The sequence below is a fragment of the Cyprinus carpio genome, chromosome A16 (genome assembly GCF_018340385.1).
Source record: "Cyprinus carpio isolate SPL01 chromosome A16, ASM1834038v1, whole genome shotgun sequence".
In the NCBI taxonomy this organism is placed as follows: domain Eukaryota; kingdom Metazoa; phylum Chordata; class Actinopteri; order Cypriniformes; family Cyprinidae; genus Cyprinus; species Cyprinus carpio.
The window spans coordinates 14,943,235-14,997,171 of NC_056587.1; the positions used below are offsets into that span (position 1 = coordinate 14,943,235).

The following is a 53,937-nucleotide window of genomic DNA, read 5'->3' on the forward strand; positions in this document are numbered from 1 at the left end:
ATGGCCAGAAATGCTATAAAAGCCACATTAATGAAAACACTGGCAAAAAAAAGACTGTAATGAATCAAAATATGCTTGGAAAACAAAGCTGGCACTAAAGCTCTCTTCCTCCCATGCTTTGTCCATTGAGGTATTGTAAAACTGGTCATAGCTGGTCTCTGCTGATCGTAGATTTAATAGTTATCATATGTGTCAGACAACTGAACTACATTCTGAGTAATGAAAAGGAAGTGAAATAAATAATTTTTTACCTCTTAGTTGCAGGCTGTTTAAATAACCCATTCAGGTTTTGTGATATATTGCTTCAAACAATACTGACTCTTTTGGCTCAAAGATTATGTAAAAAACTGTTATATTGACTGCTCAAATGAAGTCTGCATTTATAAATTTTGTCTGTATCCTTTAATATCTTTAGTACTAGATCAGAGTCAATACATTTTTGTGCTGTCACCACAACTGTCAAAACCACATGGACTTTCATGAACATAATCAAACATTATCTTCTTGCCTAATTAGAAGCATTTGCCTAATATGATAATGTCTGTGTGGTCATCTGTTTATATTTACAAAGTAGGTGTCAGTGAGGGAGTCTTCTTTTATCCCATCTTAAAAAAGCAGAGCTGATGCACTTCATATGTCCATTTCACACCCAGCACACACCCTTAAAATGTGGGAGGTTAGAGAGGTTAAAATTGAGAAGAAAACTGGACTAAGTACAAGTCCTATTAATAGTACCATTAAAAAGACATTGCAAACTGTTTTTATTCAACCTCCAAAACACTCTAATGAGCAATATCTGGCAAATTCAGGCCATTTAAAGAATTATGCACTCATTTTATTCACCCATACAGAATATGTACTGTATTCAAAGAATGCAAAGGTTTTATTAACATACCGTTATTATCTGTTTGAAAGGTTTTGCACATACTGTTTTAACTTAGGTCTGGCTGTTGATATAGTATGTCAGTATGGATGGATTTGGCAGACTATCCATTGAACAAAGCAGTATTGCAGGAAGAAATTTTGCTGAGGAAAATTTTTTGTTAACACTGTTTTTTTTTTTTTGTCTTGAAGTTTTGAATTGATTACTGCTGTGACTTCTTTATATATTTTCATTATAAGACAGATGCATTTGATTCTAACAATATGTATTCCTGCAAATCTTTCATGTTTAATTTTTGTCTTCACGTTGAAACATAAAATAGATCTGGGCTATCTCTTCCAAACCGCAGAATAACCATTGAACACATAATCATAATGCTGCTATTAACAAATATCTCACAATTTGTGCATCCATGCCGAGTATTAACATAGTCAAATATAGTCATATTACCTGTTGACACCAGTTTCATTATGAACAAACTGATTTTTTTGTTTTGTTTTGTTTTGTTTTGTTTTGTTTTCTTCTTTGACTAAATGTCAGCATCTGTCAAAACCTAAGGACCACACATCGTGGCTTGATTTGAGGTACACCCTCAAACACACATGGCTAAATATTTGCCTTGCAAAAGTAAACCTATGAGTAGGAGGGCCTGGCACAACCCTGGGCTTCACATTATGTTTATTTGATGTAGGTCTAGTGTCAAGAAAATTATGAATTTTAATAAGAAGAAAAGTAAAGTGAATAATATAAATGAATAATACACTTTATGGCCGGCACTGTCATTCATTGTTTTTTGGTCTGTTCAGTCCTGACATCAATTTTTAGGCCTAGCTGAAAGACTAATTCATCATAATTTCTTAAAGGATAGTTCACCGCAAAATTTGCACCCTTTGCTTTGTTTCTTCATCTGAAGAGATTTGGAGAAATTAAGCATTACATCACTTGTTCATCAGTGGATCCTCTGCAGTGAATGGGTGCCGTCAAAATGAGAGTACAAACAGAAAACTTTCAATATGAGTGAAATCTTCCATTAAATAGGCTTTAATTAAGCCATTTTTTGGGTCTATGAATAAAATAATGTCTTGTTCTTTTTTCCATCATGCTTTTTATGCCTCCTTTTGATCAGATGGGGTGGTTTACCATTTCCAGTCTATTGTTTATAAATGTCTGGTCAACAGTTTTATTAGCTAGGCTAGTGCCATCCCCAACAAGAGGAGAGATTATCTATAGTCAGTGCAATGATCTGTCGCTGCACTCTCTCACAAGACCAAAACAGAGTTATATTTAGATTTTTATCTTTTGTCATAGTTTTTTTTAGCATTGCAAGCAGCCCAAAATGTTGGCAACACAACTTTTCCTGGTCTAAGATGGAAAGAAGATAATACAAATTTGTAGGGATCAGTGACTGAAATGTCCAAAATGTTCGGCAGCTTTCCTTAATACCGCATAATCTTTAATACATGTAGATTGTATAAATAAATGTATAGTCAGTAACTATACATTTAGTATATTATTCACTTTGAACCATATTTAGTGTATTTTTACAGGTCATTTTATATGAATTACGCTGTATTACAATAACAGTAAGATCCTACCATGTACACAGAATCTGAAAAGGAGCGCCTGTTCCTTTAACTGATCTAGGGGCGTGGCTAGCTGTCAGCACGCATTTGATTGACAGGAGAATGCAGGAGAGAAACCTGACCCGAGCAGCCTGTAGTATCCACGCTGTATCTCTCTCTTGTCACACCCCCAGTCTGTGACTGTGAGCACATAAAGCTGCTTTACATCATTTGTCTTGAATAGTTCACCGTATTCACGGGTGAATATACAGTTGGGTTACGACTTAATACGACACGTTTGCATTTGGAATTAAAATACGTTTTGAATGCAGATACTTCAGGTGAAACCAACTGGATATTGTCGCCTTCTCCGTCAGAATGATTTAAATAGCTATTTTAAGTATAAAACGAAAGCTTTATTCTTTTAAAACGAAAGAAAACCATTTCCGTCACCTGTAACATTTGACAGTAGACGAATCTTCTCACCCTGGACTAAATCGAATTATTGGTAAGTGTGTGTTTTCTTTTTTTTTTTATTTTAGAAACTTTTATACTTTTATAACTTTTATAGAATTTATATATATACATACATACATACATACATACATACATACATACATATATATATATATATACATATATATATATATATATATATATATATATACTTGGCATCAGCAAATATTGTCACTATATATATATATATATATATATATATATATATATATATATATATATATATATAATATAATATATATATATATATATATATATAGTGACACTGGTTGCTGATGCCAAGTTACTAATGTTGTAACAATAACTAGCAAAAATTTGAAAGATTATCATAGTAAGATTTTATAAAGGAAAATTGTCGAGAAAATTTTTTTTGATAATTTGATAATTTTTGGCATCACAGTTACATTTATAAGCCTTTTCAAAGATGTAAAGTTTTTATTTATTTATAATAATAAAAATAAATAGACAAACCATGCATGATATAATAATTTAAGGATATATTTATCATTAAAATAATGGTTCCACACCATGTTCCAAATATTATCAAAATACACATTGAAACCATCAGTTTACAGTCAGCTGCATTACATTGTCAGTTTTTAATCCCCGAAGTGAATGGTTTTGATCCATTTTCCTTCTTTTGTCCTGAGCATGAATTTAATTATTTAAACGTAGTTTTTGCACCTATCATGCTTCTTTTTGTGTGTTTTACTATAGAATTCTAGAATACATTTTATGAACATTAAGGGGGAATGTCTGATAATGTAGGCCTACAAAAACGAGATTTGTTTTAAAGTCTTAATTAATGATGGATGAGACTGGTGTGTGACGGTGAACATGATTTCACCAGTACATGTTCCTGGATCAACATCCTTTGTAGATCTTGGAACAATATTTCAATCAACCAATCAGAATTTAGGGATAAGTTTTAAAGAAATGTCAGTTTTAGGCTTACAATCAGGGTTAGATGCTTCTACATCCTTGTTATTCACCTATAATTTCCATCTGATTTTAGGAATAATTTATGTGTAGGGTTAGGTTTAGGGATAGGGATTGTGTTAGCTCTATATTTTCTGGACAATTTTGATCATGCAGGATCAACAAAAGATGTTGATGGCAAAATCACTGCGACCGATGTGTGACACTGACAAATAATTTAAGTCAGAAATTACATCGTAGTGCTATACAATGTGTTACACATTTCTTTAAAGACTATCCAGTTACTCTTGGCTTTGTGAAACATGCTCTTGGAAAAATAATATGTCAACCTCTTGCCTTTTCAGTAGCTCACTTAATTTGGAAAGTTTGGTCAGCCCATTTTTTTTTTTTTTTATTTTTTTTTTAATAATTGGTTTTGTCAAACAGACTACAGGATGCTATGAGTTATCATTACATCAAGTTCTCCATCCTCGTATAAGACTAAGATAGAGAAGACCTTCAACTGATGAGTTCCCTTGTGAAATCAACAAAGGCAAACACATGCAGCGATGACAGCAAGATGAGACCCAAGTCATCACAAAAAAGAGAGGGACCAGCACTGGACTAGGCTCAGTATAAAAGAAAAACTAAAAAAAGTTTCCTCTATAAGCAAGGTTTTGGGTCATATGTCTCTTATGTTCTCGCTGCTCTATTCTGTTCAATGAAAGTTAATGGGGAGATGACTTTTAACAACCAAAAGCCACTCCTGACACATAGGCTATCTATCATTTGACTTTAGAACACTTCAACAGCCCTTAGTCACAATTTACTTACTATGTATGAAAAACAGTGTGAAGATCTACTTTTGTGGCCTAAAGAAGATAGAAAAACATGCAGACGTTATGGTGGTGAGTAAATGTTGACAGGATGTGAAACTCTTTGAGCCTTGAGAAGCTGCAGCTCATTGCAAGCAAAAATGATAGAGCTTCTCAAGTTCATGTAATGTCATGCAATGCATCCAGACTTCATTTATTATTAGAGTTGCTGAAAAGATTGATTTTAAACTCTGCAATCTATCAAATGTTTATCTCAAAAGCTGTAGGCTCCAAAGCTCATATGCTTTGTACACTTCAAAGAGGTTTTCACACATCTGTGGAGTCTTTGGAAGAATGTAGCAGTTGCTGTGGCTGTTCATAAGTGTCTCTTTTGCCGCATAGACTAATGCAGATAACAAATGGGATTTTGGTGCTGCTGGTGTCGCATCTGTGGTCTCAGTAATAGTGTGGCTGATTGAGTGTTGGGAGCAAATTGTGGTCGTGTCGGGTTGCTCCACTGTTTACATCAACTCTCCTCCTTTAACTGAACAGGTGAGAAGGTCCAAGTGCAGCTGTCACTGTTGGAAGGCATCTAGATGTGTGTGCATGTGTGATGTTGTAATGACAGCACAAAAGTGTATGTACACCGGAGATGTTTGACACAGATTTAGATATCAAATCCTTTTGATTAGGCCACGGACCACACTCCACTCCCATATAGGCAAATAGACACTTAAATACTTTATTGATCCCCTCAGGAAAATTAAGGATTATCTACAGAAGGATTACGAGACAGCTGCTCTTTATTAACCTATGATACTATGCTTTGAAATTAACCCCACACAATTTCTTAACCCATGCAAAGATGCCTTCATTATCATAAAAGTGTCATGATCAAGCTCCTCATTATGAGTCAATTAGATAGATCTCATTTGCGTAAGGGAAGCAATACTGTACACAGATGAAAGTATCTGGTGACTTGTTTTTCTGTTTCCTCTATTTTAAGCATCTGAAACCAACTTTGCTAATCTCTAAATACAGGTGCTGTGAATGAGAAACTTGCTGCTGGGTTGTTGAACATGTTAACGAACTATATGAATACTTGTGACATACATTTAATGGTTAAACTTCCAAATATTTTCCCATAGTACTTCAGTATACAGTAGAAGTAAAGTAGCTTAGATACTTTGCACAAGCCAAATGTCTGGATGTCTGGAGGCTGCAGGAAATGATGGACTGCTGGCCAAAACAAACAAGCAGTCAAAAGGAATAAAAAAAGGCTTTTAGTTAATTTAGGTCAATGTTTTCTGAAACAGCGGCACAGATCTGCTCAGACTCGCATGCTTTACACAAAGACACCATACTGAATTGTAGCTTAAGTGTTCAGTCTGCAATTTCCTGTGTGGAAAGCTACTTCTGATGAGTCGCAAAAAGGAAGAGCTCTCAAATAACTTTTCTGGAGTGCTGTGGTGAATTGCACGTCATATGTAGGATTACCAAAAATGGCAGTAAATCTTGAGACTTGTTTTTTCACTAGCAAAGCCAAGAGAAAGTCTAGCATTTCATGGAACACAAAAAGGGCCATTCAAACCAAGAATGACAACTATGATAATAACTATAACCATAAAGTTTAAAAAAAGAATAGTTAAAGATAAGAGTTAAAGTTAGAAGTAAAAAAAAATAATAATAGTGCAGTCCACACCACAAGTATTACAATAATCACATGAAAAAAAAAACATTATAGTTGAAATCACTTTTAAAGAGTTTATTTCCAGTTGATGAATGATAAAAAATATTGATCATAATCAGAATCCAGTCATCTAGAAAGAGCTTGAGCATTTAACGCAACGGACATAAGTGCGTCATGCACTTAGAATAATCAGAAGGTTATCAACCTTTGGTGTGGATGCTAATACAGTTATCGTTATACTTAGCGTTCTTGGTGTGAACAGGCATTAAGGATCTATTTGAAATCTTAATGTCAGCAGTCCTAATGGACCAGTTAAGTGACAGCTAATTGTTTGTGATGCTTTATCAGGCTATTTCTGTCCAAATAAAGTAAACTAATAGCTTGATGGTGTCGCACTTAGTAATGAGTGCAAAGATAGCTAATAAATCTAGCCAGGATTTGAATCAATGTTTAGGAACTTTAATTAATTGTACTTTCTTATAACATTCATACAGATCTATCATAATGTGCATTTACACATCCATGATTAGGATAATGACAGGTATGATGACAAGCAGTCAAGATGCAGCTTATAATATGGATATTTGCAGCCATCGCAGTGAACTCAAAAGCTCTCTCTTTATCTCTTGTGCAAGTCTATTTTGAGCCACAGTGCTGTCTCTCTTTGATCACCAGTGTTCCATATGGTAAAAACCCAAGTGTGAGTCCAGCGAAACAGTTGGGGGCATTTGTGGAGGGTAAAGATGACAGACAATAGACAGAATCACCTTTCAACACATCTTTAAATACATTGAGGATAACATTAAAGAGCTAGTAAATCATTCTCACCTCCATGCTAATGTGCCGTCACTTTACATCTGTTCTGCCAAACCTGTAGCATTTCCTCACAATTGTTCTTGTCAGTAGTCTCAACACATACAGTGTATATTTAAATCTTTTTGGCTTAAAGAAAGTCAGATTAATTAAAGCTGAAGTGTGCATTTTTCAGTGTTAAAATACTTTCTCCTATCCCTTTTTAATATACAGAGAATACTACAAGTAAGCTGTTAACCTATTTTTAAGTTAAGGATAAAAAGCGTCTGCTAAATGCATAAATGTAAATGTAAGTTAGACTTTTTTAAAGTGGATTTCCCCAGTCATTGTTTTTGCCATTACTTGGTACAGAAATTATACACTGCTCTAAAATACTCTACTCCAAATGGTACATCATGACATTCAGCACTCTAATACTTACTAATATAGTGCAATAGTGGCCATCATTTTTCAGCGACCTTGGTTTCAGAACTGTTTTTCCGCTATTCCACTGAATTCCCCTATGGAGGAAATAATGTGGTTTTTACTTCCACAACCTGACTGCTGCACTGTTGCTTCTCATCAGTAACTGAAACTGGCGCTTATTGCCTGCCTCTTGCATCACACTGTGAATCTAACCTAACCCTGAGAGATATACAAATGATCCCATCTTATGTCTGAGTTATAAATTGTAGTGAAAATGACTAGAGTATTAATATTTCTTTACTGATTCATATTGTTGCATTGTTGGCTGATTGTTATAATGATTTTTTTTTCCTCGTGGAAACTTTAACATAATATATAGGTAAGAAGATAAAATAATTTAAACTCAAATCAGTATTTAGCTGTGTAATGAGTGGTATAATGTACAGTTAGCCAGTCATTATCACAAAATAAACAGACTGTAAATTATTGTTGAGAATAATGGCAGACTGTCTGTTGATTATCCCTCACATAAACATAAACAGCCTTGTAGATTGATGTGGGCTCCTTATTCCATAATTAATTCCTGCTGTGCCTTTAAACAAACCTTTAGTGAAAAATGAGTGGTGATTTACATAGAATTTTTAAACTCAAGCAAGCCCTTGTAACACTAAACTCTAATTGATTTTAAAAATCAAGATTTTTTTTCTTTTTACAGCTCATAAAACCTTTTTTTTTTTTTTTTTAATTACATTTTTCAATTACTTGATGAATACTCAATGTTTTTGTAATTTGGTAGTCTGAATGGTTTTCGTTTTGTTACAGGTACATATGTGAAAGGCCACAAGGGACAATGTCTAAGACACAGAAATCAAAGTCCAGGTCTCGCTCTCGATCGGCCTCCAGATCAAGATGCCATTCTGATTCCCGCTCTCGCTCCAGATCACGAAGCAGCTCTAGACCTAGATCAAGGAAGCGCAGATACGGGTAAGTGTCCAGTATGCTAATAAACAGAAGTTACTGACTTTGCAATCATCATGCCATACAAATACTTTGTAAATTATATATATCCAAATATTTTGTCAATTAAAAATAAAAATGGTTACCATTACTGCAGCGTAAAGCAAGCATGTGCAGATGTTGGATGAAGGAGTTGGTTTCGATTATTAATTTCAGTTTTGAGTCAGATTTTGTACTTTCAAGTTTCAGTCATCACTTTCATTCCTCTCCAAAAAGAGGAAAATTTAATTAAATCATCACTTAAAAAGTAATCAACAGTAATCCTTTCCTTTTTCCTGACTATTGAGTCATTCATGCAGATTCATTTAGCATCTTTTGCTGTCTTACAATCAGACGCACATGGAATTAACTCACAATTTTGCAATAAATAAACCCAGTAAATGCAAGAAGAAAGATTCCATCTGGGTCTACTTATAATCTTGTGCTTGGTAAGCAATGTTCTTTAGCTACTCATTCTGACCATACTATAAAGTACAAATCTAAACAATGCCTACTGGGTCTTGACAGATGTGCTTAAGGATTGAGTGGGTTGGAAAACTGTTAACTTCTCACTTGGTTCGTAAACACACAATGGAACTTCATTTATAAACACTCATCATGTGACTCATGCTCGGCTTCCGATCCATGACTCATTTTAAATTAAAATCAATATTCCAGTGCCAGTCTCAGCCATCTAGCCACAGCTGCCAGGCCAAAGTTATGTAAGGTACACCTCCGTACATAAATAAAAGCACCCTGTGCTTTTATAACGCCTTTACTCTGGCTTCCTCACTTGTTGAAAAGGGGCTGCTCAGTCACTGTGATTTTACTCTCCATGTGTTCGTCAGCATTGCATAAAGACTGATATTTGGGAAGGGCTGTGGATTTGGAAAGGCTCACCACACTTTCTTATTTCCCGTGCTAAAATTGTTCTTTGCTCATTCACATAGGACTGCTGGTTTTGTGCTTACAGCACAGCTGAGCCCGTTAGTTAGCAAATGTAAATTGTCCCTGCCAAAAAACTTCTGCTCTGTATTAGACAAAAACAGAAACATACTTGTGGTACTCTGGTTATTTAGTTAAATGTTTTTTTTTTTTTTTTTTTTTTTTTTTTGAGGATGCATGATTTCTTTTTCCCATAAGCATGGATCCTTTTTCTTTTGTGGTTGACAGTATACTTTGAGCACAGTCAGAGAGATGTACAATGTTGATTTTTCATGCAAAAGCGATCTGTATAGGGCAAAATCTGATGTCCCATATTTGCAAGGGAAATCTTGTGAGCCTGGCCTCTCATTGCTGACCACAGTTTCAGAGAGGTGCTGATGCTGCTAGAAAAAGCTTGACGCATGCATGTCATAAGAATGAAGCATAGCTGCATGGCTTTGAATGAAGTCAAACAGTCATTATTCATTGATCATCTTGTGAGATGTGAGCTACAGTATCAAGGTTTTCAGTCAATAATGACTTAAAAGTTGTTCAGTTTGTACCCTTTTTGAAGATTAAATGCCTCAGTTTCCATTCATTTAAATAACAGGAAAAAGTGCAACCAGTACAATTAAAATGTATACTTTTGTGCTTCAGAGAAGAAAGAAAATTATATATTTTAGAAATTATATGAGACTGGCTAAATAATGACAGAATTTTCATTCTAACCTTCACTTAAAGTCGACTCCCTGTGCAAAGCTAATGTGTTGTAACTGGCAGGCTGAGAACCTCCTCTTTGCTTCGTAGAAAGCAAGTACAAATCTTTCCCATATGACCCATGTGACTGACTCTTTCCATCCACGCTCACTAGAGGAGATGCAAAGTCCCTCCTGCTCACTGTAAGAGTATCATGTTGCTCTGTGCACTACCGTCTTACTTTGTATTCCAATGAAAAAACGCATTAGGTGAGTACAAAACCAGCCGAAACTGTAGTTTATTGTTAATGTCATTATGTTTGTAATTGTTTGTTAGATTGTAAACTGGTTGCAGGGTGCTTTAGTTGGATAATCATTTCCAACACGGTTTCACTTTCCAAATGAGTAAAAATTCCACTTTACTAGAATGACAGGTTTTAATACAGTGCTAGACATAATTGCATGTCTACTATCATTTTATTGTCTGACATAGTTGACGTGTGCATAGTGTTGAAATGTCTCAAGTGTTTGTTCATTTTCCAAGGAGATTATATTCTATAAACTATACATATTGAATATTCTATAGATCAGAGTGCAATTCACAGTATGAAGTAATTGTATGCGCAGGTTGTTTAGTTAATATGGGTGTTTGTGATGTTAAGACATGCTGAAAGAGACAAGAAACAAGAACTACTGACTGTAGATGTGTTCATAAATAGAACAACAGGCCCACCATGTGGCTGAAGTTGACCTTGCACCTAAAGCTTTTAAATGTAATTGGTCGTAGCAGCAGTGTATACTACTTGAAAGAATTTTGTGAAATAGTGTTACATTAATTATTGATCTTAAATCGTTGCATCAGTTTAATCAGTAATGGAATACACAGAATAAATATTTATTGTATATTTGTACAATTTTATTGCTATATTGATGTCCTTTAAGTTTTAGAAATTAACGTGATCAGTTATCATTCTGATTTAAAGGGATAGTTCATATTTTATTATTATTTAATAACATAATCATTTATTATTATTATTATTATTATTATTATACATTCTTTTAAGAGAATCTTTTTCATACAACTACTGGGTGTTACAGCTCCAAAAAGGACAAAAAGCACTATAAAATAATAGAAAATTGTTTATTTTTGTGAGGAAATGGCACAATTTTAAAGTTGTTATTTCTTGTTATGACCTAAGGCCTCAGGTTGGACATCAACAAATCAAATTTCATTCATTATAAAGTGTCTCATAACCAAATGTCTTGACATTATAACCAAATTACATTTGAATAAAATTTGATTCGGGATCTGCAATGCGGGTAGAGATTACTAGTGAAAATCTTTGGTCTGTTGATCCTCACGCAGAGGTATCATATTATGGCTCTAGAAGAAGATGTTTTGAATAGGGCACGAAATGAAAATTCTTGGCCGAAGCCGAATCCGAATAAAATGAAACACTGGGCCAAAGGCTGAATACAGAACATGTTTTTTTTTTTTTAATTTCCCCCATGTACGCCTATTTTGCCATTTTGTTTTTTCACCATTGCATAAATTAAATAGCCAAAATATGCCTTTTACTGTTTTGTCCTGATTTTCAAATAAAAACAAAATCAATTACAAAATAACAATTTAAAAATATTTACTTAAAACTGAACCTTATTTTAACATTTTAGCAGACATTATACCAACAAAGCAATTTAACTTAGAATTAATAAGTTAGTAAAATAATATTTTTGGCCATTTTTAAGACTTGAATCAGGCATGTATTTTTTACTGTACAAATAAAGGCAGCCTTGCGGAGCAGAAGAGAATTATTTTAAAACATTAGAATATATTACAGATCCCAATTTGAACACTATGTGTGACTGTTATAAGCTAATAAATGTATTAATAGAGCTGTTATAGGGTAGTTGTTATTATCACTATTATTGTCTTTTTTATTTTATTTTACAGAACAACAGTAAAATTACACTATCATTTATGAATGTCAATGGAGTTGTTGCCTTTTCCCGCTTTTATTTGGGCAGAAATCTGCAGGAAGATCTCAGTGCTTCTTTTTGTTGACAACAGCATGCAGATTTATAAATGATTCTCATTACAAATTTGAGAAGATGGTGGTTGCACTTATCACATTGTTACATGCCTTTAAAAAGGCATTTGGACTTTAAACCCTGGCACTGGAAGCTCGTCTTTTTCTGATAGTTTTAAATACTTTCACACTGCCGACATGTTTGCTGCATTAGTGCGTGTCTCTATTAGACAATGTTAGTCATTATTTGGTACATATTATTAGGCCTTTTCGCTTATTCAGCTGAACACCGAAAGAGATTTTTTTTTTGCTATTTTCGGCCAAATAATTTAGTTGCCGAACATTTGGTGCATCCCTAGTTTTGAAAATTGATGAATATTGTTTTCCTCAGAAAATACAATAGCATATGTAATATCTCTTTGTGTCATTTTCTATATCCCAGTGAGTTTTTTTTTTTTTTTCTCAATCCTTTCTTTTATTATCTTTTATGCTCTAGGTCTCGCTCTCGGTCAAGATCCCATTCTCCGTCCCACAACCGGGAGAGGAACCACACGCGGGAGTACCAGAACCAACGGGAGTTTCGAGGCAATCACAGAGGCTTCCGAAGACCATATTACTTCCGAGGCAGAGGTCAGGGCTTTTTTCGTGGTCGCTTTCAGCGTGGTGGAAGGGGTGGATATAATAACTACCGTCCCAAAAACTGGCAGAACTTCCGGCAGCACCATCAGCAACAACAACAGCAGCAGTACCACTCCAACAGCCCCAAGAGGGGCCACTCGCGTTCACATTCTCCCAAGAAGCAGTTAAACAGCCCGCAGTCCCGCAGCCATTCCCGCCGCTCTGACAGGTCGTCCTCAGGGAGATCGCCTCAGTCGCACCATTCTTCCTCCTCCAACTCTGGGTCTGCCAAACGCAGTTGCAAAGATGTAAGAGAGGACATCTCTGTGCCTGAAGAAACCCGAGGAGGAGGAGATGGGGCTCTGGCAGAGCAGGTGGGAGGCTCTCCTGTGGCTGAAGGGAACTCTGATGGAAACAGGACTGTGGAGAAATGTCAGGTTTTAACAAAGCATGACCCTAGTCCTAAAAGGGCAAGTCCTCAGGTTTTCTCCACTGTCACTAATAATGACCAATCAATTGACTCTGCAACCAACAAAACAAGTCCTGCTCATAATGCTCCTAATAAAGGTGCCACCACCTGGCAGAATGTTGAAACTGCACCTTCAAACACCAGCCCCAGAAAGAAAAGCTTTACACCAGTTTTCAATGGTTTTGGGCTCTTTACAAATAATGATCAACAGACAGATGATACAGTTACTATCTCCACTGCATTTGCATTAGTGAAGTAAGTCTGCTTTCTTTTAATGAAAATATCTGTGTTGTTCATTTATTAATTTTTTTCACTACCTAAAAGTTTGGGATAAAAGAAGTCTCTTAGATTCACCAAGGCTACATTTATTTGATCAAAAATACATTAAAAACAGTAATATTATGAAATTTTATTACAATTTCATACAACTGTTTTCTATTTTATTATATTTAAAAATGTATTTTATTACTGTGATAGCAGTTAAATTTTCAGCAGCCTATTCCAGTCTTCAGTGTCACATGACCTTCAGAAATCATTCTAATACACTGATTTGGTGCTCAGGAAATATTTCTTATTATTGATACACAAATTGATCAAAAGAGACAATAAAGACATAATGTTACAAAAGATTTCTATATCAAAAACTATATACTAAAATCAAATGCTGTTCTTTTAAACTTTCTATTCATCAAAGAATCCAGAAAAAAATCATAAAATATCAAGCCGTTTTCAACACTGATAATATTAAGAGCCAATAATAATTGAAAGAAATTAGCACCAAATCAGAATATTACAATGATCTCTAAAGGATCATGTGACACTGAAGACTGGAGCCAAAAATTCTTAGTTTAAAAATAGATTAGTTTGTCCTGTACATACTGTGTTTTAGGCATTACAAGCGAAATATATGAGAGATATTCATCATTTTGATGGATTATATGCATTTGAAATTTGCTTTCTATTTTCTATTTTACCTTCATTTTAGTCAGTGTAAGAGAGGAAATAACACAATAAATCCTGTGTGTGTGCCAGACAAAAAAGTAAGATTGCACAGTTGGGTTGCAATCTGCCCTTCAAATGCATCAACAGAGCTGTTGTGAGAAAGAACCAACACACATGAAGAGCTAGATATGCCTTGTTTACAAATGCCAGCTCACAGTCTGTAATTTAGATGTTCTAAAAAGGTCTAAAAGGTCTATATTTGCACTTTGCAAATGGATGAAGTGAAATATTCCCGGCTGCACACACTTGTTTACCTGTTTCAGAGTGGAAGCCATTCATTTGTGCACGGTAAAATGAACAAAATCCATTACAGTTTCTGCATAGTTCTGTCAATCTGACATGCTGCAGAAGTCCTTGGTCACGTTAAAATGACTCTGAGCACATTATTGTAATTAATAATAAACTGAAAATCTCTTTCTCTCATTGACCAGATTCCTGGAGGAGCAAAAGCTTAAAAAACAGGCTTCTGCATGGGACAACAACACACATAAAGGGAAAAGTAATGGAGATATAGTATGTGATAAAGAAAATGGAGAAATTGAAAAGGGCATTGAGTTGTCTCGCACTGTAGATCACCACAACGCAGGAGAGGAGAAATCCAAATCTGCCAGGAGTGGTGATGGTAACAAGTTGTCCGTAAGCTCCACTGAAAGGGGTTCACGAAACAGACTGACATTTCAGTGCGAGGATGACGAGGACGATGATGAAGAAATGGAGATTTCTAATAGGGCGAGGGATATGGAAAATGATCCCTGCAAAAGTAAAAGCAAAGTCACGCTGTCTGCTCGTGAAACGTTTGAGAAGCATATCAGGAGAATGCAGGACATGGCATGGGATGATGAGCTGGAAGCTCTCCTGCTCTGCCATAAACAGGAAAGAGCAGCGAATATTCTAGCTGCTCTCTCTAAGAGAGACCAGTTCAGTGGCATGTTTAAGGATCCCTCCCCTGAAAAGCTCTTTAATGTTAACCGAAAGGAGAAAACCACAATAAGTTCCTCTTCTAAACCCACACTGCTGCCCAGGAGGAGCTCTGAGAACCGCGAGCAAGAGATGTTTGTGGTTATGAATGAGGAATCCCCACCAAGAGCTTCAATGAAAAGAAGTGAATTCAGTGTGAGGATGGATTCTCTGAGTGATGATCTTGCAAGGTGATTTTTGTTTCCCTCCAAGATCTCAGAAATGACCTTTTGCTTCTACTCCCATCTTCACAAAACATTGCATTGTTGTGCGTATGACTGCTTCTGATTATCAGATTTGAATTATATTTCATTTGGTCTTTCCTAACCATTGCTGTATTTGACAGGACACCTGTTTTGACCAATGAAAGAAGGAATCTTCTGGATTTAGTGCATCTTGATAAGAAGGATTGGGAGTTTCAATCTGTCCTTCAGCTTCTTCAGGCTCAGCAGTCACCCAAAAGTCCATCTGAGCTGTTTGCCCAACACATAGTTTCAATTGTCCATCACATTAAAGGTGACTGAAACTGATGACTGATGTCTTTTGCAGTCAAGTTTCTGAGGGGGTACACTAGCCTTAGTATTTGTATTTTTAAAAAAATTACATTTATTCATTTATTAATTTTTTTTTGTTTTATATTTGTGTTTGTATTATCCAGAGTTTATTACTGTTTTCACTTGATGAAATAAATATAAATATTAATTCATAATTTAATAAAAAAACTACAAATTATTTTTGTCCACCCACAGCTCAATATTTTCCCTCCTCTGGATTGACCCTAAATGACCGATTTGCCATGTACCAGAGAAGAGCTGCTGAGAAAGAATTCATGAAGCAGAGAAAGAGTCCAGAGATACACAGGTACAAAAATTCAGGGACCACTTCCCAGGCTGATTTCTCATGCACATATTAGTAAATTTGTGTTGACAATTTTGAAGGGTCTAAGAAAGGAGGATCAACATTTATCAAAATATTCCTCTCTCCAACTCTTTTTTTTCACAGGAGAATTGATGTTTCTCCCAGTGCTTTTAAGAGGCACTCTCTACTGTTTGATGAGATGAAAAGCTCCATGGAAAACAGTTTCAAGGTGACCGAACATTTTGAAATATGACATATTTTGGAAAAGAATGCTGCGCGAGTGATCCAGCCAGAGCATTCTTAGGCTTCCTTCTCTCGCTAAACTCTTGTTTCTGATGAGAGAGGCATAAAAGTCCAAATGTGAGATGCAAAAAGAGGTGCATTCAGGTTGTTGTGTTGTAAATGCCCCCTCAATGTTTGATGGTAACCTTTTACTGTGGGTACAAGCCTTCCTAAGAGGCAAGAAATCAGAGGTCAGAAATGGAAGTGACCAGTTGTTCCCATGTTATATCCATTCAAAGGACTCTAAACAAAAGTCATAGTAAGTATTCCTCTTTAAAGCCTGCAAAGAAAAAGTGAGGTGTTTAGGCCAAGTAAAAACAACAAACTTTCATGAGCACCAATGAAACTATTTCTGTTGTGGTCCTATAACGTTGCCTTTTCGTTTAGTTTATTATCTTTTTTTATTTTTGTGAGCAAGTTAGAGGAAATCAAAATGTTACCTTTGCGGCCTGTTGCCATGCCTGTGAAATACTGCTTTATTAGCCTTTTGAAAGATTGTAAGAAGCCAAAATGCCACTTAAAATGATATTAGAAAAGGTCTCTCTAATTCATTTGCATGGTTGTTTTAATTCTGCTGTTGCCATGTTTTTAGTTTTGGACCCGCCCCATACAATGCTACACAAAGCTACTAGATCGCTGCTAACCCTCATCTGGCCAAAATATCTCTTTCTCCTCACTGCAGGTCGATGGTAAAAAATCTAAAGGTGATTCAATGGACCTTCGGCTGGATATTGAGCGCAGAAAGAAATACTTGAGTGGAGAGCGAGAGCACAGAGAGGAAGAGTATGAAGGAAGAGTATCGAGGAAATCTCCAGATTCAAGCAAGGAAATATCCACTGAGAAAATCTCAAAGAACCACAAAAAATCTAAGTAAGCTGCTGCATAGACATGTCAGAGTGATCTTCAATATGGAGTTGTTCAATTGTAGAAAACAGAATTAAGAAAGACCTAAACCGGTGGTGACAAAACTAATAAGCTGACAGGTGTATTTTGTCTGGGTTTGTTGCAACCTCTCAAGTGAAAAAATCCTGCCTTGGTGATAACTTCTCTAAATGTGGTTGAAACTGCAATTTTGATCAACCAGTAAATAATCTGCAATTTCAAAGAATCTGGTTGAGGCAAGTAAATATTAAACGAGATGAAACCAACAAGAAGTCCATCTTGAGCCTCCCAGGAGGCCTTAAAAAACATTTATAAAAAAAAGACCTAAAGATGTGTTCACACTCACAGCGGTCTGCAGAAACAAGAAGTCAGACACTTTTAATGAGAGTTGGGGATGTGAAGCGTCATGAGTGACAGAAATCGTTGGCAGTGGGAATGTTGAGCAGAGTTGAAATTTATGCAAAAGAGCTGCAATACGATCAAGCTACTTCCAATGGGATTGGAGCTCACATGATTTTATCCTCCTGATACCATCAAGTATGAATGCCTGCTTGTTCCCAATAGGACAGCAACTTGGTCATCTTCAGTTATTAAATTGCTGTCAATGTGAACGCACCTTTTTGTCTTTCTGGTCAGCTGGATATTTTGAATACATTGGATAAAGGTTGTCAATGTTTGAAAATGTCCTGATTTTTTTTTTTTTTCAGATTCAGGTAAAGATTAATTTATAGTTGGTGGAGAAGCAAATGACGATGAAGTCATCTTGCACTTATTCAAAAAAGTAGATTTTTGATTTTGTAAGACTCATTTACATTGATTAACAATATGTGAATCGAATGTTATTTCATTCCTAAGGAAAAGCAAGAAGAAACGGGAGTCATCTTCCTCATCGTTTTCCTCTGTTTACCATGAAGAAGAGGCTGAGATCAAGACAGAAGGCTTCTCCAAAGTCCAGCAGGGGCTTAGAGAGTATGGAGAACCTGCAGAAAAAAGATGGGCACGAGGAGGCTTTGTAAGTTTTGAGTGATACTGAAGAACTAAGATGTTTGTTAATTGCTGTGGTACTTATGGAGACCATTTGCTGTTTCTCAGCAGCTTAGAATACGTGGTAGAAGCTGGAACCGAGGAAATTTCCATGGAAGCAGTAATGGTGATTCACAGATGAACATGCCAGAAAAGAATAATGACTGGGATCAAGAATACACTCTCAAGAGCAAGAAATACTTCTTAGTATGTTGTGAACTTCGTAACACCCATTCTGCATCACCTTTATAGAGTTCCTGGAAAAAAATCAGCAAGCTATCAACATAATAATAGTAAAATAACAATAAAATAAATAAATAAAATGTATTTTTGTTTACACATAAATATACACAATATTTACAAATTAATATAATGTCCATATAAAGAACATTGGTTATACCAAAGACTATAGATATACAAAGATGGTTCACTCCTATTACTTATGAATGGGAATAACTATAATTTGGTAAAGTCATTGCGTCACTGCAGCTGCCGTTCGAAGCTCGGTTTCCATATAAACCTGAGACTCATGCTTATGACTGCACATGTGCATTGGCTGATCTAGCCTGAAAAATAAACTTTTTTTAATGGTATTTGAGCATAAGGAACAGCATTCATGTGGGACAGTTAATTTCAGATTTTGTTGCTGATTTGAAATATGTAATTTAATTACGAGTTCAGCAGGAAGTTTTTGAGATTTCAGGATTCCCCCATTCATATAAATAGAACTTGGTCTTAGATGCCTGAAATAGCTGCCCGAAGGCGTTGCACTTATGGTTGGCAAGTGAACAGACTTTCCTCGAAAGGGACTTTATTTATACTCCTTGTATCATAATCTCTTACATCCGGGGTCTGTATGTGTAAAATTATGACAATGTACAGTCAAATATAACACAGGTGATTATTCTTAAAGGGGTCCTATTGTGCTCTTGAACAAAGTCTTGATCTTGACATTATTACAATACCTCTCTCCCCAGTCTGGCACGAATGGCTCAGATAGTTCCTGTATCAAATGAAGGCCAGCCTTCTGAAATACGAAATGTGCTGTGATTGGTTAGCTGGGCCAGTGTGTGTTGTGATTGACAGCACTCAGCGCCTGGTCGGGAAATGTCATGCCCCTTACCATAGCCGCATCCTGCGAGCTTCAGTGTAAATATTGCATCAAAATCAAATCAATTTGAGCGTGATTTAAACCCGGATGATTGAAACCACTCTAAGTTCGTCTGCCTTGGGAACACTACACATAGTGATAACACTTGTTGCCTTCTCTAGTGCAGCTCAACCAGGTCTTGTCCCATTTGTCGATATTTGTGATATCACAAATCCCGTAAAATATGTGTTGTAGTCTAAAAAATTCATTCGTTGTAGTTTTTGAAGCGATTTCTGTTAAATAAAATATCTCCTTTTGAAGTGGACTTTGAGTTTTGTAACTTTGCAAACTTATTTATGCTCAAACAGCAACATTACAGACTAACTAAAGTTGAAAAAGTGAAAAAGCACAATAGGACCTCAACTCATATAAAAGGTTTCCAAACCTTTTACTTATATTAATCAATTAAGGTAATATTTTCTGTATTTTGTTGTTGCAGCAGAGTGAAGGAGATGGTGAGGCTGAGAAGAAGATGATTGACACACGAGATCGTGGTCGCGGTCGCGGTAATGCTATTCGTGCAAAGGGACGTTTTATCCTCCGGAGGGCCACAAATACCAACACCACCAATAATACGAGCCCTAAATGGGCCCATGATAAATTCCAGGCCACTGATGATGATGATGATGAAAGAGAACAGCAAGGAGAAGATGTAGAACAGGACCAGTGAAAACGGAGCAGTAAAGATGTTATCATACTTTAAACCCTGGGATAAGACTTCACACACTTAAGAATGGATATAATATCAGCATCCTTATGCATCTAAAACTTTTTGATAGGAAAGGGTCTTTTTTATTGTAGGTTTCATTTTATATTTTCATGAGGATGCTTTTGTCAGCTTAGTGGTAAATTTTTTCGTTTTGTTTTTTGTTTGTTTTGTGTAAATTTTACTGTTTACTGATTATTTGTGTGTGAATTTTTAATGTGTAAAATACAATTCAATATAATACGATACATATATTGTTTACTGGCCACTCTGCATTCTAGATGTTAATATCAAGCATCAAAAATCCATTTCAGTCGACCACTAGTTCAAAGGTTAGGTGCCTTCGATGTACCATAGTGCCTGAAGTGTAGAATACCAGTATAGAACTCTATCTGGTTATGTACCCATTGTTGCTGTTGAAAAAAAAAATAGATGTACATATTAATGTTTTGGAGACTTGATTGAAACATTTTGAGACCAATGTGTGTCTACTTATAGAAACAAAGATCATGCTAGTCAAAGATGTCAACTTTGGATACTTTGGAAACTGGACAAACAGCTTATAGAGAAAGTTAAAAATACATGCATTTACAAATGTTTTGAAGACTGTAAGCTAATTTTTGATTCATTGAGGTGCAAGTTTTTGACAATAAGTGTGTGCATACTGTTTTATTATGGTTTTTCTAATGTGTGTCTTCAAATTGTATGCTTATTTCTATTGGCTAAGCACCTTCTTTAGATGGAGTAATCATTTTGTCACTTAGATACTAATAAAAAGGTTATTTTTAGTTTTGGGGAATTTTATTTTTAAGAGTTAAAGTAAAAAGAAAATCAATGAAAAGTGAATGATGGATGCATTCATACTAAAAATTGGATTTTAGCTGTCTGGGATCTGATTTGCACTGTGTCTGATATATACATTTTGACTTGCATTTATATACTCACAATCAGAAAGAATAAAAAAATGCAGCAATTTCACATCTGACTTGATTTTTATGTCATGTAGAAACAGGTAGTTTTTTTTTAGACCAAGAACAGTGACACCCTATTTATTTGTAAATCATAATATTGTGAACTAAGCCTGTTTTAATGGTCTCTTAAAAATGCTTTATTATTTCTGTGTAAACTGAGCCAACATGCTTAAAGTGCCCCTATTAATGAATTTCCAAAATCAAATTTCACACAATGATCAAAAAATCTCTAAAAGAATGAAAACATCCTGCAAAGTCTTCAATCTGAAAGTGCACCGTATAACGTTATTGTCTCTCAAAAGAAAGAGTCTACTCTGAATCATTGAAAGTAGTTGTTTTTAAAACGAATCCCAATCCATTTCATGTTGAGGTCAACATGAAATATTAGTATATTGTAACTATACAGAGTAGTTATTCGTTTTATTGTATTATGCAAGTTATTTCCTGTTTGTGATATTAAAAACAATGTTTGAAACTTCTGGGCGTTTTATATGAAATATACTTTAATTCAAAATATTCAAAATAAATGTTTACTCCAAATTTATGTCTATGGGTGCAGGCATGACGGAATTAAAATTAGATCAATCGGACCAATCACCGCAGATTAGCGTCACGCAAAGGAGGGGTTTGGAAAAATGAATCGTTGAGCGAATGTTGGGGACTCCCAAAACAATATTTCATTAGCCATAATAGTGGCACTTTAAATAAAAGCATTAGTCTCAGAACAAATCTCTGCTATCTGTTCAATAATAGTTAAGTGTGGCATAGACTGAAAGAACTAATGTCAACACACGCATGTTTAACAAAGATTACGCTCCTGTAAAATCAGGGTTATATTTAAACATCAGGTTTTTCCTCGAATTCCTTTCTAGTGACACATATTGTCGGTCAGTTTTGGTGGGACACGTGACACCAGAAGGCTCATATCAACACAAACCTGTCTCACCTGTTACACACTCTTTATCGCTTCTTCTCAGGGTATAACGTGTCTTGACTAGCTGAGAATTTTTTTTCTCCCAACAATGCTCATGTTTGACTAGAAAGAAGGAGGTCCGAAAAGCTTTCACTGTCTGGATTGTGTAACACCACCAAATCAAGCGGTGTAATTCACAGGGATTCCATGACACTTTGAGAACTGAACAGAATCTTCATTGTCGGACTTGGTGCTCCAAACACAGCTTTCAAAGGGTCATGGGTGAGTTTTTAAACTTTATTTCAAAAGGTTCTTATGATTTGGCAAGCTGTGGTGTTGTGGTAGGCTACTTAGGTTATATATATGTATACAGGGTGCGATTTGCCTTTTTGGATTCCCCCCTCCGCTATGGTCTATGAATTCCTGCCTCTGCTGAATTACTTTTATTAAAAAAAACTAAAAACATCCCGCGAACCTGCTTTGACGTCCCGATATGAATCAAATGATTCGCGATACACGCTTTGAAGTCCCGATCTGAATCAAATGATTCGTGATCCGTTTGGAGCCCTTCGAAACTGTGAATCATTTTACGACGTAATGGTTTAGTGGTTCCCAAACCTGTGCTGGAGGACCCCCTGCCCTGCACATTTTGCATGTCTCCCTAATCAGACACACCCAATTTAGTTCTTGCAGTCTCTACTAACGAGCTGATGAGCGGAAACAGGTGTGTAAGATAAGGGTGAGCGTGATTTCACCAAGTACATCATGTTCCTGGATCAACATCCTTGTTGATGCCTAGTCTTCCGGAAAGGAATAGAAGAAGAAGAATCCTTGTTGATCCTGGAACAACATTCCAATCAACCAATCAGAACTGAGATCTAACTTTTCAGGAAATATGTTTTAGGCTTACAATCAAGGTTAGGTACTTCTACACCCTTGTTAATCAGCTATCATTTCCCACTGATTTTAGGAATAAATTATGGGTAGGTTTAGGGGTATGGACTGGGTTAAGTCTATATTTTTGGACAGTTATGTTGATCCAGGATTATCAAAAGATGTTGATCCAGGAACATGTCTTATTTGGCAAAATCACGGCGACCATTAGATAAGGGAGCCATACAAAAGGTGCAGGGCAGGGGGGCCTCCAGGACAGATTTTGGGAAAAAGCTCCATTGTGTTCTTTGCTCGCTTCCTCTATATAATTTATTTGTTGTTTGAATAACCAAGGAAATTAAATCATTACAATTGAAAGGATCACGTTAAAAACAGTTTCCTTAAAAACATTTCATAATTTTTTTTCAAAAGCAACCCCCCCCCCCAGAATTTTTTTTTATTGAAATACCAAGATCTATGGCTATTTTCATGAAAAGATCAATGTATTTTAAAGAAACAAATAGTGGTTATTATGTATATATACGGTACTGTATCTAGGGTTCATGTGAATTGTATAATTTGTAGGGCTGTCAAATGATTAAGCACGATAAATCACATCCAAAATAAAAGTTTTGTTTACATAATATATGTGTGTATACTGTGTATATTTATTATGTATATATAAATACACACACATGCATGTATATATTTAAGAAGAATATGTTATGTTTATATATTAAATATATTTATATATAAAATAAAATATAAGAATATAAATATATAAATGTATATACATGTAAATATTTTCTAAATATATAATTTATGTGTGTGTATTTATATATACATAATAAATATACCCTGTACACATACATATATTATGTAAACAAAACTTTTATTTTGGATGTGATTAATCGTGATTAATCATTTGACAGCCCTAATAATTTGATAAGTAAGCAATAAATGACAAACAAGTGACAGATGGGTTAGGCTGAGCTGCTTTCGTATCATTTTTTATTTTAATATTATTACTAACATAGCTGTATGTATTTATTTATTCACTGATTTACTTAGTGTGACACATTTGGTAAAAAAAAAAAAAAACTTGAAATGACACCAACACATGACGCTTTTAGCTTACCTGATCACAAACTATGCTTGGCATTCAGACTGCTAAAACACATAAGGGTTACTGGAAATCAGATGAAATGCCACTGTGAATCATGCAAAGTGTTCTTTGTACTGCTATGCATTCTTGAGTTTAAGTCCCTCAGGTTCAGCTCACACCTGTATGCCTGTTGAAACACATTGCCCATCGCTGTCCAGCTCCAGTAGGCTATTGCACTTGAGTCACATAAATCCTACCGCCTATCTCTTTGGCATGTTTTTTCATGCCTTTCACATAATTAGACGTATTTGTCCGTAGGGTAATCTGATGATTGAGAATCTGATGATTGAGAAAGTACACCAGAGTAACATTATTGGCGGCCCATATGAAATCTTTTTTTGCATTAACTTTAGGGAGAAATTTGGAGAATGTATATAAATATGTTAAGATGTATTTTAGATGGTTATCAGTAGATGAAAACATAATTTACAATCCAAAATATTACATATTTCATAGAACACTCCAGTTTACTAACCACCAATGGCTTCACCCCTTACTTCTGTTATTTTTAGAGGTGCTTGTGCTTATGGACTTTGAGGCCACCATGCCAGATGAGTTGACGGTATGTGTAGGGGATGTTGTGAAGAATGTCTCAAAGGGCAAAGAGGAAGGATGGCTGGAGGGAGAGCTGAGAGGAAAGAGAGGCATGTTCCCTTGCAACTTCGCCAAGGTCTGGACCCGTAGAGCACTCTTTCCATATCTTTCCTAGTAGCCTTAATGGTACTTTTCAGAATGGCTATTTTCTCCTTACAGGAAGTGCCTGTTTATTTAATAGGGGAAAGCAACAGAGAGCCAAGAAGCATAAGGAAATGTAAGTTTCTATTATAAGTTAAATAACAAACATGAACATAAAATCGTAAATGAATCTTTTAGGTGAACGAATCACTTGTTTTCTTCAATTCACTGAATTATTTTCTATACAAGTTTATATAAGTCCCATTTGAAGTGTGTGACTTAAGACCGACTATAGCTAGTACGAACCGATTAAATTTGAGTGCTGGCTGTGCAGATGCAATATGATTGGCTGGACCGAATGAACTAATATACCCTTCATAATCCGAATCGTTGTTGAGAGTCTCTCGGAGTGGCTCAAGACGGGTGGAAGAATTAAAAATGGCTGATGATAGTAATTAAAATGACATATGGACATATTGAAATTGTTGATATAGTTTGTTAAAAGTGGTGCAAATATTGGTATTTTGTCTAATTTTTGAACGAATCAATGAGTCGATGATTCATTCATCGTCAATGACTCGCTCATACACGCAAAGCGAAACTCGTCACCTCCTCTTGTGCACTGTTAATCTTATTAATGAATCGGTTTACTTGGATGAATCAAAGTCACAATAACAGATATGTTTCCTTTGAAATATTCAGATTTTGTTGTAGATATGTTTTCTTTTTTTTTAAAAGACATTTTCTTAAACTACATTCGAATCTTGGTCCACAGGCGTTGGCATCTGAAGCTGTCCAAAGCCGACTTGGTAAACTAAAATAAGTAACGCTAGTCTAATGAAAGGTTTGTGCGTCCACATCCGGTCTCAAATTATACCCACTAAAATCCATAGGCTGTTACTATATCCACCATAAAATAGTGTTTGTCATAAACGTGAAGTACTTGTAAAAGTGAAAGCTGGAAGTGCTTTTGCAGTCTAGCTCAGTTCGGTTTGTCCTCACACACTAACGTGCTGACATGTTGCATATGTTTTCCACTTACTTCCCCGCTCCAGCGAAGAAACCAAAGGTACAGACGAGGAAATGTGAGGTGGCTTTTCCCTATACCCCCCTGAATGAAGACGAGCTGGCGCTGGTGGTCGGGGAGACCATCGAGATTCTCAGAGAGGTAATAAAGTTCCGCGTTTCTATAAACTCCATTGATGGAGTCTTATGTGGATGGTTTCATGTCTTACTAGCAAGTTTTGCTTTTGCTTTCTGTGAGCAAAAGTGCTTGTCTTTAATAATTTCATCGTCCTTGTGAACAGAAAAAAAACACACCCTCACGTATTTTCAAATCTATATTTTTCTTTCAACAGATATATGAAAAAAAAATATATATATAACAGTTTTATGCAGTATTTTGGATCCATCAAATGAGTAAATGTACTGTACATGTGGGAAGTCTTTGTTTCCAAATCAGATTTTACCTTTAGAAATGTCTGTTGTTGTTGTTGTTGTTGTTGTTGTTGTTGTTTTTAAACAAATGTTCTGCTATACTTTCCTATACTTTCTATTTTGTCTGGCAGATAGAAGATGGGTGGTGGATGGGAAAGAAAAATAACAGAGTTGGAGCCTTTCCATCAAATTTTGTGAAGGAAATTTTTGTCCATTCAAATGGTGAGGTTGTGCACAAACTGGAGCTTGCATTTCTTTTGCATATCTAGCATAATCTAATATGACATTATTATTATTATTATTATTATTATACAATGGATACAGTGCTCACCATAATTGTTGTGACAAAGATTGTTGTAACTTGGGAATCCACACATGTTTCCTGAAGAGTGTTTTTGTCAGGTGCATGTTTATAGTTCTGGGGGCCCTAAGCAGCCCCCTCATTAGAAATGGCCCCCTCCAGACCGCGGGGCCCCACGCAATTGCGTGCTGCCTAAACACTGTACTGTTTGTCAGACATGTCTGACTGTTTTGGATTTGGTTGGATTCTGGTTAGCCTAAGGTTTGTCTGATGTTGCTTGCTGTTTTATTCTTGTTTCACAGCCTTACAATGGCTTCTTCACTTTTGCTGGCAAAACTCTGGTCCTAATGTTAACAAATGGCAATAACAGAGTCCAAAGTTCCCAGAAGCTTAGAACTAAGACTAAATACCAAATATTTAAATAGTTGAGTAATCATCTGTTCAAACATCTGTGTTCTGCAGATGGCAAGACAACTGAAGCCACAGCCAGGCCTAAACTCTCTGAAGTCTTCAGTAAAGAGGTGAATATTATATTATGTTATGTTATATTGTATTATATTATATTATATATTATAATTTACGTTTGAATTTTTTTCATACAGGCAAAAGTACAACAGAGACCAAGTTTACGGAGAAAAGCATCAAGTGGTGAGAAGTCTAAAAACATGCCATGCCATATAGATGATGTTGGTACAGTAATTAAATGCTGTTTAGCTGTTTCTTGAGGTTGTACTCTTCAACTTGAAGAGGTCTGAATAACACTATTCCCATAATAGACAGTGACAGAGAACACAGAGTCTTAAGACAAAGCTTACGCAGTTATCAGTGAATGAATAGATCTATTCTTAAAGGACTTCCCTAAGGGTTTCATACCAGAAGAGTGGCAACATGTGCTTTCAGATTCACCCACCTAACCTACAGGGCAAATCTGTTAAGGAAAAGCCCAACTTGCTAATAAGATAATCACAATGTTGTCACTACATATTTAATTTCAACACAGCGAAAGAATGTTGTCAGGCCATGTTCGACTACACAGCTGTTGCCGAAGACGAGTTGAACCTGAAGAAGGGAGACGTGATAGCAATCATCAACAAGGTGTGTCATTGGTGACCAAATGACTGCTTTCTATTTATACGGCACGCAGTACATTTTCTAAAGGAAAACAGTTACCTCAGCAGATTTGTATGTTAAGGATAATATACAGTCAGGTGGTCATGGCGGCAAAATAATAAATAATCAGGTGATAAGAATGCCAACACAAAATAATATTGTATCATCCTAAGGTGGTGTATTTTGTGATAAATACAGCATTATCTTGCTTTAAAACATAAAAACTTTAATCAATGCTGAACTTAACAAATAAACTCAAAAAGACTGATTATTTGATCAAAAATATAGTAAAACAGTAATATTGTGAATGTCACCAAGACTGATTATTTGTCAAAAATGTAAAACAGGAATGTATCTCTTTATGCTCACAAAGACGCGCTGATTATTTTTGATCAAAATAAATCTTTGATAATAGTGTTACAACAGGCTCCCGTAATATTGAATGAAAAAAATTTCCCATTACAATAAAACAGTAATTTTAAGTTGCGCTGCTTATTATTTTTGTGAAATAATCAGTGTTGAATAGTCGCGCTGCTTATTATTTTTGTGAAAACTGATATTTTTTTTATTTTTGATAAATCTTTGATGAATAGAGAGTTCAAAAGAACAGCGTTTATTAAAAATAGAAATCTTTTGTAACATTATAAATGTCTTTACTGACACTTTTATTAACTTTAATGCATCCTTGCTGAATAAAAGTATTTGTTTCTTAAAATCTTACTGACCTCAAATTTTTGAAAAGTGGTATGTAATGAAAATGGGTTTGGAGTGATATCTTACGTGTATTTATAACTGACTACATCCTCATTTGTTTGTTTATACCCCATATACAAGTTTGTGTCTTTTCCTGGGCAGTGATTCAGTTTTGTGCTTCTATTTTCTTTCTCTTTTCCCTGAACCACTGAGGACGATGGCTGGTGGGAGGGGGAGCTGAACGGACACAGGGGCTTTTTTCCCGATAACTTCGTCATGGTGATCCCAGCGGATGCTCTTCATGTGAGTGTGGGACAGAGAAATGTTCTCATGATTGGCCCATTTGTGCACTGTTAGAGAATGGGAGTCTCCCTTTTGTCAACACTGCTCTGGACTGTTAGTAATGTGTTGGCTCAGAAAACCGATTTTAGGCCAAAGGACATTTGTTCTAGTTTACAAATAGTTAAATTTTAAGTTGGAACAGACCAGAGGTTATAAATCTGTTTATAATACATTGATCCTGTCTGTGATTACACAAGAAGGCTAACTGCGGTCTATACATGACTGTATTTTCTTCCTGTTACTTTGGGATTATTAAAAGAGATTGACTCAGAGGTTTCCATTAGAAGAGAGGAACACTAAAAACGGCGACTTGATTCCTCCTACATGGAAAGAGTGTGAGCTATATCTTGTTCGGAAGGACTAATCTGCATTTTGTTGAATATTTCTTGTTTCTGACAGACTGGTGATGCAGGACAGCCACCGGTGAGACATGGCTCTCAGAAAAATGCAGGTAAGACATCAGATCCTGTCATAGCATAAGGGCTGGTTTGACAAGTTGCTGGAAATGTTTTAGGGGGTGTGTGAGCTGGTTTCATAAGATGAAAAGGATCTTGTAATATAACATTTAAATTTTTGCATACTGTTTTGTATAACTCGGATGTCTTCATTAAATATAGGATATAGTTCATCAAAAGACACAAATAAGTACTTTAATCCCAGTTAAGCTGGAATTCATCGTTGGTAAATGATGATTCTTGAGTTATGGTTTTAATGAAGGAAAAGTAATCATTGTCTAACACAGTAGTTGCATACTTCCCTTTTTTTAAAATCAGACACAATCTTTATTAGACACTGCTAAGAAACTTTTTATCTGGAGGAAGTTTAAGCTCAGTTTTTAACTGTGTGTGTACAAAGAATATGAACATTTAATAAATCCCTCTATTAAATTTATACAGTGCTGAGCAGGCTTTATTATTACACTATACGATTTTATAATCAGCTTGACTTTTCAGAGGAATTAACATGTTTAATATTAGCTTATGTTTGGTAGTTCACAAACATTCTCTGATGGAAACACAGGTTCTGCACCTGTTATTGATAACTGTCATTTCTAGGACAGGAAGAAGGCTTTTGGTTATCTCATGTTTTGTTTTGCACTCGAGCATGAAACTCCATTTCCCCTCCGGCTGATCAGATTTGTTTTTTTTTTCTGCAGAATTATCTGTGATAGTATTAAAGTGATCTTAAAAGCCAGGAAATGTAGTGCAAGAATCTCTGTTCATTACTGAAGTTTTAAATCTGACTACATACACATAACACTCGTTACCACAAACCGCTCTAAGAAACACTGATGCAGCTGTGTGGGGCTGTGACAGGAAGTCGTAGGCCATGAAGAGATGTCATGTGAGCAGACTCTAGAGAAAGGCAAGGGCAAAGCGGAGTACCCCTGTGCTCTCTACATATAAATGCCTTCATATGGACATAGGGTTTTAATGTTGGAATACTGACAAAACTCAGAAGGTATGTATAGACACTATTTATTCTTAAGTATTTTCAAGCCTTGGATGTTAGTGTTCTCTACATGCTAGATGTGTTTGCAGTTGAAATCGCTTGTCTTATGACTTCAGGCATTTAGAAAGTCACAGAATTGGGTTTTTAATAGGTTTTTTGGAAGATTTGGTTTCGAAAGAAAAGATCTTGTCATATTCATCCTGATGGGAGATGAAATAATGTTCTGTATGAGAGAGGATGTTTACTCGATGAAATTACATGTGATATTTATGGCTTTGGTAAGATCTGCGATTGCTTTTGATTTTGTCTTAGATTGTGACTTTAATGTCTGATTTTGACTCCACAAGGGTAATTCTGAACGAGCACAGAGATTTGATGTTTTTGTAGGACAAAGTTTAAAGGCTGGTAATACTTGAACTCATTCGGGTTTATTAAGGGAACCCATGAGATTTTTTTGTGTAGCCACAGGAAACAGCAGGCCGGCTCATTTTTCACGGAAAGTTCCCATGCCACTGAGATTGTGAGAATGCTTCAAAGTGATGTTTATTTTGTGCTGATATTTTAAACGTTTGTAAAGGGCAAATTATGAAAAAAGAATGAGGGTGCTGCTGGCTGGCCTCCTCTGGTGTTCCATGGACAAAAGATACTCTGTAACGGTACAAAAAAAAAATAAAACCTTGGCTGGAGGGTTTTTTTTTTTTTTTTTTTTTTTTTGGTACAGTTGTTAGTAGCAAAACCGGGGAAGGGAAAAGAGAAAACAAAAGCACAAATGCATAAAAGATGCATAAAATTCTGCTGTCAGAATTTAATGAAACATCATGATACTGACTGCCAAATCTTCTTACATCTCAGTGAACCAGATGCCAGTGATGGACCAGAACAGCTCTGACACAAACCCAAAAACGGAGACTAAAAGTAATAATTCTGAACACACCCATAAATACCTTGCTAAAGTGTAACATCCTGTATTGATGATTGAATTCTAAATATCCGAGCGCATTTAAAAGCACTGCTTTTCTGAGGAAATGTACTCATCATGATAATACTTATCTCGCCTTTGCCCTCTCTGTTCTTTGCACAGGTGAGAAACCAGACACTAAAGATTTTCGAAATGACCCACCTGGTAAAATTAAGTTGCCTGGTTTACACAAACCACCCATTCCACCACCACCAGTGAAGGAGAAGCCCATAAAACTAGTACCAAAGTAAGTGATGCCTCATCATCTTCGAGCATATGACCTTCTGTGATGCTCGTGAGTAATGCTTAATTAAGTAATGGCAAAAATATTTAATTAATCTGAAACACAAAAGTTTGAATCTCCTTCCATCGGTCAGATTTATAATGCTGAGGGACTGAATTCCCCCTCATTAGACAATCATTTAGCATGCTATGTTACTCTAAAGGGCCTGTGAATGCTCAGTCTTGCAAAGAGCGATGGAATATTTTATGAGTTACTGAGAGACTAAACAAACTCAAACTGTTTCCTGTTTTTTCCTGTGAGACTGAGTCTTCAGGCAGAGCTTACAGAGAGAACTATCATTCTGACTGTAACACATGCACAAACGTAAGACATTACTGTCAATTACCAGATAGATTAAACCTTTTCCACAACAAATCAAAGTAGTGCATTGTTTGGAAAAAAGCTGTCTGTACTTTAAAACACATTAGACACAAATTGATAACATATTCACCATGTTACAGATGCTGATGTTTATTTTGATTTCAGTGCAGAGAACAGTGCTGTTACATTGAAACTGCACTGAAAATCAGCGGTTCATGCTTGCTTTGTATTTGTGTATTTTAAGTACACAGAAGTTTCTTCAATGTGTGTTAATGCATTGTAATAAATATTTCCCCCTTAGAAATGAAGAGCCACAACTTGTCTCGCCTAAACAGCCCCCAGCTTCACCAGTACAGAAAGAGTTTAAAGTAAATAAGGAGGTTAAAGAGAAAACCCCTGAGCAGTTTGATGATGTAGATGTGTCCTCCGAGAAACTGAGCCATCCCACAGCCAACAGAGCCAAACCTCCACAGAGAAGACCACCAACAGCCCTCACCTCAGCCGGACAAGTGAGCTTAATTTGAGTTGATTGTTGAATTTCAACAAAATGAATCAAGTATTGATTATTTAATCAGACTTGTGATTTTCAGTGCTTGAGGTGTGCCAATCAAACCAAATCATGTCAGGGGAGGTGCTTGAAGAATGATATTAAAAATTAGGGCTGTCGATCAATTAAAATAATGAATCATGGTTATATATAATAATTATAAAAATGTAGTCGATGTAGTAGTTTTTAAATGACTTAAGTAAATGTTAATACGTTCTAATGTCTTGATAAATAATGCAAATGACATCTTTTTCTCATAAAGGTTCCAGCTGAAATTGACAACAATGAAACTTCAGAAGAGAAAGATGGATTACCACAAAATATTCCAGAGGTTTGGATAACTCTTTATAATAGCTTTCATTCATAATATTATTACGTTATATAATGCTTCACAGATCAGATCAGCTCATGTGCCTTCAAATATTTAAAACGGGATTCATACACTGTATTATCATATAGATTCATGTTTGAAAGCACATTAACTATTGATCTGTTAAACATTTATATAATGTATTAAAGAGCTATTAATGAAAGTTGTTCTAAAGTGTTACCAAAGGTTGGAAAATTAATGGCATTACATTATGGAATTATATTTATAAAACATCTCCTTAAATATCTGGTATATTCTACTGTTCAAAAGTTTGAGGGCGGTAAGGTTTTTAATGTTTTTGATGAAAAATACAATAAAAGCAGTTATATTGAGAAATATTATTACAATTTAAAACTTTTCTATTTAAATCTCTTTGGAAATGTAGTTTATTCCTGTGATGGGAAAAGCTGAATTTTTACTTCAGTGTTCAGTGTCACACGATCCTTCAGATTTGGTGATTTGGTACTCAAAAAAACATTTCTTATGTGCTCTTAATATTTTTGTGGAAACCATGATACATTTGTTTCAGGATTCTTTACTGAATAGAAAGTTTAGAAGAACAAAATTTCTTTTAAATCTTTTGTAACAGTGTAAAAGTCTTTACTGTCACTTATCAATTAAACATGCCCTTGTGCAAAATTATCAGTTTCTTAAATAAATAAATAACTTTTGAGCAGTAATGTACATGTAAAGCATTTATTAACATTTTGTTATCTTGTCCTGGAAGTTATATCCCTCTTCATCCCTCAGTTGCTCAGCTGCTGGTATTTTTTTTTTCCACAGGCTACAGAACCTCAGTCATCACCTTCCACCAAGACAGACCAGGAAGCTAAGACCACTTCATCCACCAAGACACGGACTGAAAGCAAAGCTGTGGCTCAGGAGGAGAGCGCTTCCCTGGCCTTTGTGCTGACAGAACTCAAAGATCTCCGCATGTCACTGGATCTCCTCAAAGCACAGCATGAGTGAGTATAAACCCCTAACTCCCACACCTGAATGACCATATCACACATTTCTCTTATTGCAATCTACCTCTTTAATGACCAGGAGAGACATAAAGGAGCTTAAAGATGAACTGAAGGACGAGATGGAAAAAAGAATGAGATTACAGGTGAGTGGTGAGATTTGAGTCTGTTCTGAGTATAATTTTGTGGAGGTAATAAAGTCTCATTTTATTATATATGACAATATATGCATCTTGTAGAGTTCCCAGAAATACCATATTAAAAATTCTGACATATTTGTGGCTTTACGTTCTTCAAAGACTCTGAAGTAGTGTAACAGAATTAGATCAAACTTTATTTCAGTTGTTTGAGCAACAAACAAGAAAAAAAGGAAAAAACAGAAGTAGATTGCAGTGATTTGTTTTTTACAACAGAGTTTCTCATACAGTAAAAATAAATAAATTTAAATCCTGTATTCCAAATTAAATCTAGTTGGCAATGGCACACAAAAAAAAAAAAACATAAGTACCATCTTCATCCTCAAGAGAGCAGCAGTGAGATAAAAAAAATTCAACCTGTTTGAACTGATAGAACCTCCAAACATCTGCATCACATAAAGGATACCTGTGCCATCCATAAACAACCTTAAAAGTAGCCAAATATATATCTGGCAGTTTTAAACTTTAATAAAATGACTTTTAACAATATTTCTTAACTGAAGGGTTTTTTTTTTTTTTTAATTTTTTTTTAATTTTTTTTTAATTTTTTTTACTTCAGAATAATCGCATCCAGTTTTTTACACCGTAGAATTTAAATATAGTCTCACCTTAATGCTGGTCTTCCATTGTTGCTGAGTACAACTTATTAAATAGTATTTTAATGCTTATAGGATGAAGTGGAGGCTTTGAGGAAAAAACATTGAACACCAGGAGTTTTTCACTACCCCCGGTGATCCTTCTCTGGGATATGGACGTAAAGGCTACAGGAAGAGGATGTTGAGGGGATGAAAATCCAGCACATGTGACTGATTGATTAATTCTTGGTTGAGTGGCCTAGAAGCTAGAGCTCCATTCAGATAGCAGAACTACAAAAAGAGTTTTTGATTTCTCATACTCTGCTTATGAGCTCTTTTGGCTGTGGGAGTCTTCGCCACTCATTTCTTAAGACATATGTGCATTTTGAAATGTGTAAATATCAGATATCCAATATCTTATTTTAATGGAAATTCAGGGATTATGTAGGTCATATTTTAAGGTATTAACACACTTTCTATTATTAATATATTTCTGCTTTGAGGTTGTGTTCTGTAACAAATAAATCAATAGATGGTTCCACTGATGTTGTACAAATGTTTTTGCTTAAAGCCTGATTTACCCAGAGACGTTCATGATAAGCATGACATGGCATCTTTTTTTAAAGCACAAATGTTTTGACTGTGTTATGATATATAACAAGATGTCTTTATTTTTCTGAGTGAAATATACAATTGTAAAAAAACAGAACTGGTATAAAATGCACGCAGCCTTTATGAACTTAAAGTATTAAAATTATTTTTTCATAACCCTACGACCTGATTGAAAAGAATCTTATGAAATGACACAAAACACAATTTTATTGGCTCCAGGTCATTTGTGACAAATTATTACACAGCAAATGTTGTTTAAAAGCTCTGAATGACGTGAACAGGCTTTGCTTTGACACTAACCAGAATGTGAAAGTCCTTTTTCCCTTGGTGAAGATGTGATGTGAGACTGGTGCGGATTTCATTTCCCTTTAGACCGAAAACAGCATCTGGAAACCATATGGAATACATTAGATCTTCATAGTCTGACTAATCATTGGGAATGGACTATATTTAATGACATACAGACTAATTCCAAATAGAAATATGTTTGTAAGGTTTGTAGGTTGAATTACAGTGATGACAGTACCATCAATCAAAACAGACTCAAATTCTTGCCTTTTTCGGGCTCATCTATGTGGGTTCTCAACATATTAGGTGCCCTATGAGCATTTCTCAAGTTTACTTTTAGTTAAACAATGTAAAGCTCAATGATATTTAAATAAAACACATCTTGCCATGATCTCTTCGTATTCCACATTCCATAGTCTGAGGGAACTTTTGAACTAGAAATAAAACGATGCAATAACATCAATGGGGTGAGCAAATTTAACTTTCTCATGAAAGACAAGATGCCCAAAAAACAACCATAAAATTTATTGTAAAACGCACATGAAGATCTGATTAACCAGGTGTGCAAATATGTGATTTAATATTTGTTACTGATGTGCACTGATGGAGTTTTAACAGAAGATTGCTTGCCAAATCAAGTCTTGATTGTTTTAACCTGCATCTGCTGATTGGTATAACCATGTTACTTGAGATTCAGAAAAGAAAAAAAGGGCTTTATTTAGGAATGCATAATATATATTGGTACCATATCAGTTATGAGTTGTTAGACATTATGAAAGTATATCAATATTGGGCGATATTGGATTTTTCTTGTGCAGGCTCATTTCAAAATCCCACTTTTTTATGTTCACATTTTACCATCCATCTCTCAAAACTAATCTTAAAATCATTGCAAATCTCAAAGTAATATCTAGTTTTCATATACATTATAATGTTGTGATGCCTATTTGCTATTTCACATTGTTGCATTTAAAACAATTAACTTTAGCTTTTTTATTTTTTATTTATTTAGACAAATTAGTATAAATCATGAAAATAATTATATCATCTGCATCAAATTTTAATTTCTGTTCAGAGTTACTACATGATTTGACATGGGGGACTTTTTTTAAAAAAAGTACAAAAATAGCAAGGAAAAAAATCTATACACAATAAATGGCATGGTGCAAAAGTGCATTTGCTTTCAGTGAATTCTAATAATCATGTACAATTCACAAATAATTTTTAAACATCAACTCTGACATCAAAGTCTAAATTCGTGCTTTAAAATGACTTTTTAATAAGCACCATGACATGGGGACTGACAGCAACCAAATGTTGCATACAGAACAGCTGTACCCGTGGTCTGTAGGATTACAATAACATCAGTATTTGGAAACACTGTCCATTACCAGTCTGCACTCAACCAGTGAAATGGCTTGAGTTTATGTTCAGGAGTGTTAGTAGTAGTGCACTCTTCCAATAGTGCCTGTTCCTGTTCCCAGAATATCTGGCTGTCCGTTTCTCCAGATTTCCCTGATGATCCTCTCCCTTTCCTCCAATCGCTGTGCCCGCTCCAGCTCCTCAGCTGAGGTGAACACGTTCCTGCTCAGAGTCCCGTCTGGGGTGATGAGGTGGTTGCTCATGGGGATCTCTGTGGTGCTGTGCTGAATAGATGACTCCAGGCCTACTGCATCTTCCTCCTCCTCATCATCGCTCTCCTCATCTTCCTCCTCCTCCTCCTCACTATAGTCTTTCAGATGTTTTTTCTCTGGCATGGGGGACGCCGTAGTGGTCCGAGGCTTGCAGGAAATCCGGATGACCAAGAGGCAGAGAGTGAGCACCAGGCCAAAACAGACACCGATGACAAAGTAAAGGCCGAAACTCTCTGGATTGGCTGAACAGACGGGGAAATGAGTCTGGTTTATTCACTGGAACATATTTGTATTCTATTAACCTGAGCTGCATGTTAAACATGGGAAAAGCACAGACCTTTAATGTGAGCATAAGCAGCAATAGTGTTGCTCAAGAAATCCATCTCCTTCCTTTTCACATTCATCCTGGCTTTGTCCTGTGTTTCTAAACCTAGAGGATAAAAAAAAATGTTTTTGAAAATAATGTTTATAAATGTGAGTGGTACTTGTTTCCAGCACATGCTACAGTGTGGCTGCTAATGTGTTCTGGGAGTTTCTGGGTGAAATTAGCATTAAATATGTATATTATAAGATTACAGTAAGTTTTCAAATAAAGAATAAATTCTAAATTCTAAAATTACAAAAAAAAAAAAAAAAAATCAATCAGTTAGCATTTTTTTTTGTTGTTCTAAATTTTTATAGTTGAAATCAGCTGTAAAAAATAATATTATGAAATGAAGTAAGTTATCAAATAAGGAATAAATTCAGAATTTAAGAAAGAAATCTAAAATCTAAAATTGTAAAATTCTAATAAAATTAAATATTTTCAAGAATTTCAGCCAAAAACAAAAAAATAGGCCAAAGGTCAAGCCTCTGTGTTCCAAAAGCAAAAGTAACAGGCTAGTCAAACTGAGCATTTTATTCAGTCACAGAGCTACTACAATTCTCTGGCACCGTGAGACACAGTATAGACACACTATATATAACTATTCAGTAAAAACATCCTCAAATCTACAGCCCATCCCTGCTCCTATTGTGAGGTCAAAAGGTCAGCATTGCCAAGAGCTAGTGGGGCCCATTTCCTTTACAAATCTCCACCTAATGGAGTGTAGCCAGTAGTCAGACTCTTTTGTATCTGAATAAAGGACATGATACAATACTCTTCCATAATGACGTCCATCTGAATACATCTGCAGCATTTTCCTTTCCTGTTTTGTTTGTGTCCGTAGTATATTTCCTCTCTGACTCTTTTCCCTTCTAACTGTGAACTCCCAAGGAAGATTTATATTTCCAAGGGCCAACAAATACAGCTACACCCTCACATACAGTATGAGGGCAAGAGTTTCGGGGGCTTATATTTATATCCCCAAACAAACATATCCTCCCTATGACAGTATGACAGTTCTGTGCCTGGTTCTTATCTCAGTCCGCAATGCATTGAAGGCGCCACAGAAAACGTGGAGAACTGGGGTCATGTTTGCTTGCCGGATCTTACCACACTTCCTGTGTCCCCCCGCTCCTCTTTTATATCCATCCACTAAAGAACCTTCTGCTGACTTTGACTTTTCTTGCTCGCTTTTGTTCTCTGTCTGACATCATTGCTGTACACATACTGTTTAAGTATGCAAACTCAGTGATTTAAATGTGCTTAAATGACAGTGATTACACATTATCATAACAGCTGGAAGTTCAGTGCCTTGCTCAAGGGACTCACCTCAGTCACGATACTGACCTACAATCCCTGCAAGTACTGAGACTCGAACCTACGACCTTTGGGTTACAAGTCAGACTCTCTAACCTTATATTCTTATATTCTTAGAATCTTATATTCTAAGTTTTCTGTTGTCATATGATAGCTTTGTGTTTAACTTTGTTTTTCACAGAAAATTTTAATATCTTTGAAATACTTCCATTTGTATTCCATAAAAGAAAGAAAGTCATACAGGAAATATCAATGACTGAAGTGATGAGTGAACTATTCCTTTAAGAATTCTTTAGTGTCAGTTATAAAACATAATTAAAATGTGGAATTAATACACAGTTGTTTTCTAGAATTGAATAAGCATACGATTCCCAGTTGTTGAAATAGTCCCAAAACAAAACAACAATGCATAACATAACAAAACAAAACAAAATGCATAGCAACTATAAAACAAATAGAGTCAGCCTAGAAATAAATGCAATGAGATTTACCACATAAAGCAGTCAGTTTCTCTTCATGGTGCACTGTTTTTGTTTTAGATGGGTCAAACTTCTCACTCTGGATATGGCCTTGTGTCCTCAGAATATCTTGGGTCTTCGTCTATACACTGACAAACACACACACACACACACACACACAGAGAGAGAGAGAGAGACGCACAACCTTGTCAGACCACATCACATCTAAAATCACTGAGGCATCTGCAGTGCAAACAAATGACAGGCGCCAGATTGTGCTGTGCACACAGGAAGTCAGCTTGAGATCTAACAGCATAAAACCGATTCACATTTCATCTATGAAAATGCAATAATTCATATCCCAGATAGGAATCTACATGATGAATGAGTCGTTCTCAAACTTAGCAGGAGTGAACTGAATTAGAAAAATAAATCACAGTGTGAACCGGCTGAACAGAAGCATTGGGAATAAATGTTTCAATATTAACCTTTGTGTTCATTTTTGTCAGCTTTCTTCATATGTTACAAGGTACTAGCCTAAATGATTCAGTTTGTGCCAGTTATAATGCTTCTAGACATTTGGCCCAAGCTTAGAAATATTTCATAGGCAGATGGTGTGAAAAATTTGCAGAAACAGGAGGTTTCTTTCGGGTTGGTTTAGTAAAGCCCCTTTGCTTTGCAGTGCCGATTTGGATCTAGCTGACTCTTGGAAGCTTGTAATGTGGATAGAAACCACAGCCAGTGAGCATTACAAATTTTGACCCACATGGCAAACCCAGGAATGACCCAGAAGAGAGACAGTATGAAGAAAGCGCATGTCCCTGTTGTGTTCCTGTCTGAATTATTGCAGTGGCTGATCCAGAAAGTCCATAACACCGATGCACTAATAAAAAATCTCCAGAAAAATGTTCACTCTACTAGCTCTGTTTAACTCTTCACTCACAGCACAGTCACATCTAAGTGGAGTCTAACGGCAAATGGAGACATGTTTAAAGCCTATCTAAACATCTATTAACCTGCCATGTTGTTTTGTTTGTGTTTTGTTTTTCCCCTGAGGAGGAAATTATTTGCACGCCTCCTGCCCTCATGCGCCTCCTGCCCTCATTGACATGCCCTCATGTCAATCCAACATCAGCACTTTTTTTTCTCTGACCTCATGTTCTGCTCCAAAGCAGATGTTGCATTTAAACATGACAAAGAAAGCATAGGGGAAAATGCCAGCGTATATTATATACTGATGTCTGGGGACATTAATAAGACTCGGAGGACATTTATTGGGTTTAGGTAACTATAGGCACACCTGCATTAATTTACTTATATATATATATATATATATATATATATAGAAAAAAACATGAAATATTATTACAATTGAAAATATATTTAATATTTAACTTTATATTTAATAATATTTTATATATTTTAAAGTGTAATTTATTCCTGTGATGGCAAAGCTGAAATTTCAGTAAAATGTTTGTAACATTAAAAATGTTTTTACTGTCAACTTGTTGTGCAGTTTGGAAAAAAACTGTAACATCCATAAGACATGAAATAAGTAACAAATAATAAAGACTTAATTGTTTATATTTCATAAGTAAGAAATGAAGCAGGCCCTTGAAAACAATTTTTTCTATAGCCATCATTAATCAGATCCCAAATAAACACTTTGACTTTTAATACAATACTTATGCAAGAAATAAAACCCAGTACAAGAAAGCCACACAAGCCAAGAAGCAGAAAGAAAAAAGCAATAAGGTAAGGTTTCAAATCAGTTAGCAGAGAATAAATTGCTGGCAAAAAAAATGAAATCATTTTCTCACTCATCTTTAGTCTAGCCATACATGATTTTTTTAAAAATGTATAATTTTGAGAGAGGAAAAAAAATGCTCTGGAATTCCAGATAAAGCAACTATGCATTAATATGACTTAGAAACCAATGTCTGCACTGCACTTAAAAGTTGATTTAATTTTTAAAAAAGATGCCAAAGCAAACACTGCCTATATCACAAAGCATGGGAAAAGGCCAGAAATACTCATTCTAAATTAAACATTGTTTGCTTAAAGGCTCGGGAGAGACAGAGGAAGTCCAGAAACAGTCATATCTGGTGATAATTCTTGTCTTTTCCACAATAAGAAGACCACAATAGCATTTCCTTCCCCTGAATCTGTCTCTATCCGACAGGAAAAATTGAGACCTAGTGCAAATACAGCCCCCCCGATTTGTTTCTCTGTTTTTCTCATTAAGTTGTCTGTCCAAATAAAGAGTGTAAGTGGATGATTTATTGGGGACAAAGTGACAGGCCAAAGACCTCTGGAGCGATTCCTTTTTCTGCTAATCATTGAACAGAAGCTTCAGTCTTGATCACCGAGGGACACATCAGTCAAAAACAACCTGACCGAACGACATTGTAAAGCACTCAAAAATATCATCACAAAGCATGAACAGAATTTACTCCAAAACTTTAAAGGCTGTAATTGAATTCACCAATATCAAAAGAAAAACATAACCCGAGCAGCCAGCGCAGCCTTCTCGTTCATATGACACACCACCAGCCAAAACAAGCAAATGGATATTTCTGATACTAAGAAATGTTCTTTCAGCCACTGGAATTTCCTGGCACAGTGGTTGAACCACTTGTGGTCTTCTTGGCAAAGGGCTTGGTGACTGATACTCTACTTTAAATCTAAATATAATTGTTTTTTGTTTTTTTTTGTCTCAATAGACTATTCCCAAACTGTGGACAGGCCGGAGGAGGTAGGCTAATATCAATATACAAAATACTCTTAATGACTATTTTATTCTGTCAGCCTCTGTAGAAAACAACGTTATCATGACTGGAGTTGCTTTGAGGAGTGTTTGCTCTCCTAAAATGTCCTTTTAAGATCAAAAAGTTCACTTCAAAAATGAAGTAATTAGTTATCCCATAAACAGCAATGTTGGAAAATGGAGAGAGGGGGGCCAAATGTGTCCCTGAACACACATTTGAAACTTTAAAACATTGCTTTTATCATAATTTTTCTGTTTGGTAGAACGCTACAACCCTAACATCCTCATAATCTTGAGCTTTTCCATAAACAACCGTCCAAAAGCGTTGTAGAAGTACTGACTGTGCAATCTCTCAGCCAGTATGAAGCCCCTCGGGTCTCATTTTCTCCCATCAGGCAGATTCACCTGAACACCAACCGTGTCCAGAATTGTCACAACAAATCAAAGTTAGAAGCTCAATGTAGCTTCCAAAACCTCAGATGTGAGGGTAACTGTCCAACTAGTGAACTTGGACACATTTCTACCAGCTGTGTTGCCTGTAAAACTGCTCAGGAGGGTTGCATGGTAAAAGCATTCGCAATGTGAATTAGCTTGAGCTCCTTTACAGGCCTGGACCTCACCATGACATTTCCAAAACAGTGTAGAGTGTCTTTCTTTCTTGTTTCTCTTGACAGAGGTTCTAGCAGATTAGGCCGTGTAACTCATTTGGACTGTGTTTCCTGCCAGTAGCTCTTACTGAGGGGGATATTTAATTTGGAGCCAAGTCAGACATGTGGTTGCCATCAGATTCTTGACCCCTGCACTAAACGTGGAGTTGACCCTAAAGACGCATGCCAGCCGAGAAAGATGATACTAAACGAACACCACACAAGCTCCTTTTCTTCATTTTCCTGAAATGCACAAATCCCTGCACAAACCTTACTCTTTAAAGGACTTTTATAACCCATGAAGGAATTTTATTTTTCTGATAAATGTTAAAAATTATGCACATAAGACTCATATCAATATCAACAGCCTTATACTATACAACCACTTCTGTTCAAAAGTTTGTGGGTCATTAAGTTTACTTATTTTTTATTTCAAAAATTATTACTTTATTTAACAAGGATGAAAGTAGTGACATTTATAATGTTACAAAAGATTTATATATCAAATGAATATTCTTTTGAACTGTCTAATCAAAGAATCCTGAAAAAAAAGGAATTCCACAAAAATATCAAGCAGCAAAACTGTTTTCAATGTTGATAATAATAAGAAATTATTATTGAGCACCAAATCAGCACACTAAATGATTTCTGAAGGATCATGTGACACTGAAAACTGGGGTAATGGCTGCTGAAAATTCAGCTTTGCATCACAGGAATAAATTACATTTTATACTATTAAAATATTTCATGATATTATATATAATATTGTCTTTACTGTATTTTTATCAAAATGCAGCCTTGAGCAAAATACACTTAAAGGTATATTTCACTCCAAAATGAAAATGTTGTCATTAATCACTTACCCCCATGTCGTTCCAAACCCATAAATGCTTCGTTTGTCTTCGGAACACAATTTAAGATATCTTGGATGAAAACCGGGAGGTTTGTGACTGTCCCATAGACTCCCAAGTAAAATACACTGTCAAGGTCCAGAAAAGTATGAAAGACATAATCAGAATCGGCATCACCGTAGCGCCATTTTGGAGGATATGTGGCGCAGCTGACAGAGAAGAGCGTACGCTGCCTGCGTACAGCTCAGATTCTCCAAAATGGCACTACGCTGATGTGGAGAGACACAGAGGAGACGAATTGTTGAATAAAATCGTTATTTTTGTTTTCTTCGCATACAAAAAGTATTCTTGTTGCTTCATAACATTACGGTTTAACCACTGATGGCAGATGGACTATTATGATGATGCTTTTCATACTCTTTCTGGACCTTGACAGTGTAATTTACTTAGCAGTCTCTGGGACAGCCACAAGCCTCCCGGTTTTCATCCAAAATATCTTAAATTGTGTTCCGAAGACGAACAAAGCTTTTATGGGTTTGGAACAACATGGGGCTAAGTGAATAATGACAAAATGTTCATTTTGGGGTGGAGTATCCCTTTAAATCTTACTGACCCCAAAATTATCATATTATATACTTTTTTTATATTATATACTATTAGTTTTTTTTGTTGTTGTTTTTTTTTTTACATGACCAACATTTTACACTGACTGATGAATTGGGATGCAGTTAAAATCTTCAAAAATGCTGCTAGAAGTTAAAAGCCTTTTCAGATTATTTTCATGTTGTGTGTACCATTCAATGTTCTTAAATAACACAGGGTGTTAGGGTGCCAGCCTGGGTTGTCAGTGGGGGTTGTGTGCCTGAAGGCTGTGCTCTTGGGTGTTAATGTGGACCAGATGTGTGTCTCAAAGGAGCCAAAGAGCCTCAATAGTTTTCTATGCAAATGCAGAGTAGAAAAACACTTCTTCTAATGATGTGTGTTTCATGTACCCTGATCTTTGGCTCCATTCCACCTCTAGGGTCAATAGGGCCAAAACACTCTATATGGGAATGGATGAGAATGCAACAGTCTCTACCCATTGCTAAAACCCTAAAATAAAAGCAATTAATACTTGTTTTAGTTTTAAAACCTTAAGGAGACCTATTATGAAAATGAGAGCGTGGCTTATTTGGATTTAATTAATCATGTGCATCTGCAGTCACGTTCCTGCTAGTTTGGGTTCAGTGTGAATAGCACAGAGAGTATGTGGATGATGGGACAACTAAACCTCAGGTGATCCCAGCTCTAAAGCTCCACAAATAGCACAGTGATTTCATCTGCAGCTCGATCTGGGTCTGGAGGCCTTTGCAGATCCTAAGAAACATGCTGGATCCATTACGCAGACCCTCTGATTAATGTACGACACAAAACATGCGGTCCATCTTTCCCATGGGTGGGTGGGCATTGTTAACCCCATATCGGCCAAAGAACTTAAAAGCATTAACATAGCGCAAGTACTAAGGTGTGTGAGAGCAAACAGATCAAAGAAAGCTGTGATTGGATAAGGAATTTAGGAGTAGCCAATCACTGATCAGGATTATGATCCTTTTCTTTTTGGTTCTATTACATACTTTTATCTTTTTTTGCAGAAATTAATGATTTTTATGTTTTCTGTAAAGCACTTTGTAAACTTTTACAAACTATTTGTGCATATTTATACTTAATTTGTATATATATATATATATATATAGTATTGTATATATATATATACACACAGCTTTATTTACTTGATATATATGTCTTAAAAGCTGTCAAAGAGAACAGCATACAGAGAACAAATGATGTTTAACTTTGTACACACCCATGTTTAATCTCATTCCAAGGGATGTACTAATTAATTCCCTTTAACTGTATTTTTGCTCCATAAAGTGAGATTGACACTCTTAATGCATTTGTAAATCAAGCCAATAGCATTAATTGAGCAAACGCATACCACTCAGATGAGATTTTGTGCTATATTATCTGGGGTTTTCTGTATTGTTGGATTTATTCTCTCAATCAAAATCCACAAGCTCATAAAAACAGAGATGGGGAAAGAAAGAATGTTTGGGAGGTGTTTAAAAGCACAGACTGACATAGTCAAACCTTCAGAGGAGCAAAAGGAGTGTCAGTGTAAATATTCCTCTGAATCAAACAAACTTAGATAAGGCATAGCAGAGTAAAAGCCTTTCCCTGTCTTCAGAGCAGTCATTTGAAAGTTGATACATTTGAGTGCCAATGAAATTGTGAAGAATTGAACTTGAACGCTCTGAGACAAATTCAGACTATAAAAGTGCATGTCAGTGTCATTTGATGCCATTGATGCTTGTGACCAAATGACACTGACATCAAATCTTACAGTGCCATATCTCATTTAAGAGTGGAAGGGAATATTATAAGTGAATATATTAATAATAAATGAGATAAGTAATACATTTTGGACTGTTCCTCACACAACTGTATTACTTTCGAACTGCTTCTCACACAAAACTTAAGATTTGCAATGGAGTATAATGTGTATATAATATTGTTATATTAATATAACATAAAAAATCATATGAACCACTTTTATGATACTTTTATAACGCGTCCTATGATTACCTAGTCAGCACTATATTTTGTGAATATGTGGGTTGCTGTAGTCGTTTCATCACAAAAATGTGGATACAGCAGTATTTACAAATGCATTTAGATTAGAGATTGACCTATGACCTTCCCTAAATCGACAAACTATGTTAACTTCCAGCACTACAGAAGATAAGGTGGCTGACTAATCAACAGTAGAGAGTGTGTGCAGAAGAAAGCAGATGCTCAGAGCAGGGTTGAACAGATATGAACACAAGTCAGCCATCTCTAAACAAAAAACAGCTGTGAGTTTTGCACGTCTCTCCATCGGGGTATAAATCAAAACTAACATTGCATACCAAAACAAACTAAGACTTTAACAATCAGCTGCCTTAAAGGTACGAGACTTTGAATAGATTTTCATGTCAAAGGTAAATTTAAATGGTCATTTTTAATAACTAAAAAAGGTGTGGCATGTAAACACAGGGCTGTTTAACTACTGACTTGGATCTTGGACAAGAAAACCCCTTTTAGTTGACGAAACACATCAGCCATGCATGAAGCCCTCACCTCAGCCACCTGGTCATGTTACATTATTATTGACCTTCCCGCAGATAAGCACACAATGAGCCCGGGTGTTTATTTTTATAATGATAAAACATTAACCAATTTACAGCTGCAGCTCTGGCCCTAACACAACTTATATTAGGGATGCTTCTCTCCAGAACTTGGATCAAACTCTCATGCTGGAAAACATCCATAAACACACATAAACACGCTTCATGCAGTGCAAAATTATCTAAAATAACTTCCATCCGCACAGATGATATCTCTGGTTGGTGGATTCAATAATCATAACCTTACAGGACATGATTCATGATCATATGAGTCAACAAATTCATAGAGATGTGACATGTGCCAGAGCTCTATATTTACAACACTCAGCATCATCACATTCATGTAAAAAAAAAAAAAAATTAAATAAATAAATGATATGCATTATATGTGTGTGTATGTATATATATATATATACTTATATATATATATATATATATATATATGTGTGTGTGTGTGTGTGTGTGTGTGTGTGTGTGTGTGTGTGTGTGTGTGTGTGTGTGTGTGTGTGTGTGTGTGTATGTGTGTGTATGCTTAAAATATTAGGATATTAAGATATTATATTAGGATATAATAGAGAATAAACATTTTATGCTTAAAATATTTATTTCTGGTTTTAAGCAGTCTACCAAAGTGAGGTTTATGCTTAAAACAAGAACAATAACAATACAAAACTAAACTTAATTCAAGACATGTTTCCTGAAAGAAAAAAAGTCTCTCTGGGACTATTTTGCCTCTCAAGAAAATATATCTTGTTTTAAGGATGTTTAGATATCTTTACTGAAACACAAAACACAAATGCGGTGCAGAACATCACAGAACCATTTCTTATCAATTTTCATACAGTGCAACAGGATTACTAAAGTTATATCAATGTAATATCACTAAATATGGCATGCTTAAAGGACAGAAACTTACCACATATAAATCTCAAAGCTGTTCTCCTACAGCATCAGACTTACTGGGAAGTTTCGTCCAGAATTGACCATTCAGAACATTCAGACCAATGACCGTTCAGCAGTGTATGTGTCTGCCTCAGTTTGACTCTGTATTACAAGCAGTTCACTCCCTTTCAGCCGTTCGCTACAAGCAGCAGGAAAAGCTGTCACAGAGTCCTCACACGCAGAAGGAAGAAAGACATGGAGTGAGAGAGGGAGAGGGAGGAAAAGGGAAAAAAGTGGTGCAGCCTTAAATGGGCAGGGTTTGGGAAAGAAAAAAGGGAGGGGAGAAGGGGTCTTTCCCCTGTTGTTAAGGAAACAGCCATGAAAAGCCAACTCCAGACCAATTAACTAAGATTTTCCACACTGAATAAAACATGGCAGAACAGAAGAATGAAAGAGCCTTTGAGAGATTCACTGACTGAACAGGGAGTGTTTGCTTCAGTTTGGGGACGCTACTTTGAAACTGTAGCTTGCCAAGCTACATCCTAATAATAATTGAAAGCAGTTCACTGTACAGAACTACACTGAATCTACTGTTTTGAAAAAGTAGCTAGCTAAACTTCAAGCATCAATCAAAATGTAGACAACTACACTGAAGTAGCCTAGTCTCACTTTTTTTAGTTAAGATACTTCCCAACACTCATTGGTGCTAAGCCTGTCACATAATATAACAATTAACACAACAAAATCTAAACTTAGTGTGTTCATTTGTTTTACTAAATGGCTAGTTTTATGTAGTACACAAACTAGTCATTTGAGGTAAATAAAAGTCAAACTGACAAATGACTACTAAATAAGATAAGAAAATTTCATCAAAGATAGCATATTTATAATATATACACCATCATTCAAAATAATAATAATAATAATAATAATAATATATATATATATATATATATATATATATATATATATATATATATATATATATATATATATTACAATTTCAAAAATCATTTTAGAATGATTTCTGAAGGATCATGTGACACTGACTAAATAAATGACTGCCAAAAATCAGCTTTGCCATCACAGGAATAAATAAATATTTTTTTCACGTGCAGCTTTGGTGACTATAAGAGACATCTTTCAAAAACAAAAACATCAGTGACCATATATTCAGGAGTATTTGGACTCGGCCTAGACTCAAAACAATCTCTACACAACTGGCAGATATACCACCTGTCCCATGGGCTGATTTACACTCCAGTGCAGCAGCTCTTCAAAGCCAGTAGGGAGCATGGGGGAGCAAAATTGGAGACAGACCAGTGGGAGGCAAAGGCTGTCTTGGTTGGACCTGTCCTACATAAACCCAGCGCTCCCTTTTAAAATTAAGGAGTGAATTACAAGAACATCCAAAGCTTAAGGAATGAGTGGGGCGATGTGCACTTATCAATGGCATATTTGTCAAAAGCAGGCCATTAGGTCTGAAGATGCACAAATGTGTTTATGGGAGAAAGCTGCTATGGGCACGGTGCAGAGAGGAGGATATCACAGGCAAGATCGTGCTTGTCTGCTGAGACCATAACCGAGGTGAGATGAGGTGATAAAGCTCACCAGGTGTGTTAGCTGATGAATGTGCGTGAAAGGAAAGTCGTACTTCAGTTAACACTGCTTGAGATATGGAATGGAGATCTACACAACTTTTACTTATCTGTCATTTTAGATTCATTTTGTTTGCAAAATTCGATTTTTGATCTATCTATTTATATCTACATCTATGTATATCTACTGTATATCATTATGTATCTATATAGCATCTATATACACTACCATTCAAAAGTTTGAGGTCAGATTTTGTGTTTTTGAAAGAAGTTTCTTAAGCTCACCAAGGCAGCATTTATTTGATCAAAACTACAGTAAAAACTGTACTATTGCTAAATGTTATTAAAATTTTAAAAAACTCTTTTCTATTTTAATATACAGTATTTTATAATGTATTTCTATGTAATTTATTTCTATGATTTTCAGCAGCCATTACTCCAGTCTTCAGTGTCACATGATCCTTCAGAAATCATTCTAATGATGTTGTGCTCAAAATCATTTCTTATTATTATCAATGTTAAAAACACCTGTGTGTTGCTTAATGGTTTTGTAGAAAACCTTTTTAAATTTTTAAAAATGTATTCTCTCTTTTGATCAAATTAAAAAATAACAACTTAAAAAAAATTTTTTAATTGACTTTTTATAACATTATAAATTAAATGTGTTTACTGCCATTGATCAATTTAATAATAAAAGTATTAGTTTCTTTAAAAAAAAATAACAATAATAATAATAACACGTATAGACCCCAAACTTTTGAATTGAGGCTTCAGTTATATCTGCAACAACTATATGACTGCTATGCAGAATAAAAACAAAAACTCAAGACAGGCAAATTTAACCAATTTCACCCAATATAATTTAATAATATAATAAATATGATATAATATAATGGTGTCCCTCACACCAGTGAACTCTGCCACTATACTGTCTCCTTTTACAGTAGGTTTTTAACTGAGAGCAGTTTCCTGTGGAGTAGGTACTACTTTTCCAGCCAACCGCTAATTTGATAATTGACTGATATAATTGCAGCTATTAAGAATAAGTATTCTATTTCAGATGCTGCAACCGGAGCAAGTGTGTATGATAGAAAATTGCCAAATTCTGTTGCATAAAAAAATACCATGTGCTGAGATGAATGCCAAGGATTCCTGGAGGGAGTTCAACACGGCTCTGTTGAATTAAGAAAAAATGACTAAATCTACAGACAGAACAGAACAGAAATAAAAATTACTTTAAAAATGTATTTTGCAATATATTTGCATTGATTAAATGATTAAAATGTGTACAATCAAATGTTTTTAGTGTGTTTAAAAATACTTTTTGCTTGGTGACTGCATCACAACATTTTTAGGGTCACTAAATGTAAAATGTAAAAACGTTTTCTTAAATTTTTTTTCATTTTCTGCTAAACAAAATCATGACTGACTTTGACATCTGACTTAGACAATGTTATCTTGCCACTAAAATCTTTAAAAACAAGAATTTGGATGGAAAAAGGTTTTTTTTTTTTTTTTTTTATGCACAAATATGTGGTAGAGAATTCCAGTAACTTTTATACTAATTAACCTCATTAATGCCTAAGGACTGATGACATTTCCCTGCAGGAAAGACTCCACCCTCTTCTATGAAACATATAAATACATAAGTTTTTCCACCTCAGCCCCTGTGAGAAACTACCACATACATCATAAGCAGATGTTGTTTATAGCAAAAGTGATCAAGCTCATTGCCCTTGACAATTAAGAGACAAAAGATTCCATGCTGCTACAGCAGAACTGAAACTATTGAGACTGTTTACCACTCCACACTGACCATCTCTATTTTCTGATGTTTTTAATAAGTGCAAAGAGCATAGAGGGTTCTGGCACACCCATTGGCTTAGTCCTGTTGATGAACACAAGCAGAATGAGGTCTGTTTGGTATTAGATGGGAGGGTTAAGGCAGGAAATGGCTCGGGGGAGACTGACATGGGCCCTCCATGGTCGGCACCAGGCCCGGAACCCCAAGCCTGGACCACTATAAGGCCTCAGTGTTCTTCCTTGTGCTAAAGAAAGGAGAAAAAGATTGTACGAGGTTTAAAACAGGGGGAAAGGGACTAAAAGGCTGGGAGGGGTGATGGCTGGCTGGATTACATAAACAGTTCAACACCCCAGCAGCCAAGCATCGTTGAGTCCACCCCCCCCCCCCCTTTCACAACCCTCCTTCATTTCCTTCCTTTCTGATTGTGGAGATATTATGAAAGTATTGAGGCCTTCAAAAATTATTTCTTTTATTTGATGCTAGAGAATTTGAGTTTAAAAGAAACATAAAGAGGAGTGCATAATGGGTGTAAGAATTTTTTTTTTAATGTGCTAGAATTAGGAAATTGATTTATGAACTTTGTTTTAAAATGTGAGTGGTTCTTTAGTGTGGAAAACTCAGCACCATGATGCCAGGGTATTGCCACTCAAAAACCAAATCAAATAAATTCATTCATTAATTAATTAACAAATTAATAAATATTCAACACTACAAAAATAAATAAAAAAAAAAAAATATATAAAAAGCACTAAAAAAGCAAAAAAAAAAAGAACTATCATAAATAAATACTTTTGAAATTTCAGTTTTTCTAAGTATCCTGACAAAAAGAAATGATCACAGCCTCCACAAAAATATTAAGCAGCACAAATGTTAAAGTTAAGCATTTGTTAGAATGAGCATACTGTATATTAATAGTGATATTAACCTAACCAACTTATATTTTCAAGCTGTTTAACATTTTCAAATGCTGATTGGCAAAGACATAACTGATAAAACAGTTACTCACAGACTCACAAGCGATCCTACCACAAACCACATAAATTTTTTTACATAATTTGTAATCTAGATAAGGCAAATGTTCCCTTTAGAGTGCTTAAATGCACATTAAACTGCCCTTATATGTTTTTATAAGGTGAAATTTTAGCAGTGAGAAAAAAAAAACACATGACCTGACAGATACATTCCACAAAACACACAAAGACACACTACAAATGCAATGGTAATGATTGAACTGGCTTTATCTGGAAAAATGACTCTTTGTTATTGTCTTCTTGCATTATTGAAAAACTATTTTCTTGTTTGACGCTGTAAAGCTGCTTTGACACAATTAGTACTGTTTAAAGCGTAAAGGTGACTTGATTTGACTTGACTTGTATAGTTCTCCAGGTCTCCAGTCAGCCTTGAGGCTTCAGCTGTAGGAATGCTGGGGCTGCCGTCATCAGCACTTACTGGGGCTCTGGTGTCACAAACTCACAAGGCTAAATTAGTAATTATGCCAGTAGTGAATGAAAGGCAGCTGAGTATATACTGAAAGACTGCAGTCTTTAGAAATGATTCATTCATGTTCACATTTTTCAAGGTTTATACCTGATGCTGTTTTTTATATGCTCATATCATAACCAGCACAGGACCAGCTTAAACTGGCCGCCATGCTTCAAAACATACCTAACCAGCAAATGCTGTTTTTTTTTCCAAGAGGGTAAGTTTCAGAAATACCTGTTTTTTTCATGAATTAGCTTGCTAAAACATTTTTTTATTGTTTCTGTTCTCTCTACGAAATGCAAAAGGGTACAGGGGAGACCTCAATGCCTCTGTGTGTTGTGTAACTTCTGCCGGTAATAAATATTGAGACAATATATTAACTTTGCAAGTCTCAAGAGACAGAGGGCTAATAATAACACTAGCCTCTGGCAGCCAGCCATGTGACACCATCCTCATCTAGACCAACTTTCTCTGAAGATCTTGTGAGAAGCCGGAGGCCGGTGACATGAGAAACTGCTAACAAAGCTGTCTTTCTGTCTAACAACTTCTCATGATATAGACACATCCATGCTTTGTTTCAAAAGATCTCTTGTAAAAGAACTGCCAGCTTAAAAATATTAAAATGTGTGATTTATCTTGCATCGTGAGAAACAGAAATCTAAGTACAAAATAGAAAGCAATTAAACATACTGGATACTATAATATATTATAAACCTGCTGGCTTTAGGACGCATCCACGCCACTTTCATTTTTCTTGATAATACCAGTTGTAAAAATAAATTGTATTTAATTAAAAAACATAGGCAACATTAGGCTTGAAATTATAGGGTTGAATGTTTTACATTATAATTTTTTAATTAAGCAACTGTCATTAGTTTCACCACATCATGATTTGCATGATCCTTTTGGAGAAATAGCACATGCAAATGCACAGCACTATCAGCCATTAATAAATTACTTTTTAGAAATGCTTGAATCTCCCACAGTGTTTGCATTAGCGACCTGGTCTAACCTTGCATTAAAAAGCTATGCCTTAAGGCAAAATGAATAGTTTCAGCCATGTAAACAACATACAATAAGTGGTTAAAATCCAATAAAGGTCATCAATCTGAAACATGTGGAGAAACTCAAAGACAAATGAACATAATGTATCTAAATATCTCCACCAGAATGCCATTTTTGCAATAAGATTAATTAAATACCACTAGCATTAAACAAGATGTTTCCATAGTGCTCACTAAGGCATCGGGGGAGATTTCATTGTCTAGCAGAACCGGAGACAGATCTTCATTCTCTAAGAGTTGACCAGTCTGTGAAAATGCACTGTTAGAGAGGTACAGGACCTAAAATGAACCTTCCCAAAAAAATGCCACAGCTGGGAGTCACTAAGTCTCTACTCCGAGGGAAACACCGTTTGCGGACACCTTGTGGCATTCTGGGCTGTAATTTGGTTAAAGAGTAAACAAGTTAATCTGCAAACAAAAAAACAGTCCAAGTTGGTTTGAAATCACTGGTTATTTCTGGTTCTTGTAGAAAAAATCCCAAACGCTACCTAAAGGAAGTGATTCAGTTGTGTTACATAGGCGCCCCACAGGAACAATTGCTGCACTGAGTTCTAGGCTAATGTGCCTGTTTATCAGCTTCTGGCTTTATCAGGGCAGACATTCTGCAGAAACTCATTATGCAAT

At 35.6% G+C, this 53,937-nt stretch overlaps 3 protein-coding genes across 6 annotated transcripts; 2 read left to right on the plus strand and 1 right to left on the minus strand.

The window, feature by feature from the left end:
- Nucleotides 1-2,607: 2,607 nt before the first annotated feature.
- LOC109104972 (thyroid hormone receptor-associated protein 3-like) lies at nt 2,608-21,172 on the plus strand. 3 transcript variants are annotated; one of them, XM_042772896.1, is made up of 11 exons: nt 2,608-2,953; nt 8,425-8,586; nt 12,744-13,589; nt 14,768-15,484; nt 15,640-15,809; nt 16,043-16,154; nt 16,296-16,380; nt 17,116-17,303; nt 18,171-18,327; nt 18,408-18,545; nt 19,928-21,172. In XM_042772896.1, exons 2-11 carry the CDS (start codon nt 8,453-8,455, stop codon nt 20,156-20,158), a joined length of 2,778 nt encoding a protein of 925 aa, XP_042628830.1. In that variant the 5' UTR covers nt 2,608-2,953; nt 8,425-8,452; the 3' UTR covers nt 20,159-21,172. The 3 variants fall into 3 exon arrangements, with proteins under 3 accessions (XP_042628830.1, XP_042628831.1, XP_042628832.1); XM_042772897.1 differs by having other exon boundaries at nt 18,411-18,545; XM_042772898.1 differs by lacking the exons at nt 2,608-2,953; nt 8,425-8,586 and adding an exon at nt 10,143-10,487.
- A 918-nt stretch (nt 21,173-22,090) lies between these two features.
- LOC109104971 (CD2-associated protein-like) lies at nt 22,091-34,887 on the plus strand. Of its 2 annotated transcripts, XM_019118300.2 has the most exons (17): nt 22,091-22,360; nt 24,629-24,786; nt 24,870-24,927; nt 25,847-25,959; nt 26,360-26,450; nt 26,992-27,050; nt 27,132-27,177; nt 27,530-27,624; nt 28,537-28,635; nt 29,074-29,125; nt 30,979-31,041; nt 31,208-31,331; nt 31,990-32,197; nt 32,498-32,566; nt 33,389-33,570; nt 33,653-33,716; nt 34,439-34,887. In XM_019118300.2, the coding sequence occupies exons 1-17, from the start codon at nt 22,357-22,359 to the stop codon at nt 34,469-34,471; spliced, it is 1,518 nt and encodes a 505-aa protein (XP_018973845.1). In that variant the 5' UTR covers nt 22,091-22,356; the 3' UTR covers nt 34,472-34,887. The 2 variants fall into 2 exon arrangements, with proteins under 2 accessions (XP_018973845.1, XP_018973847.1); XM_019118302.2 differs by lacking the exon at nt 32,498-32,566 and having other exon boundaries at nt 22,096-22,360.
- A 1,399-nt stretch (nt 34,888-36,286) lies between these two features.
- LOC122148021 (protein eva-1 homolog B-like) lies at nt 36,287-47,635 on the minus strand. The gene is made up of 4 exons (XM_042772900.1): nt 47,400-47,635; nt 39,049-39,164; nt 37,214-37,306; nt 36,287-37,118 (listed from the first exon to the last, which is right to left on the minus strand). Exons 3-4 carry the CDS (start codon nt 37,278-37,280, stop codon nt 36,682-36,684), a joined length of 504 nt encoding a protein of 167 aa, XP_042628834.1. The 5' UTR covers nt 37,281-37,306; nt 39,049-39,164; nt 47,400-47,635; the 3' UTR covers nt 36,287-36,681.
- Between the last annotated feature and the right edge of the window lie 6,302 nt (nt 47,636-53,937).

Coding starts and splice junctions, on each gene's coding strand:
- LOC109104972 (XM_042772896.1), top strand. CDS start 8,453: ATGTCTAAGACACAGAAATCAAAGTCCAGGTCTCGCTCTCGATCGGCC. Junction 8,587..12,743: donor TCAAGGAAGCGCAGATACGG/GTAAGTGTCCAG, acceptor TTTATGCTCTAG/GTCTCGCTCTCGGTCAAGAT. Junction 18,328..18,407: donor GATGGGCACGAGGAGGCTTT/GTAAGTTTTGAG, acceptor GCTGTTTCTCAG/CAGCTTAGAATACGTGGTAG.
- LOC109104971 (XM_019118300.2), top strand. Junction 24,928..25,846: donor GCCAAGAAGCATAAGGAAAT/GTAAGTTTCTAT, acceptor TCCCCGCTCCAG/CGAAGAAACCAAAGGTACAG. Junction 32,198..32,497: donor CCCTCACCTCAGCCGGACAA/GTGAGCTTAATT, acceptor TTTCTCATAAAG/GTTCCAGCTGAAATTGACAA.
- LOC122148021 (XM_042772900.1), bottom strand. CDS start 37,280: ATGAATGTGAAAAGGAAGGAGATGGATTTCTTGAGCAACACTATTGCT. Junction 37,119..37,213: donor TGCTTATGCTCACATTAAAG/GTCTGTGCTTTT, acceptor CCGTCTGTTCAG/CCAATCCAGAGAGTTTCGGC.